General features: G+C 51.3%; 1 protein-coding gene across 2 annotated transcripts; it reads left to right on the top strand.

Annotated features, from left to right (window-relative positions):
* Window positions 1-15179: 15179 nt before the first annotated feature.
* On the top strand, window positions 15180-41801 carry MFSD12 (major facilitator superfamily domain containing 12). Of its 2 annotated transcripts, none has more exons than XM_075611291.1 (10): window positions 15180-15249; window positions 23615-23825; window positions 26702-26834; window positions 32489-32695; window positions 32787-32879; window positions 33033-33125; window positions 33261-33431; window positions 36128-36222; window positions 36723-36853; window positions 37709-41801. In XM_075611291.1, the coding sequence occupies exons 1-10, from the start codon at window positions 15195-15197 to the stop codon at window positions 37732-37734; spliced, it is 1215 nt and encodes a 404-aa protein (XP_075467406.1). In that variant the 5' UTR covers window positions 15180-15194; the 3' UTR covers window positions 37735-41801. The 2 variants fall into 2 exon arrangements, with proteins under 2 accessions (XP_075467406.1, XP_075467405.1); XM_075611290.1 differs by lacking the exon at window positions 15180-15249 and adding an exon at window positions 20223-20760.
* Window positions 41802-71221: the final 29420 nt, after the last annotated feature.

Raw genomic sequence — 71221 nt, 5'->3', positions numbered from 1 at the left:
TATACCAAAGGTGTATCCATCACCATTAAACATAGCAGTGTGCTTATCCCAGGTTGTTCCGGACTTTACGAGAGGATCTCCGGCGGTGGGCGGAGTGTAGCATCTCGTGGATAGGTCGTATTCATAGCATAAAAATGAATCTCCTCCCGCGGGTGCTATACCTTTTCCAGGCCCTCCCGATCCCCCTAGTAAAAGACGACATCCTTGCGTTACAGTCCCTAATAACAAAGTTTATCTGGGATAAGAAAAGCCCACGAATTAAAAAAGAAATCTTGAGGAGGCCGACCTTGAGAGGAGGGTTGGGGGTGCCATGCTTGTTCGCCTATCACGAAGCAGCCCAGCTGAGCCAGATTGTGCAATGGCATTCAGACCCAAGCCTCCGGAGGTGGGTAGCGTTAGAAAAGGCGTGCTGCGCACCAATAGAAATTCAAAATCTAATTTGGTTGTCCAAAAAAAACAGGTCCGCCATGCGGACACCTCTGCAGGCAGTAGCCAGTTCCTTGAAAACGTGGGAGGCGACCAAATTTAAATGTTTTCTTACATCTCCGAATTCTCTGATGACCCCGATATGGGGGAACCCAGATTTTGCTCCCGGACTGGATAGCTCTAATTTCTCAAATTGGATTCGAGCAGGGTATCTCCGTCTAAAGGATCTGGAGGGTAGGCAATATATTAAGACATTCGATCATATAAAGGAGGAAAAAGAAATTCCTAATGCTGAATTATTCAGGTATCTCCAGATCAGAGCTTTCTATAATGAAGCTCCAATTCGGCCACGGAGAACAAATTTTGAGCAGCTCTGTTCAAGAGACACGGACACAAGGGGACTAACCTCTAGAATGTACAGGGAGGTGGTCTGTCCGGAGCCGGATGACCGACCCAGACTTAGTTACATGAGACAGTGGGAATCTGTACCACGTTAAAGGAGAACGCATATAAAGTCCTGATGCGGTGGTACTATACTCCCTCTAAATTATCTAAATTTGTCAAAGGCTACTCTCCGCTCTGCCCCAAACAGTGCGGAGACAGAGCGGACTTATGCCATATGCTGTGGTCTTGCACAAGGGTGGCGCCGATTTGGGCAGAAATCAGAGACTGGCTTCAACGTTTACTGGAGGTGGAGATCCCCCTGGACCCATGGCTGTTCCTGCTGGGCAGACGGGTCGAGGGGCTATCTAACGCCTCGCATAAGCTAATTACACATTTGGCAACTGCCACCAGGTGCGAGATTGCAGCATTATGGAAGCAACCAATTCTCCCAAGCATCCCCAAGATTAGAAACAGAATTTGATTTGTTTGCCGGATTGAACAGCTAACAAGTATGGTTAACGACACCGGCCCAAATTTTCTAAAAGTCTGGTCACCGTGGCTGGAACAGACAGACATCCCGGGAATAGATAGTGCCACAATATTGCAATGATAGTTAAGAAAGGCGTTCTCCGGTAACGAAAGGGATCCACGACTGGAGAGAGACAGCAGAACGGGGGGGTGGGCGGGAAAGCGTCAGTCGACGACCGTCCTAAGAAACAGGGAAGGAACAAATAGGGCCACAGAACGCTGGGCATAGGGGCATATACATATAATCCCACGGGGATCTCGAGGAGAACAATCATCTGGATAGATGGGAGTTGGAAGTCCAGCACCTCTCTCCGTCAATGATAAAGATCCTTTCACGGAGCACCGGGGGGGAGCTGAGCGGGGAGCTGAGCGGAGCACCGGGGGGGAGGTGAGCGGAGCACCGGGGGGAGGTGAGCGGAGCACCGGGGGGAGCTCAGCGGGGAGCTGAGCGGAGCACCGGGGGGGAGCTGAGCGGGGAGCTGAGCGGAGCACCGGGGGGGAGCTGAGCGGGGAGCTGAGCGGAGCACCGGGGGGGAGCTGAGCGGGGAGCTGAGCGGAGCACCGGGGGGGAGCTGAGCGGGGACCTGAGCGGAGCACCGGGGGGGAGGTGAGTGTGATGGGGGGTGGGAGAGGACAGTGAGAGAGAGGTGTGTGTGTGTGTGTGTGTGTGTGTGTGTGTGTGTGTGACACTGTGTGTGACACTGTGTGTGACACTGTGTGTGTGTGTGTTGTGTGTGTGTTGTGTGTGTGTGTCGTCACTCCGCCTCAGGCCAATCAGAGGTGCGGAGGCGGGCGGGCCAAGGGACCAATGAGATTTCCCCTAGGGACACAGGAAGATGCAGACAGGCATTCAGTGCTTTCATTTTTATTATATAGGATAACCATGTGCGTCACACTGTGTTATATCAAACATAACCATGTGCGTCACACTGTGTTATATCAAACATAACCATGTCCATCACACTGTGTTATATCAAACATAACCATGTGCGTCACACTGTGTTATATCAAGCATGACCATGTCCATCACACTTTTTTTTTTAAACTTCCTCATTCAAACCAGGCTGATTAGCTTCAGCTGCTGCTTTTCTCTAGGGAAGATTAATTCTGTGCAAAAGTCCTATAGCTGCCCTATTCAGCCCCTATAGGAAATTGATGGTATCACAAAATCTATACACTTAAACATATTTACAGGTGGGCCAAGGTGTTTCCGTGGAACATTTGCAATTCTTAAGCAACCAACGTACCACTATTTCACAGCAACTTTCCAATTTATCTCTCTGGGAATCCCCAGTAGCCCTGTCACCCCCGGCTCCAGTGGCTATAAGTAATTCGGGACCACGTATACCACCTCCCAACCGATATGATGGGGACCCCCTCGCTTGCCGAGGATTCTTGAATCAGTGCGAAGTCCAATTCGAGATGTCCCCGTCCCTCTTCCCTACTGGTCGTACCAAGGTGGCCTACATCTATGCCGTACTCACTGGCGACGCACTCGCTTGGGCTTCTCCTCTCTGGGAACACAAACCTGAACTAACCCAAGATTACCCCAAATTCCGGCGTGAGTTCCAACAGGTGTTTGACACGCCAGCACGATGGGAGACTGCTGCTTTTTCCTTGTTCCATCTCTCTCAGGCTCGTAGGTCAGCTGCAAGATACGCGGTGGAGTCCCGCACCATCGCTGCAGAGACCCACTGGAACGATGAGGCTCTTGCCGCAGCATACTGGCATGGTTTGTCCGAAACTCTTAAGGATGACCTCGCAGCCCACGCTCGGCCTTCTTCCCTTGAGGAACTCATTGCTCTCAGTATCCGGATGGATCAGCGCACTCAAGAACGACGCCACGAGCGTCACTGTTCCCGTTCTCTCCCGTCTCTGCCTGTTTCTCCTAGGTCACCTCCTTCGGCCTTCCCTGCGTTGGATGCCCCTGAACCGATGCAAATCGGTAGCCAACAGCCTCAGGCTGCTGAGAAAGCACGACGTCGTGAGAAAGGTCTCTGCTATTATTGCGGTTCTCCAGAACACCGACTCCGTTACTGCCGCCTGAAACCGGGAAACGGGAACGCCCAGTAAAGGTAGAGGGGCTTTTACTGGGTACTATCTCTCCTTGCCCCTCTCTCCCCAAGGAACTACTGAAGAAGATACTTCTCCCTGTAACTCTGGCGGGTCCTGATCTTCAAATAGAAGTGGAAGCGTTTATCGATTCCAGGTCTGGTGGTAACTTTCATGATCACGCCTTCGCTTGCAAAAATCAAATCCCATTAGTCAAGAAAAAGTCGCCAATTGGCCTGGAGGCTATCAACGGTCGACCGCTCCAACCAGCCTTCATCATTTGGGAGTCTATTCCACTTACCTTGACCACCACGGATGGTCATACCGAGATAATGGTCTTCGATGTTGTCCACTCCCCTACTGTCCAGGTTATTCTGGGATTGCCATGGCTCCAACTTCACAACCCGCGTATTGATTGGACCAATGTGTTGCCCATCCAATGGGCTGCCACCTCTGAGAAGACAGTTACTCCTCCTGCTGCCGTGCTCGCCGGCCTCGACACCACTTCATCTAACCACTCTGCTTTGCCGACGGTGTATCACGAGTACTTAGATGTCTTCAATAAGGTACAGGCTGAGGTATTACCTCCCCATCGCCCTTACGATTGTCCCATTGATTTAATTCCTGGAACCATACTTCCTAAGTCTGAGTCGTATCCCTTATCTGTGCCTGAGACAGAGGCGATGACGTCTTATATCCAGGAGAATCTTGAGAAAGGGTTCATCCGCAACTCTACCTCCCCCGCCGGGGCAGGCTTCTTCTTCGTGAAGAAGAATGATGGCTCTTTAAGACCCTGTAATCGACTTTCGTGGGCTTAACAAAATTACGGTAAAAAAACGATACCCTCTCCCGTTAATTTCTTACCTCTTCGACCGTCTTCAAGGAGCCTCTATATTCTCCAAACTCGATTTAAGAGGAGCCTACAATCTTATTCGAATAAGAGACGGGGACGAATGGAAAACCGCGTTTAACACGCGTTCGGGACATTATGAATATTTAGTGATGCCGTTCGGCCTGTGCAATGCCCCTGCTGGTTTCCAAGAGTTCATGAATGATATCTTCCGGGACATTTTGGGAACGTTCGTCATTGTATATTTGGATGACATCCTCATTTTCTCTAAAGACTTGGAGGAGCACATTCGCCATACCAAACTGGTTCTCTCTCTTCTTCGTGCTAATCGCCTCTATGCAAAAATGGAGAAATGTCAGTTCCATCAGGCTTCCACAGCCTTCCTAGGCTATATTTTCTCTGACAAAGGCTTTACCATGGATCCCGAGAAATTGAACTCGACTGACCATTGCCGAATTCACTCAAGGCCGTGCAACGCTTCCTTGGCTTTGCCAATTACTATCGGAAATTCATCCGTAACTTCTCTACCATTGCTCTACCTATCACTGCCTTGACCAATAAAGGTGCTGATCCGACTGTTTGGTCTCCCGAAGCCATCGAAGCCTTTGAGTTCCTCAAAAAAGCCTTTGTGTCTGCACCCATCCTACGACATCCAGATACTTCCCTTCCTTTTACTTTAGAAGTAGACGCCTCTGATGTGGGAGCTGGTGCAGTACTTTCTCAGAGATCCACACAGGAAAAACTCTATCCTTGTGGATTCTTTTCTCGGAAGTTCTCTTCAGCCGAGAGAAATTACGATGTCAGGAACCGTGAGCTTCTGGCCATCAAATTGGCTCTCCAGGAATGGAGGCATCTCCTTGATGGTACCAAGGAACCTATAGCCATCCTCACCTATCACAAAAACGTATTGTACATTGAGGGGGCTCGTCGCTTGGGATCCCGTCAAGCTCGTTGGGCACTGTTCTTCTCTCGATTCAATTATACTATTTCTTATATTCCCGGCACCAAAATATCAAGGCCGACGCTCTCTCTCGCCAGTTCTCTACAGAGAACGACTCTAACGAATCCTCAGAGACAATTCTTCCCGACAAATGTATAATTTCCGCCAATAACTTTGATATCTTGGACGAAATTAATAAAGCCCAGGTTCACATCCCCAGGAGATTTAGGGTGCCAGAAGGACACTTGTACGCAGCCCCGCGTTTTCACCATAAGATACTTCTATGGGGACATTCTTCGAGATCTGCCGGTCATCCAGGCTTCAAGAGGACAGTAGACCTTATCAAACGGACCTTTTGGTGGCCTAAGATGAACAAGGACATTTTCGATTTCACCAGAGCTTGTCCGGTCTGTGCCCAGAGCAAGTCTGCCCGACAAAAACCTTCTGGTCTCCTCATGCCACTCCCCATTCCGGAACAACCTTGGAAACATATCACCATGGACTTTATTGTGGAACTCCCCAATTCTAAAGGGATGAATACTATCCTCGTTGTAGTATTGTATTGTGGAAGCGTAGAAATAAAATCGATGAGTCAAGGGTTCAAAGTATCAAGTGAGTTTATCAGTCCCATGTTGCAAGTGAGAGAGAATTCAAAAAGAACTCATGCCTCTAAAGAAATATTGCTCAGTATCACATTTGTATACATTTCAAAAATGAGTAATACGCCCTTTAAGGGGGCTGGCTTAGAGATAAAAAATATATGATGACTTACTGTATACAAAAAGACATATTGATACCTAAATATGCTGCATACGCTATATTCTTATCCTATAATTTACCATAATGTGGGCCTCTTAACCTTGTGACATATAGGAGTTACTGTGTCCAGCCCTGTGTGTACTGTAGCTGACAGATAACAGAACCTAAGGTCAGCAGAAATATCTAAGACAGGAAAAACCTCTTACGATTGCATTTTCAATTCTTGCATGCCTCGTAGGAATTACACAAGGGCGAGTTACATCTAGAAGCGATACTCTGCAGAATCAAACATTCACAGATCATACACGAATAAAACAAATAAGCATACATACAAGCAAACACTCAAAATGGCGGTTAGGCCAACATGGAGGTGATGAAAGCCACACACATTATCTCAATCTTCACAGTATTGTATTGTATGTCTTTATTTATAGCGCCATAAATGTACATAGCGCTTCACAGTAGTAATACATATCATATAAATAACAAATAATATAAATAACAGATCATGGGAATAAGTGCTTCAGACATAAAAGTAACATTAAGGAAGAGGAGTCCCTGCTCCGAGGAGCTTACAATCTAATTGGTAGGTAGGGAGAACGTACAGAGACAGTAGGAGGGGATTCTAGTAAGTGCGTCTGCAGGGGGCCAAGATTTATGTATCATGTGTCCATGATTATCCAGTGCTATTCATATGCTTCTTTAAGCAGATGTGTCTTAAGGTGGGTCTTAAAGGTGGATAGAGAGGGTGCTAGTCGGGTATTGAGGGGAAGGGCATTCCAGAGGTGTGGGGCAGAAAGTGAGAAAGGTTTAAGGCAGGAGAGAGCTTTAGATACAAAGGGGGTAGAAAGAAGACATCCTTGAGAAGAACGCAAGAGTCGGGATGGTGCATAGCGAGAAATTAGGGCTGAGATGTAAGGAGGGTCAGAAGAATGTAAAGCTTTAAAAGTGAGGAGGAGAATTGAGTGTGAGATACGGGATTCGATCGGAAGCCAGGAGAGGGATTTCAGGAGGGAAGATGCGGAGACAGATTTAGGAAAGAGTAGAGTGATTCTGGCAGCAGCGTTTAGGATAGATTGTAGGGGAGACAGGTGAGAGGTAGGAAGGCCGGACAGCATCAGGTTGCAGTAATCGAGACGTGAGAGAATGAGGGCCTGAGTCAGAGTTTTAGAAGTCGAGTAACAGAGGAAAGGGCGTATCTTTGTGATATTGTGGAGGAAAAAGCGACAAGTTTTAGAAACGTTTTGAATATGAGAGGAGAATGAGAGAGAGGAATCAAGTGTAACCCCTAGGCAGCGTGCTTGGGCTACTGGGTGAATGATCGTATTTCCAATAGCAATGTGGAAGGAGGTAGTAGGGCCAGGTTTGGGAGGAAGTATAAGGAGCTCTGTTTTTGCCATGTTAAGTTTCAGTCGGCGGATGGCCATCCAGGATGATATTCCAGAGAGGCATTCAGAAACTTTGGTCTGTATAGCAGGTGTAAGGTCAGGGGTTGAAAGGTAAATTTGTGTGTCGTCAGCATAGAGGTGATATTTAAACCCAAAAGATGTGATTAGGTCACTTAGAGAGAGTGTGTAAAGAGAAAAGAGAAGGGGTCCCAGGACAGAGCCCTGGGGTACCCCCACAGAGAGATCAATAGAGGAGGAGGTGTTGGCAAAAGAGACACTGAAAGTACGATGGGAGAGGTAAGAGGAGATCCAGGATAAAGCTTTATTCCGAATACCAAGAGTATGGAGAATGTGAAGGAGAAGAGGGTGGTCCACGGTGTCGAATGCTGCAGAGAGGTCGAGTAATATGAGCAGAGTGTAATGACCTCTGTCTTTGGCAGCATGGAGGTCGTCAGTTATTTTAGTGAGGGCTGTTTCAGTAGAGTGAGCAGTGCGGAAGCCAGATTGTAGAGGGTCTAGAAGAGAATAGGTGTTGAGAAAGTGTAGCAATCGAGAGAATACAAGACGTTCAAGGAGTTTGGAGGCAAAAGGCAGGAGGGAGACAGGTCGATAGTTAGAAGGACAGGTAGGGTCAAGCTTGCTGTTTTTGAGTAATGGTATAGCGGTTGCATACTTGAAGGAGGATGGAAAGGTACCAGAGTAGAGGGAAGAGTTAAAGATCTGTGTGAGCATAGGGATTATAGAAGGAGAAAGAGGTTTTAGGAGATGGGAGGGAATGGAATCAAGAGGGCAAGTGGTAGAGGGAGAAGAGGAGATCAGCAGTGACACATCCTCCTCCGAGATAGCGGAAAAAGAGTCAAGAAAGGCAGGAGGAGAGTTGGGAAGCAGTGTGGGATGGGAGGAAGAAGCAGATGGGATGTTCTGACGTATGGATTCCACCTTTTCCTTAAAAAAGTCAGCAAAGTCCTGAGGTGAGATGGAGGAAGAAGAGGAGGCAGCTGAGGGTGGTCTGAGTAGAGAGTCGAAGACAGAAAAGAGTCGGCATGGGTTAGACTTGTGTGTGTTGATTAGTGATGAAAAGTAGGTTTGTTTAGCCTGAGAGAGGGCAGAGTTGAAACAAGGCAGCATAAATTTGTAGTGAATGAAGTCTGCGAGGGTCTGAGATTTCCTCCAGAGGCGTTCAGAGGAACGAGTGGAGGAACGCAGCATGCGTGTGTGTGAGTTTAGCCAGGGTCTGGGCTTAGAAGGGCGAGGACGGCAGAGAGAAAGCGGGGCATGAAGATCAAGAGAGGAAGATAAGGCAGAGTTGTAGTTACTGACCAGGTTGTCAGGGTCTGAAGCAGAACTGAGAGAGGAGAGGGAGGAGCGTAAAGTGGAATCAAGAGCTGGTAGGTAAATAGAGCACAGGCTTCTGCAAAAACGAGGGCGAGATGGAGATGGAGAGAAGCGAGAGAGTGAAAATGAGATGAGGTGATGGTCAGAGAGAGGAAAAGGGGAAATGGAGAAATCGGAGAGAGAGAAGTTTTTAGTGAAAACCAGGTCTAGGTAGTGTCCATTCTTGTGGGTGCTGGCTTCAGTCCACTGTTGAAGGCCAAAAGAAGAGGTTAGAGAAAGAAAGTGGGAAGCCCAAGGGAGAGAGGGGTCATCAATGTGGCAGTTGAAGTCCCCAAGGAGAAGAACAGGGGAGTCTGAGGAGAGAAAGAAAGAGAGCCAGGATTCAAAGTGAGAGAGAAAGGCAGAAGGGGGATGAGTAGAGGAAGGTGGGCGATAGATGACCCACATGGTCCAGGAGAGGAGAGAAGATCTGGACTGTGTGAACCTCAAAGGAGGGAAAAGCAAGAGAGGGAGAAATAGGAACGGTTTGGTAGCTGCAGAGAGAGGAGAGCAGGAGCCCCACGTAGTAGACAGGTTTTCCAAGCATTCACACTTTATACCCCACAAGGGTCTTCCTAATTCAGCTACTTTGGCCGACATTTTTTCCAAGGAAATTTTTAGATTACACGGTGTACCTATTTCAATTGTTTCAGACAGAGGTACTCAATTCATTTCTAAGTTTTGGCGTGCTTTTTCTCAGAGACTTGGTATTTCCCCTCTATTTTCCTCGGGTTATCACCCTCAGACCAACGGTCAGACGGAAAGAATGAATCAGACTCTGGAACAGTATCTCAGATGCTTCGTGTCTCAATCTCAAGACAATTGGGTGGATCTATTACCCTGGGCTGAGTTTGCTATTAACTCATTAAAAAACGAGTCTACGCAAGAGTCGCCTTTTTTCATTATGTTTGGATTCCATCCCAGCAGTCTTCCCCTCTCCTCCCTCCCCTCTAGTGTTCCCGCAGTGGATTCTCATATTTCCAGTCTTCAAAACTCTTGGAGAAAGTTCCTAAAAACCTTGCAAGGTTCTGTTCAAAGACAAAAAATGAAAGCAGATCGGCGACGTCAATCGGGCCCAGTATTCAAACCCAGAGACAGAGTTTGGCTATCTTCTAAGAATATCAGGCTCAAGACTCCTTCCCAGAAACTGGCCCCGAGATTCTTGGGTCCTTTTAAGGTCCTCGAGAGGATCAACCCGGTCGCATACCGTCTTGCACTTCCTTCTACCATGAAGATTCCCTCGGTGTTCCATGTGTCTCTACTTAAACCAGTGATCCAAAATGCCCATTTTCCAGACCACCCTCAAAGAGCCAATCCTGTCCTCATTCAAGGACAACAAGAATACGAAGTCCACTCCATACTCGATTCTCGCTGGTCCAGAGGCAGACTGCAATTCCTTGTTCATTGGAAAGGATATGGGCCGGAGGAACGCTCCTGGATACCGTCTCACCACATTCATGCCCCAACGCTCCTCGGGCAGTTCCGTCGGAAGTTCCCTAATAAACCTTGGGAGGATCGTCCGGAGTCCGATCCTCAAGGGGGGGATACTGTAACGGATCGGGGGACTCACGCTTCCCAGCGTGTCCCCGTCACCCAGGTTCCCATGACAACTAACTACCGCTGTTCCCTACGTCCTCGCTCTTTCCCATCCTCCTCTCGCGGCCGTTCCTCCGCGGCGCAGTCTGCGTGCCCTGACGTGCGTTCGGGTCACGTGCGCGGCTCCCGCACCCGCATTCTTCGGCGTGCCTCTGCCTCCTCCACCTCTCCTTCCCTTCCACATCCAGTGCCGAGCGTCTCCCCTGCGGTGCGCCCCTCACGCCCTGTGACACGTGCGGTGCGCGCACATAACACACTTACAGAAGGCGCGCGCACCCGCTCCAGTTATCTTGCCGCCCCTAAACTCTAGCTCTGCCTCCCCCCCCACCCCGTGGCTTACAAGCCATCTCTCTGGATTATTTCCTTGTCTCCTCCCCTGCTCTCTCAGACCTATCCCTGCAAACACTCACTCAAGCCTCTGCTCCACCCCTCATCCCTATTGGTCCCCCTTCCTTTATAACCCCACTCTGTCCTCTTAGTCATTGCTCTGCATAGCTTTCCTGTAGCTCCTGTGTGTGCAGTGTCTATGCCTAGCTCCCTTGTCTGTTTCAGCTCTGGTTCCTGTCCCTGCCCCTGTTTGGATTCCCTTGGTTTGAACTTGAACACTGCTTTGGATTTGACTACTCTGCCTTCTCCTGCCCCTTAACCCTGGCTTACGGACATCACTACGCTGCTTTCTTCAACCCTTGAACCCTGGCTTACGGACATCACTACGCTGCTCTCTCCAACCCTTGAACTCTGGCACACGGACATTACCCTCCGACCTCAGGCACCCCGGACTCAGCAAGTATACGTTAACCCTTTCTTACCAGGCCCAGCAACGCATTACCACACTCCGGGCACACCCTCACTGCTGTGGGTGTGTGTTATACCCTTACCCACCTCAGTACTGGGGACTGGCCAGGTCTGCGGGCATATAGGCATTACATCCTTACAGGAGTAGGCAACCGGCCAATCTTCCCAGGATTCCTGGAAGCCTGGCTGCCTAGTCAGTGCCTCCTCTGACCAAAATGTATTAATGGCATTTATTTTTCTTGTATTTATTGTCAGGCTTTGTTACATTGACATAAATATGCATTGTCACGAAAGACCAGAACGTAACACCGAGATAAAGGTGTCGGAGATGCATATTTACTTATTAATACATTGTTTCCTTAAATACCGACTCATTCACTAATCCACTAGGGGTATAGAAGAGATTGTCCAATGCAGTATAAGTAAAGGCTCGGCGATATATGACCAAAGTAGATTTGCAGCATTGTAGAACGCTATTTCTGTACAGTACTTCAAGCACAGAGACGCAAGCAGGATGGAAACTGCTACATCTTCACTTTCTCAACTGTCACTGACCAATATTACATTTTATACATTGTATACAGACCAGACTGACCACTCAATACAGATTAACCACTCTTCTTAATGACTAACAAGACTAAACTTGACTTTCTGGTGAATTTTCTATTCTATACTGCTTAACTTTAGCAAGGCTTTCATGTGTTCATTTGTGTTGTATTGTATCTTTCCTTTCTATTGACCCACCAAGGCTTTCATGTGTTCATTTGTGTTTTTGGCACCCACCCTAAATGTTATCCCATTGTTTTAACATTATTAGTCAGGAGTGGTCATTACAATTAGAATGTAGTTGCAGCCCCTTGGTCAGCTGTGGTGTCATAAGTGAGTTAAAAATGCACATACAATATATATACAAACTCTCACATTTCCACACCCACCCACACCATTTATATCCACTCCCACTCCACACACACCTTGTGTAAAGCACTGTATATACTGTGGGCTCTCCATTCATTTTTATTCACACTGATACACATACACACTCTTTCTTCACTTGCTTTCAGTAACCTTTTGACACCTCCAGCCATAAAACACATCCACACCGGGGGAAGGAACAGCACAGATAACATTCCAAGAGACACTGTTTTTAAGTATACCTTTTGCTTCATTCATTGTAACATCGCCGGAAGAAGAGATCAGTGTATCTCGAAAGCTCGCACAAATAAAAGCATTTCGTTAGCCACAGAGCGGTATCGTCTATTTATTTTTTGATTATATATATATATAAACACAGAAAAATAAACCTCTAAAAAGCACTCAGACAAATTATGCAAAATAATAATAATAATTTATTAAATCAAAATATGATGAAAAACAGCTGACTAAAACCCTGCCTGACTAAGCAGAATAAATTTAAATAGGACAACCACAGGGAAAACTAAACTACCATAAAAAAACAAACCATAATATGATCAATACCTCAAGTAATGTGACCACTATGGGGACAAAGTACCCATAGTGATCTTCAACCGGCCGGCGTATTAAAGAAATACTGAGCAAAAAAAACAATAAAGGAAAATAAATATTAAACCTTTAAAGAAAATAAACAAACAAAATATGGTAGAAAATAACAGGCATGCTATACCAGTGTGCGGGGCACTATATAAAGAAGACCTATAGGCATGAGACTATACATATAGTACATGTCAACAAAAACATTATTTGGAAGGTACTTCAGTGACCCAAACACAGATGTCAAAAAAGAACATATAAAGGAGAGAGACCCATAGAATTGAAAGCAGTATAAACTGCAAATAGGTATTAATATATAAAGATACTCAACTCCTGTGAGATAGTGATGACACAAAAGTCTCAGGTAAGCGTAGCCACGATCAAGAGGTTACATCCAGGGGTATGCACAAAAGGTATAAAGTCCAAATAAAGTGCCAGCAGGCAGGGCCAGCAGCATGAAAGTCCCACCAACGCGTTTCGCCCGCTAAGGCTTTTTTGACCACCCTAGACTGCTTATAAATCATACAGGGTATGCAAAGGGCTACCAGGTATATTACAATGGGGGAACTCCGGGATCTGTGGGCCAGAGGAGCCCCAGGAAAGGACGGACTTAACCTTTATTATGCTGGTCCCTGGGTTCCTTTCCATCACATGCATATTTGACAAAACAGTGCAAGATAGCCAAATACACATATATCATGCTTATTATGTGCATTCTGTACATCAAAAGGGATGAACTGTAAATCCTTTTATAATTTGTATTATTATTCTATTTTATATCTGAGCGAGCTAAAAAGAAGAACTTTAGCTGCCTCTAAAATTAAAATATTGCGTAAAAGATTACTAATAAAAAATAAACACCATAAGCCTCATAATGATATCAGCAAAGACTGGATCACACTGTCAGGAAATTTGAAGGTACAATGTATATTTAGGTTGATGAGAATCTGAGAGATGATTTATAAGCTACCAAAAGGTTCCGTGGGTTTTTCAAGAAACCGAAATAATGAGTTACCTGATCCATCAAGATAATGGAAACTAATTTTAAGATCCTCAACACTTAAAGCTCAAGGTATTCTTGATATTGATATCATCTCAAGAGCAGTGGGCTATGTTGTGGCTTGATATCAAATTTCAAGCAATACCATTTAAAGTGAGCTTCTTCTAGTCATATATTTCAGCAAGAGGTGAGCAGCCAAGTAAAAGGTAATAAGAAACATATTAGAACCCGTAACCAATACATGTCATAAAACAACAGAACATAAAACGAACACAATGCGGTCGAGACCTGCCGTGGAGAACGGTTTTTCCCCCTAGACAGACAATACTGTTTAAGCTCTTTCAAAGTTTAACTCTTTAGCAGCACAGTATTACTTGGTTGTCTATAGCAGAGGTGCACAAACCTTTCAGTCTGCGCCCCTCTTCCCCACCCCCCCCCCCTGCTTGCTCTCCCCCTCCCCTCCTTACCGTGTCTTCGGGGTCAAATAACGCTGCAGGGTCGCCAAAGACAAGGTAAGAGAAGTTGCAGAGGCCTCGCGCGATCCCCCGGCATTTAATTTAAATGCCTTGGGGAAGAGCGTGGGGCCTCTGCAACCGCCGCGCGTCCCCATGAGAATCTTGCGCGCCCCCCAGTTTGCGCACCCGTGGTCTATAGTATGGGAAATTATTTCAGAAAGAAGGGCAGTAATAGCAAGCAGGTAAACTATCAAGAGGGGCAATTTTTTCTATGCTGGGCTCAAGCTTTCATGTCTCATTTAGACATATCAAAGCTGCCATTGGCAGCAATTGGTGGTAAAGCAACTTCTCCCTTGAACTCCGGACCTGGATAATTTGGGAAAATAAAAGTATATGGTCCAGAGAAGAGAGGGCAGTCGTCCTCTTGTATATTTTCTAAGTGATAATTTTTCCAGGTCGGCTTAGCGTGTTTGCCGTAACTAGACCAGAACGTTTCCCGTTATGTGACTGCCAAGGTGATTGTACAGAACCAGAGTTATAGTCTGTCAAGGTAAGTTTGCCAATCAAGTATGGAACGCAAGGCGATTCTTCCACCAACACTTTAAGAAACGGTTGGTTGACCATTAAATCAAGTAGGCCGTAGATATTCATGTAGTTAAGTCTTGTCTCGAAGGCTTTATCTCCAGACTGTAAATTGATGTTTAGTTTTTGCAGCATTGACATCCGGGGGTGTTCAGAAGTGAGTTGGACTTTAAGTAGTAACTGCTCTTGTCCATATTTTGACAGCATGGTCAGCTGTGAGTTGGACTTTAACTGCTCTTGTTCATACTTAAAGAGCATGGTCAGCTGATGTGTAAGGGAGCTTTTTACGTCAACAAGTTCTCTTTTCAAGGGGAGAAAGCTTTGATTAATGGATTACACATACAAAAGTGGGAGTGTGACTCCCAGGAACCACGTGGAGTAGAAAAAAAACACAAATAGTGCAATTGTGCAATTCTGTGTAATATAGTGCGTGTTCCTAGGTAGAAGGCTAATAGATGCACTGACCGGTTAGCTGGATAAAGCAGGCATGTATGGCACTTCAACTGGGTAACCAGCAGTTAGACTTTGGGAATATGACATTGAGCCTCAGGATAGAATGGATATCCTATACCAAATGCTGTTGAAAGGGTGTCCAGGATCACTTAAGACTTGTGAGTATATCAGAAATCCGCTCCAGTGCGTTTATAGAGCGAGAAGAAAAATGGACATAGTGCAAGTATTGCGTTTAAGAACAATTAAAAAGAGTAAACATATAGGGTTAAACTCGCATGCTACAGGTAAAAAATAGGCATTGAGACCACCCAGGGTCACAGCGTGGACACCACTGCAGACCTCTAAGATGCTCTGATCCAAATTCCTCTGCCACAAAGCCTCAGCAGGAAGCAGAGAAGCAAACAGATGTTCCAATGGATAAAGAGTGGGTCACAGAAGTAGAAAAGTCCAGCCCTACTAGTTTCACAGTTAAACTGCTTCCTCAGGGGCATCAGTATTAGATTAATGGATAATTTCTAAAGCCTGGCCGGCTACCAGTCGTGCAAAATAGACATAATTTGCAATAGCTCCCTGGGGCACAAGCCCAGTCTGCATATGAGTATACAACCGATTAGACACAGAACTCATAGCAGGGATCTCTGATTTCTTAGCAGGGGTGCAGCAGTTGAGAATAGGATTGCTCCCGCAGCGACACTGCTCTGGGCTCGACAAAAGCTCCATCCACTTCTAGTAGGTCCAACAGCGCTAGCACCACAGCCTATAGTAGATGTGACAATACGAGGTAAGGATCACCAGACATGGTGGCACATTCACAGTGACAGCATTAGGAATAGACAGCACAGTGCCACCCAGATATTTCCTCTGGTGTCAGGAAGTAGGCCATAAATCAGGGGTCTCAAGCTCAGTCTTCAAGGGTCACCACCAGTGATAGACTGAGCCACTGATTGAGCCACCTGTGCTGAAGCAGGGATACACCACCAGGACAGCTTTTATGGAAATCCCTGCTTCAGCACAGGTGGCTCCGTCATAGACGGAGCCACTGATTAAGCTACCTGTGCTGAAGCAGGGATATCCATAAAACCTGGCCCATGAGGACTGAGGTTGACATTTTTTTTAATATAATGTATTTATTAAGCGTGAACATTGATAAAAGTTCCAGCTAACATCAAATAAGTGGAATTGCATCAATTCAGCAAATATGTTCAATATTTCAATATATGGTTAGTTACCAGAATCAAGATCTTGATCGTCTCTTCTTGGTCAAAAGCAATGCGTTAGTAAATCAAGAGCAATATGTTTAAAATGTGGGTGTCTTAGTCTGAAATATCTAACTTTGTCTGGGGAGGGAAAAAACCGAGTCAATAAATTAAATATGAAAAGATCTGTCTTGGCGGGAGGCTTAGCGGTACCCTGCCTGTTATCATACTATAAAGCGGCTCAATTAAGTCAAATTGTCCAATGGCATTCTGACCCTAAATTGAAAAGATGGGTGGAGCTGGAGAGTGCTGCTTGTTCCCCATTGGAGCTTAGCAGCCTGATTTTGTTACCTAAAACTGCACGAAAACACGATGACATGCCGCTCACCTCAATGACTAACTCCATATCGCTCTGGGAAGTATCTATATTCTTAAAGCCAGGGGTCACGTGTAAGATGATTTAGCCCAGATAGTGTCAACTCGGCCCTCTTTTCCAAGCACAACAAGTTCTGTTTCTTTTCTTTACTTTATTTGGGGAAAGTAGCATAAAATACAGTCACTTGTGAAGAGATGTTGATGTATGAATAGTGTCTCTCTGTGGGTGCCTTGGTAGTTAAGAGCAGGTGAAAAGATAATCCTACCATACAGGAGTTTACAGCAGTGCTCACTCATCCAGAGGTAATGGTGGAAAAGGAAGTGAGGGGCAAGGGTCACACTAAAATGGAGTGAGACTGCACTACTGTCAGCAAAAAGACAGGGGAGAAAATGGGAAAGTCCATTAACTGGAGGACTGGAGATGTTGCCAGAGCAACCAGGGGTGTGACAGCTTGGAAGGAAAAAGGCTACTTAATGTATCCATTCCATCTGCACTAGGAGTAAACTGCAAGGAAAGTAACATCCAAGTACAGCTAGCAAGCAGAACTGCCAAGGGAGAGGGGGGCTGAACAGAAAAGGCAGACAGGGTTATTTCTGTTCCATGACAATCTAAAATAAAGAATTCACTAACATCAGAGTGCTCCCTGATGTCCCCTATTTGGAACAACCCAGTGTTCACACCCGGCCTAATAGGTGGCAATCGCTCAATCTGGAAACAAAAAGGATATAACAGAATCAAAGATCTGGAGGGTTATAATCTGAAGATTAAAACATTCGACCATGTCAGATTAGAAAAAGATATACCCCATGCAGAATTTTTTAAATACCTCCAGCTCAGAGCATTTTACAACAAATTCGCCCCATATCCCCCTCTGACGAAATTCGAAAAGCTCTGTCGGGCTGAAACCGACACTAAGGGACTTATATCAACAATATACGGAGAGGTAATCGATTCAGCAGCTTCGATGCAGCAAGTACCATCATTCAGAAATCAGTGGGAGACAGATCTGGGGGAGGCCCTGGAAGATGAGGAGTGGAGCGCCATATTTTTAGCCACCGCAAAAAGCTCCATCTGCACCACACTGAAGGAGAACGCATATAAGGTCCTTATGAGATGGTACCTCACCCCACTAGAATTATCTAAGTTTGTACCAGGATCCTCCCCGTTGTGCCCTAAACAATGTGGGGGATCGGCTGACTTGTTACATATGCTGTGGTCTTGTCCGCGGATATCCCAGGTATGGGAAGAAATTAGGAATTGGATTCAGAGGATTTTTGACCTCACTATTCCCCCAGACCCGTGGCTGTTCCTTCTGAGCAGACCTTTAACGGGTCTATCAAAGGCAAACAACAAATTAATTGCACATTTTGCAATAGCAACGCGGTGCGAAATCGCAGCACTATGGAAACGCCCTGATATCCCAATAATCCCAAAGATTCGGAATCGCATGTGGTTTATCTGCCAGATGGAAAAGTTGACGCGTCTAGTTAACGACACTGGCGCCAATTTCCTAAAAGTCTGGACGCCGTGGTTGGCACAGACAGATATCCCCGGGGTTGAGCGTAACACAATTTGGCTATGATAGTATTGGGTGCGTTCTCCTTTGGGAGTGAAAGTCTGCACAGACACACAATCACGCCTTGTCACACAGCCGACATGAGGTCAGATTCATACATCAAAGAAGGTCTCGGAAACAAATCAGACTGACCTCTATAAATCTGTAGCTCTCGATGGGGACAATGCCTACTCACTTCCCCTCCCTACCTCCTACACCTCCTCCCGCCCCCCTCCCCTTTTTTTTTGTTGGTCTCCCTCACCCTTTCAAATTGGTTTAAGTTACCCCAAGTCACACGGCTGTGTAGGGCTCGAAAAGCCGTGCGATTTCGTTAGACGCGAAACAATCCTATAAGCGAATGTTTGCAATCAATATGCTGTATTGTATAGTGTTGTCTCATATTGTATAACATGCATGCATTCTTCAATAAAATACAAGTTATAAAAAATAAATAAATGTGGGTGTCTTTAAACCACGTCAATTTAGTCCACACATTTTTCGTATTTTTGTAGTTCATATAATAGTATAACAATGCACCCGGTGGCAGAACTGCAACCGGTTCCACGCCAGCAGGGCCCATGACTTTCAGAAGTTTGCACAGGCAAAGCCCCTCATCCGCCCCCTACTTATCTTTATTTGCTCTCTGCAGAGCAGTGGTGCGCAAACTGGGGGGAGGGGGGGTGAGATTTTCTGGCAGGGGGGGGGGGTGCAGCAGTTACAGAGGCCCCGCACTTCCCCGAAGGCATTTAAATTAAATGCCGGGGATCGCGCGTCGCCTCTGTAACTTTACTTACCTTCACTTTCCAGCGACGCATCGCCATGGCAACCCGGAGTCATTTGGGTCACGTGACGTCACATAACCCGCAGCGTCATTTGACGCCGGAGACGAGCACGGGGGGCGCGAGCAGAGGGTTGAGCAGTCAGGGTGGCGCAGGGAGAAGAGTTTGCGGACCCCTGCTGTAGAGGGCTGGATTGGGTATGGGTTAAGAAAATACTTCTCTGACAAATACTCCCCCATTAACCCCCCCTACCCCAAATAAATTACCCTCACACTGATGAGACCTAAAAGATGCTGTCTCTGAGTAGGTTTATTGGCTATGCACTTCTTCAGCTAAAAAAGCTGTGCATTACTGCAGGCATACGCTTCTAAGGATCCATGTTAAAATGGATAAGAAGCAAAAGGTGACACGGTGTGCTCATTTGCATGTGATTTCCCAGAATCCATCGCTGCAGTGGAAGCATTGCATGCTAGATCATGGGGAAAGGCAGGGTTGCAGACCTGTCTGAGACATGTGAATGTGCTCACACAAGGGATTTTAAATAATGCCCAAAGAAGCAAAAAGGAGACAGATATTTGCTTTGGGGCACGGAAAATAACATTGTTTGCAAAAAGGTCGGGTTTTTTTGGTCTGGCTATGGAGCTGTCCCCTTTACATGGGTATACATGTGATATACCCTATGTCACAGGGAGGCAGGATTTACACAATGGGAACACGTGCTGCTGATGCCTGTGATTTACACTTTACTATCTCTCCTCACTGGAAGAGACCTTTCACCCCAGGACAGGTCTCCCCGGACACTGGGGGAACATTGCAACATTCCAGAATCAGCAGCCAGGGTCACAGTGTGATAATGAGACAGCCCTGGCCTTCTGCTGCTCGTGGCAGTCAATGGGTTAATCGCAGCCCCAGTATAGCGCAGTGTGGCACTGAAACGGGATTAAATGCCCATGTTGTGTTAATTTCCGGGGAACGAGCGGAGGATGTTTGCGAACATCCATCCCGGAATACACCCGGCGAGTCACAAGACAGGATGAGGCAGTCAGGAACACAACCGTGGCATGTTCCCCTTTAAAAACGAGGTGGGCGAGTTCTGAGGCCGCCCCCACACCTACTCCCCATTGGTTGGTTGGGTTTTAGCCGCACCATCATTGGCTAGCCTAGCTGTCAGTCTCAGGCTGGCTTGCTTCGAGGCAATGTGGATGGGTTGGACACTGGAGGTGGGAGAGGAGGGATGGGGGCGGGTGTGTGAGGCTGGAGAGGACAGCTGGGAAGCAGAGCTCAGTCCATACCTCTGCCAGGCGTAGTTTAATTGGGGTGGGTAGGTTTCTGTGACCCCCCCTCCCCTTTATTCAGGATCATGCCTGTTGATGTGATTGTCCCTGGAGACACTTTCCCAAGAGATACAAGTTAGCAGATGCTGCTTCATACTTTGTTGCCCCAGCAGAGCCCTGTCAGGTTAGGGTCAAGGTAGCTGAGTGCCAGTGCTGTGCCAGGCATGGCAGACCAAGCATCGCTGCCCCTCTGCCTGCGCCTGAGCTATTCCACAGGGCATTTCCTCAATGACCTCTGTGCGTCCATGTGGTTCACCTATTTCCTGGTGTATTTCCACTCCGTGCTGGGGTTCGACTCCTTCTACGCCGGGGTCCTGCTGCTCATCGGTCAGGTCACAGATGGCATCTGTACCCCTCTGGTTGGCTACGAATCCGACCGGCACGCCAGCTGCCTGCCCTACGGGCGAAGGAAATCCTGGCATCTGATCGGTACGTTTTTATGGGGGTGCTCGTTATTATTTTTTACCTTTTTGGACGGTGTCGACATATACACGTGGTGCTGTGCTACGGGATAACAGAAATAGTACATATGGGTTAAGAAAAACTGAGGCAGCAGGAGGTAGGTTCCTACCCAAAATAATGAGGGGGGGGGGAATTGGGCGCAAGTCGGTGAACCGAGGGCACCCTGCTTACGTCCAGGGCCAAAAAGCTCCTTGATTCTTACAACACAGAGGGGAGTGCCCCCCCCCATTTCTTGGGGAGGGGGTTTACATTGTATGTAACTGCTGGCATTGGAAGGTGTAAGGGACTAGTGATGTAGCTGCTGTTTATAGGAGGGAAGGGAAGTCCATGAATGAATTCCCCTATCACGTGACCCAGTCTTGTAGCTTCAGGGTCATACTTGGTGACAATCGCATTGCATTGTGCACAACATCCTTCTACTAAGATGGTGCATGATCTACAGCAGGGGTGCTCAACGCCAGCCCCCAATCAGTCCCTGCTTCAGCACAGGTGAGCCACCTGTGCTGAAGCTGGGATATCCTGAAAACTTGACCTGTTAGGCGGACTGGAGTTGGGCACGCCTGATCTACAGCATAAAATGTATCGGTAAAGACAAGGAACATTAACATTTACGGTTTAGGTGATAGATGTGGGGAGGGGGGATCTGTCAAATATATAAAGGGATTAAACAAAGTACAGGAGGGAAGAATATTCCAAAGAGAGGATTTGTAGAACAAGAGGTCGTTCTCTGAAGCTGGAGGGTGTCGGGCTAAGGGGAAATGTGAGGGAGCAATTCTTCACCGAAAGGGTGGTAGATTCGTGGACGAGCCTCCCAACAGACGAGGTATGGACTAATACAGTAAGGGGATTATAATGTGCTTGAGATGGACGTAATGCTAACCTAAATACGGCAGGAAGCCAAGGATCAAAAGCGCTCTTAAGGTTTTACAGTAGATGGGGAAATGGGCCGACACGGTGGGGCAAGTGGTTCCTATCTGCCGTCAAATTCTATGTTTCGAAGCACAGGCTTCCTGGTTGTGAAAGGCACATACACTGTGCTCCACGCACACCACATACATAATGAGCAAGTATCTCCAGGACAGAGCTGTTGGGGCGGGCGAGTTACAGTGGAGTTAGGGCAACAGCTGTGTGTGTGAAGGTGTCAGTACTTTTATCCCTTCGCTGTCAGTCGGGCACTGTACTTTCTAATTCTATTTATCGGAGAGATTTGCAATTGGATTTATTTCCCTCTCTTAAATCTGGCGCTGCGTTTTTTTTCCCGGGCCCGTTTTGCAGCCAACGGACTTTAGTAAATAACACCCACTATTTTGAAATGTTACAACTCCAGGTGTGTATGTCACGACTAAGATTTCAAGTATATTTCTAGTAACAAAAAACAATATTTGATGTCAGTTTGTTTGTTTTTATAAAGGATTAGTTTACATAGGTTTGAAGCCGGGGGGTGTGTGTGGCTCTGGAACTGAACCCCATTCATTTCAGCTTCGGGGACCCACTGCTTCCCGAGATTCAGACGTCACGCGTTACGTGGGCCAATAGGAAGCCGCACCGGGTGATGTCACGGCCTCCTATTGGCCTGCAGAGCGCGGGTGATTTGAAACTGCGCCATTCTGTGATCCCTGCTAGCTGAGTGGCTACCGGCACGCCCTACGGAGGTATCCCCGAAATCAGGGGTCCAGGGAGCTGAAATGGACGGGGTTCAGCTCTGGAGACCCCCTGCTTCAATCCTATGTTAAAAAAATAAAGAAAATTGCCAAAGAAAACGATCCGCTCGGACTGCCTCTTTAGCAAGGAGGGCTTGGGTATGACCGTGTCAGGTCACATGCAGCAGTGACACAATGATTTCCTTTTTTTCTTTCTTTCTGGGTATGTTTGCTTTAGAGATGCGTAACGTCTTTTCTTTCCGCGTGAATCTGATTGACTGTGTATCCAGTCCTGACACTGCTTGTTATTGAGGAAGATTAGACCCTTGCTTCACGCTACTGGCCTGGAGCAACTGTGCCTTTCGCAATATGAGGTCTTATCTAAAGCCAGCACTGGGTGACACCTTCTGATGGGGGAAGTCATTTTTTGTTGTTGTTGGGTCCATTAACCATTTTGCTGCCAGAGGGGCCTGCAGCGCATTGTAGTCCCCTCTGGCAGGGCAAGGGTTAACCGATTCAAACACTTCACCTACATAAATAACTTCGCCTTTTTATAACCAATTTTGCACAGCCGGCAGATTATTACTCGGGGTGGCTGATTTTCATATACATAAATGATGACGAGACGCGGCATTTGATATCCCATGGCCATGATATGTGCGTTATGCTGTAAAGTTGCTTCCCTCTGCTGGAGAAGATTGTAGTCCCCTTTTATTTGAATAGAGCTTATCTGTTCTTGAAAGGGCCGGTGTGAATCAGCATATTGCTCCATATAACTGCTGCCTACACAGACTCTCGATAGCATTTGGTACCAAGAAAACACTTTCTCTGTAGTTTTGATGACACTGCAACTATTGTGTTGCAACGTTGTCAGACTGGCAGTACAGATATTTCATGGTCTTTTCTTTTCTTCTGTACAAAGTAACATGGAGGCCGGGCACGCCAAGATATTATGCAAAATTACTCGCATTTATTGTGGGATGAACAGCAGGTAGATCATAATGAAGCTGACGTTGACCCTACAAGGACCTGTCCCAAAGCAGACTCTGAGCGACACTGAGACTGTGAACAGTAACTTGTAATTCTTGTGCCTCAATTATGCATTTCCTAAGTCATTCTATCCCACAGATGCTTTTAATTTGACTTGGCTCTTTGTGTCTGTACCTCCTACCCCTCCCCAGGCACAGTTAGTGTGGTGCTGTCCTTCGCCTTCATCTTTAATCCTTGCCTGGGCTGCACGGAGAACACGCCGCAGTGGGCGGAGCTCATCTACTTCATCCCGTTCATCGTCATCTTCCAGTTTGGATGGGCGGCCACTCAGATCTCCCACCTCTCCCTCATTCCCGAGCTGGCCAAGAACGAGCATGACAAAGTGGAGCTCACTGCCTACCGGTAAGGGGCATCGCCTCAAACCTGGCACCTAGGACTGGATGACTTGGGGAGGGGGCACAGGGACTGGCCAGTTGCAGCAGGTATACGGGGTGCAATAGCCTGGGACTTGTGGTAATGTCACTGCCTTTGAAGTGTGTGTGTGAATCCCAGTGTGCCAGTTCTCCTGACCTTCGGCAAGTCAGATTATCTCCCTGTGCCCCAGGCCCCAAAATTAGATTGTAAACTCGTTGCGACAGTAACCATGTACCGCATTGCAGACACTGTGGGTGCTATATAAGGAAAAACACATTTATTATTTGGACCTGCTATATAGAATCCATGCCTGTAGTTTTCATTTCCCTGTATCTTGATGTTTTCAGGGTCAGTTTAGGTTCTGTCCAGGGTTTAAACTTCTTCACATAAGCCCCCTGTTATCTGTAATCACATTTTCCTAGGGACAGAATACCAAGATGAGATATGATTTTCATAAGCAGGATCAAATCGCCCTAAGAAATTGTCATTAAATGTTGTGTATGGCGCCATAGATAAAACTGTATTGTGCGTGGAAGTGGAACAGGATGTCAGTAGTGTTTATAACCACTATAAAGCAGAAATGGGATTCAGGATGAAATGTCCAACACTTTTATAAGTCTATTGGGCTAAAGACATTAATATGCTACACTGCTGGTAGTGTAATACTGCCAGGCCTGTGAGTGGATATGCTTCTTTCCTATAGGAATGCAATGGGATTGAGGACTCGAGGTTTGGAAAGATTTAGGATATGTCTTGGTTTGGAAACCTATTTAAGATTCAGTTCATTATATCCCAGTTTTGGAATTGTATATATTTAGGATACAGCTCCTTTATATCTTTAGGTCTGGCCAGTCCTGGTTTAGCAGCTTTCATGCTCCGTGCAGGTTCCTCCCTCTAATCAATCTATTGGGATTAGACGGGAATGCTTAACCCCAGTCCTCAAGCGCCCCCCCCCCCCCCCCCCAAAAAAAACAGGTCAGGTTTTCAGGATATCCCAGCTTCAGCACAAGTGGCTCAAAGACTGACTCTGATTGAGCCACCTGTGTGGACACTGGTATATATTGAAAACCTGACCTGTTGCAGGAGGGTGGAGGGTTTGTGGGGGGGGGGGCTTTTTGACTACTGGAGTTGAGCACCCCTGCGGTAAGAGATATAATCAGGACTTGCTGAACCAGGCCGTCAGGATCTGGGGTGGGGAGGGCTGGCGTATAGTCTTCTCTTATGACTGTGTGCTGGGGTAGGAACGTGGTGATGTTCTGGGCCTCGCTGAGGTTTGTGGTTTTTACAAGCCGAGGAAAACTTTTACAGAGCGAGCCGGCTGACCTCAACCACAGTGTGAAGCTGCAGCCAGATGCAGGGTGCAATCTGTCTCCGTCTCATTGTGTTATACTCTCTTCCTCTATCTTCTCAGCAGTGTCACCATTCTGAAGTCTGAGGGCCGTGTCTCTCAGCTGTCTGTCTGTTTTCCGATTGATATTTTTTTTTTTTTTAGAAACGGAGAACAGAAAAAAAATAAACAAACAACAAAAATACGCCTTTTATCCTAGGACATTCTCAGATCTTACCTTCTGCCTGTGATCAGCAAAACAATACGGTTTTTGTTTACACGCCAAAGAAAGTGCAGCACTCTCACCGTCTTCATGCAAAGAATAATTTAATATTAGACTGCTGTTTTCAGTCCTAAAATCTGGATCTTGAGAGACCTGGATTTTAGGACCAAAAACGTTGATCTGATATGAAATCACTCTTTGTGTGATCCCCATCCCGTACCCATGGCAGTGTACACTCCTCTTGGCGTGAGTGCTCCTTCCTTTCTCTATATTTCTTCATTCCTCACCTTCCCAGGAAGCTTCATTTCCTCATGGCAGGTGGAAAACCGCACAGAGTGAGCAAAATAGGGAAGCAATGTTTTGGCAATTAAAGCTCCAGTTCAGTCAATATCCTGAATGTGTTTTTTTTTTAATAATTCAGTTCTGTAGTAAGAAAAAATACTTTCAGCATTTTCTGTTTTAAAAAAAAAAACAACTTTGAAAGACCAATTTTCTTGTATTCTATTTTAACAAGCATGCTTGTTCCTATAGCAACGATTTACATTCCCCATATTTAAAGATGTCGCCAAACTTTGCCGATCAATAGACGGAGAACGAATTAACCGGCAGCTATGCAGTTCTTTAGGTAATTAGAGATTGCCCACATGAAACTATTGAAGTAAAAAAAGAAAAAAAAAAAAAAAGACTGAACTGCAGCTTTGTTTTTTATATATATATATATATATATATATATATATATATATATATATATATATATATATATATATATATATTAATATATATATAATATAATATAATATATATTATTATTATTATGGAGAAGTATGTTATGGACTGTTTTTCCCCACACACGCTGGGATCCAGTGCTTCATAGAAGGCAGTCATTGTGCACGGTAAAAGAAATGAGAAATAATCAATGTAGATCACAAGTGATCAATATACCAGCACAGCACAGGAACCGCAAATAAGTGTCATTTTATTGGGTACACACACACCTACAGTATACTGTATGTGATTTTTAGACCTAATAAATTACCATTATTTGCTATTCTTGTGTTGTGCTGGTATTGATTACTTGTGATCTACACTGATATATCTATATCAAAACCCAATGAAGTATTTTGAGTGAATACTTATTTGTTATTATGTCATTGTTGATTGTAAATCTTCTATTTTTATTTAATTCTGTAGCTGAAATCCCCCCCAACATGGGGTTTGCATTCTGACTGCAGCCCCAGAAAGAAGGTCCCTCTCCGCCCCGATCTAATGTTTCCGCCCGTCCCCACTTACCCCACTGTCTTCCATGGTCCCCAGATATGCGTTTACTGTCATGGCCAACATCACGGTGTACGCCGTGGCCTGGGCGCTTCTGCATTTCCAGGAGGGAGAGGAGACGCAGTCTGACAAAATGGACACCCTGGGCAGGCAAGACATCCCCATCTTCAGGGTGAGTGTCGCCGCGGTCAGGAAAGGGGGTGATCACCGTTAAAAATAATTTTTAAGAAATGCTTGCCCTCAAGGGGTTAAACTGGCTTTCTTTTAACCCGTTCATACAGCTTCGTGTCTTAAAATTACAATCTGTCATTTATATATAAATGTGTTTTTAGATAAAAATTATTATTTTTTTACTGGGCTGCTCACCAATGACCTGGGCAGATTGGTTTTCGAGAGAGAGGCTTTCATTTGTCTCGGCAGATTTGGAAGTCAGTTTTTCTCAATAGATGCAATGTGAGGCGTATCAATGATTTTTGTTTTTGTCAATAATAACTCTAAGGCTTCTCACCTTCTCTTTCCTTGGGATGGCGGAGTTATTGATTTTTAGATCATTGAAGATGTTGCTCATCACATCTGTTTGTGCGTTAGGGCCAATCGGGAGCAGCTCGGATGTAGAGGCATTACAGTAGGTTGTAGCCCACCCAATTAGAGATGTCACTAAGGCAATTATTCAGGCAGTTCACCGTGCTGATTGGCTCGTTGGAGATGTCTGACATCAACTGGGGACGCCACAAACCGGTGGGAGTGTGTTTGTAGACTTCTCTTTGGGGTGATTTTCTGGCTTCAGGCAGGGCTGGAACCAGTCCAGCATTTTACCTCTCAACACAACAGCCGTTTTAAGTCTGGTCAGCAAAAGTGTGATCGCTTGTTTTGAAAGCTGTGCTCAGGTCGGGAAGGGTCAGAGCCGCGGTGCCCCCTTTTGTCAGCAGCGTTGAGCAGGAAGTCGGTGACGCCTATTGGTGTCGTCTCGGTGCTGTCTTTTTTTTAAAATTTATTTTTTATCCAGATTGGTGGGAGTCCAACAGATGAAATCAGGTTAGGTGGTTCACTAACTGTTTTTAGGGCTAGTTTTTCCAATAATTTTCGGTAAAAATTGAATATTAAACTGGTCGGTAGTTATCCGTGTTGAGTGGATTGAGGGAGGGTTTCTTTCTTTTAAAAGAGGTGAAAAAAATGCTTCCTTTAGGGAGGTTGGTAAAAAGCCTGAAGACCATGAGAGGTTTGCATTTTTATTTATTTTTTAAATTCTCCAATTGAATTGAAATGTTCCAAAATAAAACTAGCTATATAAATTGGTGATTATATTATAATAGGATGGGGGAGGGTTATAGAAAAACCTACGGAGGGGGAGGAAAGGGGATATCAGAATTATTTTCACAAAGCATGACCGTCACAGATTAGTCATCTCTATTTAGTTTTGATTTCGATCTACTGTAGGTACCTCTTAATAGGGGCTACAACGTCCCTAGGAATTTGGACCACATGTCATTAATGTAGATGGTTATCTTTTTCCATTTCTATGATAATTTAGTACCTGCTTTTATTTTTAACTGCCGAGAAGGTAAGGGAATCCTGTCGTTTCCAAGATCTGGTGATCACACAGCGAGTCACCAGGAGGATTTGGGAAATGAGTTTATTTATTGCTCTATCTGGGTTCGAGGGGAACTTACCTAAAATTAATATTAATGGTTCTCTAACAAAGGGTAATCCCGGTCAAGGTACGTATGTCGTGGAGAACCTGCGTCCATGGTTGTTGAAGCTTGGGACATCTTAACCAAATATGTGTGTTCCTCGTTGGCGACAATTCCTCCAGCACAAAAGTGAGGAGCTTGGATATATTGCCCGAAGCCTACTTAGTGTCCGATACCAGCGATACATTAATTTGTAGGCATTCTCCTTTGTTGTTGAACATAAAGAGCTGGTGGCCACTATTTCTCATATGTCCTGCCAGTCGTCCCATTCTAGGGCATCGCCCAGTTAGTTCCTGTTCCCACGATATCATATTTTTCTCTTATCTTTACCTATCACCTGGATAAAGATTACTTTATACAGTGGAGGTAAGCTTGGTTTGATCCACAGGGTTTTGGCGCTGGTTCTACAAAAAGGTTTTATAAGGGAGCTCGGCTACTTTGAACCCTCTATTAATAACATTTCTGATTTTGAAGATTTTTATAAAAGTTAGATCTCTGAATTTTCGTATTGTTACAGATTTGATCAAAAGACTTCCTATAGAATCCCATGATCATATTCCCTACTTTGGAAATGCCATTTTCTGCCCAATTAGAGAAGAAACAAAAGGTGAAACTGGGGCGCTCCCTACTATATATGCTATTATAAAACCAGGGTAAAGAAGAATATACTAGCCCTTGTTGAATTTCTGCAGCTGGACCGAAGAGAAGATGCAGCCCAAGCTCTTCTCTAATTGCAATAGAAGTGATGTAGTGGTCAGCGCAAGATGATGAACTCAAAAAAAATAAAAGATAATAAAATACACGGTATTAGTGCATGTTTCAGACATAAATGGTCTTCAGGTGCATAGGGGAAAGGGGAGGGGGAAGAAGGGGAGGGTTATGGAAGCAATAGGTGGATAGCAGATGATGATGATATTAAATTCAAAATAATAGAAACCGTAAAATATATGTTTCAATGACTCACACGGCCTAATGTGAGACTCCACCCTCAGAGAAGAATGTGAAATATTGCATATATCCTCTATAATAAAGGAATACTAAAGAAGAAAAAAACTCACACGGCCTTGTGTGAGCCCCTTCCCTCAGTGAATGATGTCATCAATCTGATTGGAATCTGTACGAAGGTTTACTAGCGAAACGCGTAGTTCCCTGCCGGAGCTCATTGTGTGAGGGACCCAGGCAGCCACCGGACTTCCGGAACGATCCTCCCTCTCGGTCCTGCTGTCGGACGCGCTAGCGGGAGCACAACTGGAAGGAAAGGGTCTACCGGCCAGACCTACGGCTGATATTTGGGCTGTTTGTTCATTTTTGTGTGAGTGTCATTTAGCTTTTACTTTATTGATGTAATAAACCTTTATTGCTACTAATCCAGGCTTTGCCCATTTCTTGATATATGGGCACCTGGGAGAGGAGCTTCTCACACACTGCCTCCATTGGGAGAATTTGAAAAGAAGTTGATACTGATTCCTATCAGATTGATGACATCATTCACTGAGGGAAGGGGCTCACACAAGGCCGTGTGAGGTTTTTTCTTCTTTAGTATTCCTTTATTATAGAGGATATATGCAATATTTCACATTCTTCTCTGAGGGTGGAGTCTCACATTAGGCCGTGTGAGTCATTGAGACATATGTTTTACTGTTTCTATTATTTTGAATTTAATATCATCATCTGCTATCCACCTATTGCTTCCATAACCCTCCCCGCCCCCCCCCCCCTTTTCCCCTCTCCTCCCCTCTACACCTGAAGACCATTTATGTCTAAAACATGCACTAATACCGTGTATTTTATTATCTTTTATTTTTTTGAGTTCATCATCTTGCGCTGCACTTCTATTGCAATTAGAGAAGAGCTTGCCCTCACATCCCGGGAGGAAAGACTGGGTTATTTTGTAATTGGGTCATCACTGAGGAGGATGAGAGCCGTTTAGTACCTGCCTGTACTCTGCCCCACAACTCGCAGGAGTGGCTCAGGATTGGGAAAACCCTGGTTGAGTTAGGCCTGTGTATCTTCTTATGCCATAAAAGACTCCTCTGTCTAGCCATCTTTTTAGGCCCGCAGTGGCATGCCACGTTACAAATTGTCCTAACTGTGCCCCTTGAAGTTATTGGGACATGGAAGGTAGCCCCCATCCTTCTGGAAGTCTTGGGAGAAAAAGGATTTTCCTACTGACTCTAGGATGGCATTTATTCCATGTAAAGGTAGAGATCTCCCTCTGCAATCCTTGTAGATGTTGTGCCCTAGCTGGGATCGGGAGTAAATGGAAATAATATAGGCTACGTGGCAGGATATTAAATTTGACCGCTTATATATGGCCTATCAAGGAAACCGGATAGCTCTCCCACTGCTTCAAGTGCTGATAATTGCTTCAGTAAGGGGGTGGGGGATAGTTAACCCCATTATAGACTATTATAGTCGCTAGTAATACTGATCTCCAAATATTTAATATGTTTCACTCCACTTGAAATCGAAATTTACCTTCAAAGTTTCAGGGTGAGAGGTTAATATCTACAGCTTTGGACTTATTATTATTCATTTAAGACCAGACCCCTAACTGTTACAGAGTGGACATTAAATTTGGCAGGGATATTGGTGGTTTAGTAATTGTAAATAGAATGTCATCCGCCTGGAGAGACGGCTTGTATTCCTTCTCCTATATGACATCTCACAATATTTGGGTGAGAGCTAATAAGGTTACCAAGTGGTTCCATTGAAAGTGCAAAGAGAAAGGGGGATAAAGGACACCCCTGTCTAGTCCGGTTGGCTATATAAAAATAACAGTATGTCATACCATTAACTTTGATATTTGCCGAAGGGTGGGTGCATAGGACTTTTATTCCCTGTAAAAATGTAGGACCCATACCAAATTGAAGCAATGTTGTGAACATATAGTCCCAGTTAAGCCTTTTGTGCATCTTTTTATATCATAATTGTAAGGGTTAATGATAAGAGGGGTGGGGTATAAAAAGTCCCCATGTTCTATATGTAGATTTGCAGACCACCTGAAGACCTATTTTGACACACAAGGCTTAGGCCGCAGTATTTACTGCTGCACGCGCGCCTGGCGACCTGGCTTGGCGTGCACAGATAAAAGCCGCGGTCTGTAGGGGAGTGATAGGATGCGCGGAGTGGGGCCATGACTGGGGTGCTGCCCTTCCGTTGGCTGCGTTCCGACCATGTAATCGCATCGCTGCACGGGAGGACAACGTTCTTGTTTTCCCTGCCAGCGTATGCGTCATCGCGCTTTGCACGCCCACACACACACGGCCACTGGGGCCTGCTCCATAGAGGGAGGTGCTGTGGTGTGTGGTGTGTGCGCCGCAGCGGCCACTGGGGACCTGGCCTTGGATGTCAGCATCCCTCATTGTGATGTCACTGCGGAAGTGCCCACCAGATCGCTGTGACCACAACATTCTGGTTCAGCTTTTGTGGAAATCACTGCTGGATTGTTTAAAAAAACAGACCTTTTTGTCACCTGGAACTGGGGCAGCGATCTACTGTGTCACCAGTTTAATGCAAGGCGGATTTCATGTTTCAGCACGATGTACTGTTTTTTTGTTTTTATATGTCATTTATTTGGAAACTCCCCTGTGTTTTTATTATTCGCTCTCTATTTTATTCTGCATCTTAAAGTTGACCCCAGCGATCGAGGGATGAGTTGCATGGAGTCCTAAAAGAGAAATAACTACGAACGGTGTTGGAGTTAGGACACTGGATCTTTTGATAGTCATATGTCCCAGTGCCTACTGCCCTGTAGAACTTGGCTCGGCGACTGCGATTCTGTAGTGGTCTCTACTATCGGAGAGGGGATTTTTATTTTTATACGTGCTGATATCTGTGGGGAATTCTCATTCTTGATGGACTAGATGAGCCAATTAGCTCTAATTTTCACTTAGTTCCACAAAAGGAGTAACAATCTGGAAAGGCGAATGATGCCTAAAAAGTGTCACTTGGTTCCTGTCTCAATGTAAAGCATACGCCAGGTACAGAAGATAAAATAATCCTACAGAGAAGCCCTTTCAGTTTAGCTGCTGGATCTCTCTGTTTCTACTTTCCCTTCTGGAAACATTCCCAGAACCTGCATTTCATCCCCAAGCTCCCACAAATGTATTGTGTGTGCGTCTTCTCGCTGCAGACTTTGGCCTTGATCGTGGTGGGCGTGGGGGCGCTGTTCTCATTGTTCTTCCACATTGGAACAAAGGAGAAGCGACCGAGTTACAGTCATCTCGTTGACACAGAGGATCCTGATGCCGGACCTCTCCCTGACGAGCACAAACCCCCTGGCCCTCCACAGCCTCTGCTGCTTTGGAAACACTGGCTGGTGGAGCCCTCCTTCTATCAGGTGTGATGAGCTATTGGTGTGGAGGCATCTGTGAGTCTACAGCATGAGGGGGACAGAGTGGCTCTTTATAACCTGTATCCATTATCCTCAGGTGGCTTTGTTGTACATGTGCACAAGACTCATAGTAAACCTGTCCCAGACATACATAGCTGTCTACCTGACCAGATCCCTGCATCTACCCAAGGTGAGAGCCTCCTACCAACACCTTTTGTCCGTCTTCTTCCCTCGCTTACTCTTTCCTTCCCACACACTTCTTGCTCTCTCTCATTCTTACCTTCTTTCTCAACCTTTATCGACTCTGTGCTGTAATAAGCTTTGTCCTGTTGGGTCTCTGCAGAATTTTATCGCCACCATCCCTCTGGTGATGTACGTCAGTGGCTTCGTGTCCTCCTTCCTCATGAAACCCATCAACAAGTTGATTGGACGCAACGTGAGTGGCATGGGAAACATTGTGCGCACCCTCTCCGTATTCTGTCGCGGAGGGTGCCTGCGCTCTGGCTTGGCTAATGTTCTCCCTTCCCATACCCGCTGATCGTCATGTACCTTGTTGCACTTTGTTTTACAGCTCACCTACTTCCTGGGGCTCTTGGCCATTGCCGCTTTCGCTGCATGGGTGGCCCTGGATCCCGAACTCGGTGTGGCGGTGTATGGAGCTGCGGTGATCTTGGGGTCTGGATCCGCCACTATCCTGGTCACCTCCCTCTCCATGACGGCTGATCTAATCGGGATACACTCGGTATGTGACGGGCAGGTGCCTCTCTGCGTATGTGTTTGTGACATACTGTCTTACTGCCCCTAGTTAGCAAGTACTATACCTACATTTGTGGTCCCGCACCAGCTGCATCTATTGCACCGATTTCTGCCAACGTCTCTGCCCCGCTCGCCTTGGTTGAAGCGTTGAAGTTTTAGATACGTAGATTAGCCCGGCGCTAAAGGAGTTTAGATAGAATTGACTATATACATGGTAGTGCACAGTCTCTTATACATGTTCAGGGTGCTGGGTCGGTGCAGGCTGGTCGTGGATATGCAAAATGTGGGTAACCGGTGCATCAAAACATGAGTCCCAATAATATTGTAATAATTCTTCCGTAGGGAACACTCCAATATAATGGTGAGCAATGAAAACATACCCCAATAGGGCAAGGGACTAGTACCTAGTGCTAACCAGCACAATGAACAGTACAAAGATTGTCCCAACCATAATAACTAGGCATAGTATGTAAGAGAAAACTCACTTTCAGTCCCAGAGGAGCAGTCCCATCAGGTATCCTGAGCAGCGTGCAATCCACCAAGCAGGGGAAGTAGAACAGGTGAAAAAAGGCAGTGCACTGCCTGTAATAAATGGAGGAGGCTAATGGTAGCAAAAACAACCTTTTAATGAATAAAAGGATCAAACATCACCCCTGGGTCATCCAGAAAACGCTCACCTACGCGTTTCGGGCCGTGCGCCCTTTATTAAGGTATCATACACCTTGATAAAGGGCGCACGGCCCGAAACGCGTAGGTGAGCGTATTCTGGATGACCCAGGGGTGATGTTTGATCTTTTATTCATTGAAAGGTTGTTTTTGCTACCATTAGCCTCCATTTATTACAGGCAGTGCACTGCCTTTTTTCACCTGGTCGTGGATATGCAGATGGGATAAGGATGGGCGCCAGGAACGTTTTATAGTACAAAAAGAGCTGTATTCACATCTGTTTATAAGGCTTGCCACACAAGGACATATTTCACGTTAGACTTTAACTGGTGGCAAATCCATAAAGTTACTCCATGCCTCTTCCCCCTGGTAGCTCTCACTCTACACTGGGGAGGTACTTATGCTTGTGTTGGTTAGATTGGCAATCTCCTGCATAGTGTCAATAGTGCCCCATCTCTAGTGTGCCCCTGTTGGGAATACTCTGCTTTCTGGGATCCGTATCCCATTATTGTGTACTGCATACCTCGTCCATGCATATTGCACCGAGAGTTTATGAAAGACCTTCTGGTGTGGCCGATCCAATTATGCTCCGGAGCTGCTACTCTGAGAACTCCTAAGCACATGCTCACACCTCTTCTTCCCGCATGAGAACAATCTTGGGCAATTACTATAGGCGCTATCTATATAGGGCACATTCCCTATCTGAAAACAGCAAATGGAGAAAGGACACTCTTTAATATACATATCTAGATACCAGCACATATAAAAAGTTGAGGAGCAATCCCATTACAGAATTGGAGAGCGAGATGAAACATATCTTGGATGAACGATTAGCTGCAGATATTCTCAATAAAAGAGTACGACTATATACAGTTGTGTGAAAAAGAAAGTACACCCTCTTTGAATTCTATGGTTTTACATATCAGGACATAATAACAATCATCTGTTCCATATCTCTCACTCTGTAGAAGTTCCTTCAATGGATATGTGTTACCATTTTAAGATAATTGTGTATATTTAATGCGGGGTGATTAAGCTTAATCAAGACATAGGGTTTATTGTGTGATAGACTCCTGTTGTGGAGCTATTACATTGTACTTATTATAGTATAATTTTTTTTTTTTTTTTAAATAAATGTTATTTGTTTTATACTGCTTACTTGATCCTTTAGCAAACTTGGCACACCTATAGAGCTTCTTATATTCCTCAGGTTAATATTCATGCGTCAGGGTGATTTCCCTTTTTCACTTAAACATATTTACAGGACTCGCGGTGAGACTCTTTGCCAGAACTCTGAGGAACCTGCTTCTCAAACATTGGGTTGAGCTACTATATGTACCTGTCTATCTCCCTCTGGTGACATCACTGGTCACAAAACATACAAGGGAGTGGCAATCCCTTCTGCACAGACATGCTACATCACATGATGGGTTAGGGGCAATACCAAAGTGATGCCACCCGGTCAACACATTAAGGCCGTTGGCCCCTTACATTAATTAGTAGTCCCCAGAGGTGGGATACATATAAAAGTGACTATTTGTGTTCAGTAAACGGCGTATGTAAAGGGGCCTCCAGAACACTCGCTTGCTAAGAAGCACCTTCACCCTAAACAGACGGGATCTATAGGGTACCCGTTTTTGCATCTCTTTCTTCCTCTGCGTCTATGCTAGTATTTTTCGTTGGCTGATACAGCTGTGCTTCAAACATGCGACACAATGCAGGACCGGTGCAAGTTTGTGTTTTCTACACTGCTGCCGCTGTGACTTTGTGTGTTTAGAGCTACATATGCGCCTGTGCATATTCCAGTGAGTTTTTTTCGTTACTGTAATTGCCAAAAGACAGCAGCATTAGGTTTGTCCACTAGAGGGTGCTGTGTGCTGATTTTATGATCCTGGAAATGACTGAGAAGCCGGAGCATGTTTGTATCATGCAGCGGGCGCTGGGGTGTTACATGCAGAACGTTGCAAACAGTCAACACATGTAGAAGCTAATCTCACGTTTCTTCTGATGTTACAGCACAGTGGAGCCTTTGTATACGGGGCTATGAGCTTCACGGACAAGGTAGCCAACGGGCTAGCGGTGGTAGCCATTCAGTCCCTGTATCCCTGTCAGTAAGTAACTCTAAGGACAGAGACGGACACACCCCAGTGTGGAGGGGTAAAAATAAATGGTGATTTAACGCCTTAGTTCCAGACAAGGATAAAGTGCATCTATATAACCATAATAAAAAGATGTGCATAAAGCAGATGCCATACAGAATAGAGGCAATATATTGCATTATCCCTTCTCGCCTGGTCACCCACGCATTCCGCACGTCCTTACATGACTAAACTGTTGATGCATCCAATTAACCTTTTTACACTACAGTGTATGTCTTGTCTGCTTTTTCCCTGTACGGCCCTGGGCGTCTTTTCTGATCGGGCTGCCGTGACCATCTGTTGCAGGCGGGTCTGGCAGTGTAGGGGTTAAGTGACTCCCATGCATTTTGGTCCTGTAACATCACGTGGGCTATTTTGATTATTAAACGGTGATTGGATATAGAGGTGCTCGCTGTCTGGATCGGCGCCTGATGTGTGTGTGTTCTCTCCTTCCTCTCCCCCCCCCGCTCTAGCACGCAGATCTGCTGCCCAGCTTGCACTCCTTTCTTCCACTGGGTGATGGTGACCGTGACCGGTGCGGTCGCTGTCGTGGCTGCTTTGTCTTTGAGCTCCATCATGATCTGGCCGGTCCGAGTGCGGTTCCGTAAGTAGCGCTCTGTAACGTCGCTTGCGTTGCGCTGTTGATTTGTTCAGCGCTTTGCATTTGCTGGAATGTGTGGGGTAATGCAGGGGCGTGCAGCAACAATACTGCGGCGGGATACAAGGATGTGCCGCTTCTATAGTACTGTGCCCTTATTTATGTGACGGTCGCGTGCTCTCTTGGTGCATAAGTGTGTGTGCTCGTTGCGTGCAGAAAGTGTGTACATGCACGCATCCAAAATATGTGCACGCTTGATGTGCAAAAGTGTATGCACTCAATGTTGTGTATATGCGCCGCTTTCTATTCTTGATGTGCAGAGAACTGTGCGTTCTTAATGTGCATTCCTCGTGCTAAGTAGGTGTTTGCTATTTACACGTGCAAAGCAGTTGATGGGTTCGCTTTTTACATGTGATACATGTGTATGGTTGGTCTTTGGAGCAGCGGATACACGCTTGCGTGTGCGTAATGTGCAGCCCGATGTCTGTGCATGTGTATCTCGCCGCTGTACATGTTCCCTGGAACTCTGTGCAGAGACCTGCCCTGTAGTGTTCTGAGCAGTGAGGAGGTATTTTTAGTGGCGGGAGGTGTCCACCCACTGCCCAAGGCTGGGGATCTGGTGTTGTGGTTAAGGCGTTGGTCTTTAATACACTAGCTGATGGGTTTGATTAAAGCCTCAGAGTCTCTGCTACCAAGCGATTTAGCTTCTGACCTGTAATTATATAAGCTCTTTAGAACCAAGGAGCAATATAAAAATATTCTATTTCTTCTGTGGTTGCCAGCAGAACAGCCCTAGTGTTTATGGTTTTTTCCCACAGGTAGATGGCACCCTGATGAGAGTTCCTTTGTTTTTGTTTTTAGGACATGTGATGAGACCTTTACCTTGAGTGACGTTCTCTCTCTCCCCATCCCCACCCCCCCCAGGGGAGCGGGGCCCTGGGCTCGTAAGGACGTCACCCAGCGCTCGGGTCACAGCTCTGACGTCATTATTCTGAAAGTGGTTAAGCTCCCAGGCAAGAGGCCACAGAAGGGCAGGGCCTGGTACTGGTCCAGTGGGAAACAATGACATTTTTAGCAGTGAAGAAAGTCAACTGTCTGCCTGGTTAAACCCCTGTTAAACCCTAGATCTCATACATTCATTGTGCTACGCTAACCTCCACCTCCGGTTGTTCCATGAATCTACTGCCAGTGAAGGACTTCCTCTCGTTTGCCCGGAGCATCCCACCCTCTAGAGCAGGGATGGTTAATTAAAGTCCTCAAGCCCTCCCCACCCCCCCAAACAGGTCAGGTTTTCAGGGTATCTTTGCTTCAGCACAAGTGGCTCAGAGGCTGTCGAAGGGTGAGCCTCTGATTGAGCCACCTGTGCTGAAGCGGGGACATCTTAACCTGTTTATGGGGTTGAGGACTGGAGTTGAGCACCCTTGCTCTAGAACAGTGGTGAGCAAACTGGGGGGCGCAAGATTTTTCAGGGGGGGTGCGGCGGTTGCAGCGGCCCCGTGCTCTTCCCGCCCCCCGCCCCCCAAGGCATTTAAATTAATGCTGGGGGATCGCGTGAGGCCTCTGCAACTTCACTTACCTGCTCTTTAGCAATGCAGCGTCAAATGATGCCGCTGGGTCACGTTTCCATGGCAATGTGGCGTCACGTAACCCGTGGCATCATTTGACATTGAGATCCGGAGATAAGGTAAGGGAGGGGGGGGTGCGGGCAGGCAGGGGGCCGCAGCAGGGAAAGATTGCGCACCCCTGCTCTAGAGCGTAAGCTCCTGCTGTAACATTTCTATTTCCCTGGACCATGCTTCCTTGCACCTTATTAATGTAACTGCATCCTACCCCTTCTTCCCCCCCCTCCTGTGCTTCAGTCTCTGCTCCTAAGTTTTGTGATACAAAGTTGATCTTCCACCGATCTATAACAGGAGTGCACAAACTTTTTGCTCTGCGCCCCCCTGCCGGCTCTCCCCCAGCGTTGCGCCCCCCCCCCCCCCTTACCTTGAATCCGGCATCATTTGGTGTCGCGTTGCCATGGCGAAGGGCATCAAATGATGCCGCGTGGTCATTTGACGTCACATGACGCTGCGTCGCCCCGAAGCTGGCTGAATTTAGGTAAGTGAGTTACAGAGGCCTCGCGCTGAAGAGCACTGGGGCTCCTTAACCGCCGCGACCACCCCAAAACAATCTTGCGCACCCCTGATCTATAACATCTTACTACCTTCCCTCTTTTTGCTTTTCCTTGACTGAAGCACCTGATTTTAAATGAGCCATATGGGTCAGTGGTAAATGACCAGGCCGGACTTACACGTGTGTGTGTGTGTGTGTGTTTTGTTTTTTACCTTGCCTGACTCTGGGGATCCCTTAGAGCTGATCAGTGGTCTCCTGACGCTCCCTGATTCCCCAGATATTTATAGTTTTTGTTTTGAGACACCAGAAACGACCAATATGGCCGCATGGTCACGAACAGAAAGTCGCAACCTCCTCTCCTGGTGACGTTGCAACCATCTATTGACTTCCAGTGTGGGCCTGTCCCCTCTGCCATTTTGTGCCCACCGGGCAAGTGTTTTTTTCCCCAGTGGACAAATCTGCTCGGGAACCGGGAAAGTCCCCAGATGATGGGGGACCCCAGAACAGCCCAGGTTCAAGCAAGTAAAGATAATGGCGGACAGGCGGGGCACTCTATATTGGTGAAGGGGTCATCTCTGCACCAGCACAGAAGGAGTTAATAAGCTCTGGGATAGATCCTCGGCCTTGGATTATATTCACATTCCGTTTCCCCCCCCCCCCCCCCTTTGGCATTTTACAGCCGTGTTGGGGAAGAGACGTTTTGGTCTTAATGGTTTTATGTCTTTAGAGAACGTCAGCCAGAGCTTCAATAAGGAAGCATAAAAATGGTGTGTGTGTGCGCTCCATGTCTACATTAAAGTGTGTGTGTGTGTGTGTGTGTGTGTGTGTGTGTGTGTGTGTGTGTGTGTGTGTGTTACATATATGTTCAGTGTGTGTGCGTGTTTTATTTTGACATGCATACATATAGTGTTTGTCACCCAATTGCTACATGCAGAACTCTGTCCACCAAGTGATTTGTACTGGAATCTACCCAAGTTCGTACAAGCCCTCAATTCGCTTATTGATTGGGGAAATTCACCTACTCTTAGATTGCAAGCTACTCGGGCAGAGCTAATTGGAACCTGTCACTTCTCCCTTGTGATGCGTTTCTCCATTTTTGGACTGGAAACATGGAAAATTAATTAAAAAATTTTTTTTTTTTATGAAGGTGTGTTTTTTTTCTGCCGAGTATTTTGGAAGCTTCTCCAGCAGTGAACTGGTTAAAGGTAAATTCTAATGAAGCTGGAAATAACTCCCTTGCTCGAATCTCCATTCCTCTTCATCCTCCCACTTTTGGATGCAAGTTCTAACATCCAGAAGTCTCCCCCCGCGGGCTCCGCGTCAGCGGCTGTCACTGTTTTTTTTCTTCTTATTTAGCATTTCAGGGATTTCTGCAGGTTTTTTTCTTTTTTTTTTCCCCGTTGTCAAACTAATTCCTCTCCCTCCCACGCACTAACATAACGCTTCCTTCAGCACTGCGAGGATGCCAGCACCTCCGGGCTTTCGGCTGCTAAATGGGGCAAAAAGGAACGTCGGGGATAAGGTCCACTTGGATGTGCAGGCAAGCAGCAGTGAGTCCTGGTTATTAATACAATACAGCAGGGGCGGCCAACTCCAGTTCTCAAGGGCCACCAACAGGTCCGGTTTTAAGGATATCCCTGCTTCGGCACAGGTGGCTCTGCAGTTGACTGAGCCAACTGTGCTGAAGCAGGGATTTCCTTTAAAATCTGACCTGTTGGTAGCCCTCGAGGACTGAAGCTGACCAGTCCTGCAATACAGGTGTATACAGCTCAGAAATAGGAGTGGCAGGGGAGGAATGAGCACCGCCAAAGTGGGATCGCTGAATGGAAAAGCTTGCAGTCTAAGGCTGGGACCATGGTGCCTTCTCCCGTGCGGAGGCTGTGGGAAGGCGGGTGTCTTCCCTGGCCATGGTGGACGGGCCGTGGGGGGCGTTCCTAGTGACGTCATGGAGCTGAGGGCGAACTGCTCACGTGACCGGCCTGTTGCGCCAAGAAATCAGTTTAACTGATTTCTCACTCAGCGTGCGCCCCGCTCCCGCACGCCACATGGAAGCGAACACTGCCTTAAGGCAGTCTGCTCGCTCAGCGTGCGGACGCCTCCGCACGGTCTGCTGTACCATGGCCCCAGCCTAAGGCAGGATACACAGAATCAGTGGGCGTATATGAAAGGGCCTCGATAATTGTGTGAACAAGGCTGCAGTGGTTATCGTTAAGGGAGAAATGTTCTATTTCCATGAACATTCCACTAACAAACCTTGTTCCAGACTGCAGTCACCATGTTATTTTAGCCGAGATAAAAAATGCAGTTGCCCCTAATATGCCCTATTTGGAAAAATTCGTTTTTAGTGTGGTGTCCTGTTAAAGCGTTATTTTTTTAAATTTTTTTTAACTAGCTGTTTGATTTAAAAATAATTATGGCCCAAAGCCTGCAGTACAGTTGTTTTTCACACAGACTACAAAGGATCTTATCAGAAACAATGTCTTTTCTTAATATACTCGGATCTGGATCTGGATCTTAGAGGTGTAATGGCAGTAAGAGAGGGGATTAGCAGAAAAAATATAATATATGAAAAAAAATATACAGTATATAAATTATATATATTTTTTTAAGGAATGAAGTGCACCATTTAAAAAATAAAAAAATTCCGTGTGTGGCGAAAAACTTAGAGGTGAAACAGATCCCGTATTGTACTATATGAGGAAAAAATATTTAGCATGAAAAATGCATATTCCGGGAGAACTGCCTTTTGTCCCAGTACCAGCTAACTGCAACATTTTGTCATTTTATGAAATATTTTTATACAAAGTTTAACTGAAATAAAGTCTATATTTTCCCCCTATTCCTTCTGCTCTTTTCTTCAATTCCAGCAGCCACGAGGTGAGCAGGGAGAATCTGCGTCACTGTTCCCTAATTACAATTGTATAGTGTAAAAGTTTATATGGCAGCATGGTATTTTTCTGGGTGCGTTAGGGGGACACAAATAGAGCCAGTGGCGTAACTGATGCCGCTAATCCACGATGCGGGGGGGGGGGGGGTCCGGCCACAGCTGGAAGGGCCCGGCCACGGTGTAGGACATTTGGTCATGACTGTTTCACCGCGACCAAATGACCGCTGGTTCTTCGCCGCGACTCACCCCACCGCTGGAACAAGCCGCCGGCCACTTCGCCGCTAATGTATGTGCCTAAACACCCTACCCTAAGTACTTACCCTAAAATACTCTAACCGCTAAAACCCCTTAAACTAACCCCCTACCCCAAACAGTAATAAAACTTACCTTAGATGCGCCGGGGATTTCAGCGGCGGTTCGGCTGTGGTGGAAGGTTCGTCTGCAGCCGAACGCCAGCGGCGATGTGCCATCCGCCAGGCCAGAGATCGGGCCCAACTTCCGGGTCTGGCTGCCGAGCAATCGGGCCTCTGTTTGCTGTGGGAGTGCAGGGCCCGGCCTCCAGCCAATGATTTCCTCCTCCCATCCGGCGGTGTACCTGTCAGTGCCGGAAGTTGAGCTCAACTTCCGCATTTGCGCCATGTGGCCTAAGCTTCCCCCGACGTGTGACAGAGGAGGAGACCTCTCGGCCCGGTCTCGCAACAGGTAAAAGTCTTAGATGGGAGATTGGGGGGGGGAAGGATAGGAGAGGGGCCCGGGTGGAAAGCCTTGATTTAATTCGGGAGGTGGGGCAGGGCAATGGTAGTTACAGCCACTGTGTGAAGAGAACAGTATTCAAACAGGCGGGGTTTATTTTTTGTTTTTTAAGTGACAGTCACTTGTAGGACCAAAGTGAGCGTGTGTGTGTGTGTGTGTGTGTGTGTGTGTGTGTGTGTGTGTTTATATATATATATGTAATCAAAAAATAAATAGATGATACCGTTCTGTGGCTAACGAAATGCTTTTATTTGTGCGAGCTTTCGAGATACACTGATCTCTTCTTCCGGCGATGTTACAATGAATGAAGCAAGCAAAGGGTATACTTAAAAACAGTGTCTCTTGGAATGTTATCTGTGCTAGTCCTTCCCCCGGTGTGGATGTGTTTTATGGCTAGAGGTGTCAAAAGGTTACTGAAAGCAAGTGAAGAAAGAGTGTGTATGTGTATCAGTGTGAATAAAAATGAATGGAGAGCCCACAGTATATACAGTGCTTTACACAAGGTGTGTGTGGAGTGGGAGTGGATATAAATGGTGTGGGTGGGTGTGGAAATGTGAGAGTTTGTAGCACAACTAGCCATAAAACACATCCACACCGGGGGAAGGAACAGCACAGATAACATTCCAAGAGACACTGTTTTTAAGTATACATTTTGCTTCATTCATTGTAACATCGCCGGAAGAAGAGATCAGTGTATCTCGAAAGCTCGCACAAATAAAAGCATTTCGTTAGCCACAGAACGGTATCATCTATTTATTTTTTGATTATTGAAGCTCGGCTAACACGGTACTGATACCTCTACGTGTGTGTGTGTGTGTGTGTATATATATATATATATATATATATATATATATATATATCTATATCTATATCTATATATCTATCTATATCTATATTTTTTTTTTCTAAATGTTTTTGTTACAAGTGAACACAATATAAAACAGTTGTTGACACACAATCGGTGATATCACATCCATGTTGTGAATGAACACCTAAAAGAAAGGAGAACCAATATCTGGCCAATACAGATTCCAAATATGGAATGACGGTCACAGTAACATTCCTTCTTTAATAGGAAATCGGCAAACTATGCAGCATATTCCTCAAGCACCGCTCCAGGTTAGCGCATCTAATCTGGTGTTCACTTCTATTGATTTGGATGGAAGTGCACGCCGATCGGGTGCACTAATCGTACCGGCGCTTGATGCATCTGCCCCTATATATCTTGGCCACGCGTCCTGGTTCACTCATTTGTTATATTTTTAACCTTACTTGGTTTTCTAACTAGAATGTATATAACCGTTCAATAGAACGTTTTCTCCTCTACCTTCTCTCCATTTGGGGAGGGGGGAGACAAAAAATAAACAAGTCAAATAAAGGGGGGGGAGAAACGTCAGACTCCAACCAATTTGTCCATCCAGATCCTCCCAGGTACCAGTAAGCCTCCATCTCGTTCCCTATAACAGATGCCGTTTTTGTAAGGTTCCCCTCAGTAAGGCAACTGATGCCCATTCCGAGCGTCCAAACTAAGCTACGACTTCTTTAAATACCGCTAGAGATAAGCTGTTCAAATATGGTTTCCATTTGGGTATATATTTCCCTACTCTATTAGAGATATTGGAAAGTGCATCAAACGTACAAGTCATTGTGATCCGAAAAAGAAAGGATTCCAATTGGTTGATACTTGGTGGGCAGTGACCTGTTTAAGGGGTCACGTCGGGGTGATGGCAGCTTGTATACATGGTGAGCGGAGACTTGGGAGGGGTTGGCTTTCCTCTGGCTGCTCCCATTTTGTCACAATTTGAAATTCTTGAGCAAAAGGCTGTTTCTGGCCCGCTGCATGGAATTACATTGTCACGGGCAACAATTCCCTGAGCATAAGGAAGGATAGAAACACGTTAAAAGGACAATCCTGTGAAGATCAAGTTAACATTTAATCAGTTAAAAAAAAAAAAAAAAAAAAAGTGTGTATATGTTACTGGCAGTTTTGTGTTAACCCCTTGAGGGCCAGTGGGACCAGCCATGCATTGCAAAACCCCTTGGGCCCTCAAAGGGTTACGGGACGTAGCAGAGAACATCATGATGTGAGTGAGCATTAATATCTCCCCACACAGACTTTCTGTAGTGAGGGCGTCTAACACCCTGTTATAATAGCCGTCGCGATGAGCCAGGGCTGTGGTCCTCACCGGCAGGTCTTTCATTTATACGCGGATGGGATGGAGAGCTGCGTGCTGCACCTTCTGAGAAGGGATTTTGTGTGTAGGAAGTGAAGGAAAGACTTTTAAAAAATGTTTGCAAAGAATGGGGGGCGGGGAGCTGTCACTCTGCGGGACACTGGATTACTCCATACCCGTGTCTGGAATGTCGCCAAAGTGCCGCCTTTAAATGCCAGCGTGAGAAGGAATGGCACAGGCTTCCTGTGTAAGCGGTTCTGTGACTGTTACAGTATGAGAGCGGGGTGCTCGGTAAGAAGTGGGACGCTCGCGCTCCCTGTACGTGCTGCTCCGAGGCGCCTAGTTATAGTATGAAGCGGGACGCTCGCGCTCCCTGTACGTGCTGCTCCGAGACGCCTAGTTATAGTATGAAGCGGGACGCTCGCGCTCCCTGTACGTGCTGCTCCGAGACTCCTAGTTTTAGTATGAAGCGGGACGCTCGCGCTCCCTGTACGTGCTGCTCCGAGGCGCCTAGTTATAGTATGAAGCGGGACGCTCGCACTCCCTGTACGTGCTGCTCCGAGACTCCTAGTTATAGTATGAAGCGGGACGCTCGCGCTCCCTGTACGCGCTGCTCCGACGCGCCTAGTTATAGTATGAAGCGGGACGCTCGCGCTCCCTGTACGTGCTGCTCCGAGACGCCTAGTTATAGTATGAAGCGGGACGCTCACGCTCCCTGTACGTGCTGCTCCGAGGCGCCTAGTTATAGTATGAAGCGGGATGCTCGCGCTCCCTGTACGTGCTGCTCCGAGACGCCTAGTTATAGTATGAAGCGGGACGCTCGCGCTCCCTGTACGTGCTGCTCCGAGACGCCTAGTTATAGTATGAAGCGGGACGCTCGCGCTCCCTGTACGTGCTGCTCCGAGACGCCTAGTTATAGTATGAAGCGGGACGCTCGCGCTCCCTGTACGCGCTGCTCCGACGCGCCTAGTTATAGTATGAAGCGGGACGCTCGCGCTCCCTGTACGTGCTGCTCCGAGGCGCCTAGTTATAGTATGAGGCGGGACGCTCGCGCTCCCTGTACGTGCTGCTCCGAGGCGCCTAGTTATAGTATGAAGCGGGACGCTCGCGCTCCCTGTACGTGCTGCTCCGAGGCGCCTAGTTATAGTATGAAGCGGGATGCTCGCGCTCCCTGTACGTGCTGCTCCGAGACGCCTAGTTATAGTATGAAGCGGGACGCTCGCGCTCCCTGTACGTGCTGCTCCGAGGCGCCTAGTTATAGTATGAAGCGGGACGCTCGCGCTCCCTGTACGTGCTGCTCCGAGACGCCTAGTTATAGTATGAAGCGGGACGCTCGCGCTCCCTGTACGTGCTGCTCCGAGACTCCTAGTTATAGTATGAAGCGGGACGCTCGCGCTCCCTGTACGTGCTGCTCCGAGACGCCTAGTTATAGTATGAAGCGGGACGCTCGCGCTCCCTGTACGTGCTGCTCCGAGACGCCTAGTTATAGTATGAAGCGGGACGCTCGCGCTCCCTGTACGTGCTGCTCCGAGACGCCTAGTTATAGTATGAAGCGGGACGCTCGCGCTCCCTGTACGTGCTGCTCCGAGACGCCTAGTTATAGTATGAAGCGGGACGCTCGCGCTCCCTGTACGTGCTGCTCCGAGACGCCTAGTTATAGTATGAAGCGGGACGCTCGCGCTCCCTGTACGTGCTGCTCCGAGGCGCCTAGTTATAGTATGAAGCGGGACGCTCGCGCTCCCTGTACGTGCTGCTCCGAGACGCCTAGTTATAGTATGAAGCGGGACGCTCGCGCTCCCTGTACGTGCTGCTCCGAGGCGCCTAGTTATAGTATGAAGCGGGACGCTCGCGCTCCCTGTACGTGCTGCTCCGAGACGCCTAGTTATAGCATGAAGTGGGACGCTCGCGCTCCCTGTACGTGCTGCTCCGAGACGCCTAGTTATAGTATGAAGCGGGACGCTCGCGCTCCCTGTACGTGCTGCTCCGAGACGCCTAGTTATAGTATGAAGCGGGACGCTCGCGCTCCCTGTACGTGCTGCTCCGAGACGTCTAGTTATAGCATGAAGCGGGACGCTCGCGCTCCCTGTACGTGCTGCTCCGAGACGCCTAGTTATAGTATGAAGCGGGACGCTCGCGCTCCCTGTACGTGCTGCTCCGAGACGCCTAGTTATAGTATGAAGCGGGACGCTCGCGCTCCCTGTACGTGCTGCTCCGAGGCGCCTAGTTATAGTATGAAGCGGGACGCTCGCGCTCCCTGTACGTGCTGCTCCGAGACGCCTAGTTATAGTATGAAGCGGGACGCTCGCGCTCCCTGTACGTGCTGCTCCGAGGCGCCTAGTTATAGTATGAAGCGGGACGCTCGCACTCCCTGTACGTGCTGCTCCGAGACTCCTAGTTATAGTAGGAAGCGGGACGCTCGCGCTCCCTGTACGTGCTGCTCCGAGGCGCCTAGTTATAGTATGAAGCGGGACGCTCGCGCTCCCTGTACGTGCTGCTCCGAGGCGCCTAGTTATAGTATGAAGCGGGACGCTCGCGCTCCCTGTACGTGCTGCTCCGAGGCGCCTAGTTATAGTATGAAGCGGGACGCTCGCGCTCCCTGTACGTGCTGCTCCGAGACGCCTAGTTATAGTATGAAGCGGGACGCTCGCGCTCCCTGTACGCGCTGCTCCGACGCGCCTAGTTATAGTATGAAGCGGGACGCTCGCGCTCCCTGTACGTGCTGCTCCGAGACGCCTAGTTATAGTATGAAGCGGGACGCTCACGCTCCCTGTACGTGCTGCTCCGAGGCGCCTAGTTATAGTATGAAGCGGGATGCTCGCGCTCCCTGTACGTGCTGCTCCGAGACGCCTAGTTATAGTATGAAGCGGGACGCTCGCGCTCCCTGTACGTGCTGCTCCGAGACGCCTAGTTATAGTATGAAGCGGGACGCTCGCGCTCCTGTACGTGCTGCTCCGAGACGCCTAGTTATAGTATGAAGCGGGACGCTCGCGCTCCCTGTACGTGCTGCTCCGAGACGCCTAGTTATAGTATGAAGCGGGACGCTCGCGCTCCCTGTACGTGCTGCTCCGAGACGCCTAGTTATAGTATGAAGCGGGACGCTCGCGCTCCCTGTACGTGCTGCTCCGAGACGCCTAGTTATAGTATGAAGCGGGACGCTCGCGCTCCCTGTACGTGCTGCTCCGAGACGCCTAGTTATAGTATGAAGCGGGACGCTCGCGCTCCCTGTACGTGCTGCTCCGAGACGCCTAGTTATAGTATGAAGCGGGACGCTCGCGCTCCCTGTACGTGCTGCTCCGAGACGCCTAGTTATAGTATGAAGCGGGACGCTCGCGCTCCCTGTACGTGCTGCTCCGAGGCGCCTAGTTATAGTATGAAGCGGGACGCTCGCGCTCCCTGTACGTGCTGCTCCGAGACGCCTAGTTATAGTATGAAGCGGGACGCTCGCGCTCCCTGTACGTGCTGCTCCGAGGCGCCTAGTTATAGTATGAAGCTGGACGCTCGCGCTCCCTGTACGTGCTGCTCCGAGACGCCTAGTTATAGTATGAAGCGGGACGCTCGCGCTCCCTGTACGTGCTGCTCCGAGGCGCCTAGTTATAGTATGAAGCGGGACGCTCGCGCTCCCTGTACGTGCTGCTCCGAGGCGCCTAGTTATAGTATGAAGCGGGACGCTCGCGCTCCCTGTACGTGCTGCTCCGAGACGCCTAGTTATAGTATGAAGCGGGACGCTCGCGCTCCCTGTACGTGCTGCTCCGAGACGTCTAGTTATAGCATGAAGCGGGACGCTCGCGCTCCCTGTACGTGCTGCTCCGAGACGCCTAGTTATAGTATGAAGCGGGACGCTCGCGCTCCCTGTACGTGCTGCTCCGAGACGCCTAGTTATAGTATCGAAGCGGGATGCTCGCGCTCCCTGTACGTGCTGCTCCGAGGCGCCTAGTTATAGTATGAAGCGGGACTGCTCGCGCTCCCTGTACGTGCTGCTCCGAGACGCCTAGTTATAGTATGAAGCGGGACGCTCGCGCTCCCTGTACGTGCTGCTCCGAGACGCCTAGTTATAGTATGAAGCGGGACGCTCGCGCTCCCTGTACGTGCTGCTCCGAGCGCCTAGTTATAGTATGAAGCGGGACGCTCGCGCTCCCTGTACGTGCTGCTCCGAGACGCCTAGTTATAGTATGAAGCGGGACGCTCGCGCTCCCTGTACGTGCTGCTCCGACGCGCCTAGTTATAGTATGAAGCGGGACGCTCGCGCTCCCTGTACGTGCTGCTCCGACGCGCCTAGTTATAGTATGAAGCGGGACGCTCGCGCTCCCTGTACGTGCTGCTCCGAGACGCCTAGTTATAGTATGAAGCGGGACGCTCGCGCTCCCTGTACGTGCTGCTCCGACGCGCCTAGTTATAGTATGAAGCGGGACGCTCGCGCTCCCTGTACGTGCTGCTCCGAGACGCCTAGTTATAGTATGAAGCGGGACGCTCGCGCTCCCTGTACGTGCTGCTCCGAGGCGCCTAGTTATAGTATGAAGCGGGACGCTCGCGCTCCCTGTACGTGCTGCTCCGAGACGCCTAGTTATAGTATGAAGCGGGACGCTCGCGCTCCCTGTACGTGCTGCTCCGAGACTCCTAGTTTTAGTATGAAGCGGGACGCTCGCGCTCCCTGTACGTGCTGCTCCGAGGCGCCTAGTTATAGTATGAAGCGGGACGCTCGCACTCCCTGTACGTGCTGCTCCGAGACTCCTAGTTATAGTATGAAGCGGGACGCTCGCGCTCCCTGTACGCGCTGCTCCGACGCGCCTAGTTATAGTATGAAGCGGGACGCTCGCGCTCCCTGTACGTGCTGCTCCGAGACGCCTAGTTATAGTATGAAGCGGGACGCTCACGCTCCCTGTACGTGCTGCTCCGAGGCGCCTAGTTATAGTATGAAGCGGGATGCTCGCGCTCCCTGTACGTGCTGCTCCGAGACGCCTAGTTATAGTATGAAGCGGGACGCTCGCGCTCCCTGTACGTGCTGCTCCGAGACGCCTAGTTATAGTATGAAGCGGGACGCTCGCGCTCCCTGTACGTGCTGCTCCGAGACGCCTAGTTATAGTATGAAGCGGGACGCTCGCGCTCCCTGTACGTGCTGCTCCGAGACGCCTAGTTATAGTATGAAGCGGGACGCTCGCGCTCCCTGTACGTGCTGCTCCGAGGCGCCTAGTTATAGTATGAAGCGGGACGCTCGCGCTCCCTGTACGTGCTGCTCCGAGACGCCTAGTTATAGTATGAAGCGGGACGCTCGCGCTCCCTGTACGTGCTGCTCCGAGGCGCCTAGTTATAGTATGAAGCGGGACGCTCGCGCTCCCTGTACGTGCTGCTCCGAGACGCCTAGTTATAGTATGAAGCGGGACGCTCGCGCTCCCTGTACGTGCTGCTCCGAGACGCCTAGTTATAGCATGAAGCGGGACGCTCGCGCTCCCTGTACGTGCTGCTCCGAGGCGCCTAGTTATAGCATGAAGCGGGACGCTCGCGCTCCCTGTACGTGCTGCTCCGAGGCGCCTAGTTATAGTATGAAGCGGGACGCTCGCGCTCCCTGTACGTGCTGCTCCGAGGCGCCTAGTTATAGTATGAAGCGGGATGCTCGCGCTCCCTGTACGTGCTGCTCCGAGACGCCTAGTTATAGTATGAAGCGGGACGCTCGCGCTCCCTGTACGTGCTGCTCCGAGGCGCCTAGTTATAGTATGAAGCGGGACGCTCGCGCTCCCTGTACGTGCTGCTCCGAGACGCCTAGTTATAGTATGAAGCGGGACGCTCGCGCTCCCTGTACGTGCTGCTCCGAGACGTCTAGTTATAGCATGAAGCGGGACGCTCGCGCTCCCTGTACGTGCTGCTCCGAGGCGCCTAGTTATAGTATGAAGCGGGACGCTCGCGCTCCCTGTACGTGCTGCTCCGAGACGCCTAGTTATAGTATGAAGCGGGACGCTCGCGCTCCCTGTACGTGCTGCTCCGAGACGCCTAGTTATAGTATGAAGCGGGACGCTCGCGCTCCCTGTACGTGCTGCTCCGAGACGCCTAGTTATAGTATGAAGCGGGACGCTCGCGCTCCCTGTACGTGCTGCTCCGAGACGCCTAGTTATAGTATGAGGCGGACGCTCGCGCTCCCTGTACGTGCTGCTCCGAGGCGCCTAGTTATAGTATGAAGCGGGACGCTCGCGCTCCCTGTACGTGCTGCTCCGAGACGCCTAGTTATAGTATGAAGCGGGACGCTCGCGCTCCCTGTACGTGCTGCTCCGAGGCGCCTAGTTATAGTATGAAGCGGGACGCTCGCGCTCCCTGTACGCGCTGCTCCGACGCGCCTAGTTATAGTATGAAGCGGGACGCTAGCGCTCCCTGTACGTGCTCCCCGAGACGCCTAGTTATAGTATGAAGCGGGACGCTCGCGCTCCCTGTACGTGCTGCTCCGAGACGCCTAGTTACAGTATGAAGCGGGACGCTCGCGCTCCCTGTACGTGCTGCTCCGAGACGCCTAGTTATAGTATGAAGCGGGACGCTCGCGCTCCCTGTACGTGCTGCTCCGAGGCGCCTAGTTATAGTAGGAAGCGGGATGCTCGCGCTCCCTGTACGCGCTGCTCCGAGGCGCCTAGTTATAGTGTGAAGCGGGACGCTCGCGCTCCCTGTACGTGCTGCTCCGAGGCGCCTAGTTATAGTAGGAAGCGGGACGCTCGCGCTCCCTGTACGTGCTGCTCCGAGGCGCCTAGTTAATGAGCGGGACGCTCGCCGCTCCCTGTACGTGGGCTGCTCCGAGACGCCTAGTTATAGCATGAAGCGGGACGCTCGCGCTCCCTGTACGTGCTGCTCGCCGAGACGCCTAGTTATAGTATGAAGCGGGACGCTCGCGCTCCCTGTACGTGCTGCTCCGAGACGCCTAGTTATAGTATGAAGCGGGACGCTCGCGCTCCCTGTACGTGCTGCTCCGAGACGCCTAGTTATAGTATGAAGCGGGACGCTCGCGCTCCCTGTACGTGCTGCTCCGAGACGCCTAGTTATAGTATGAAGCGGGACGCTCGCGCTCCCTGTACGTGCTGCTCCGAGACGCCTAGTTATAGTATGAAGCGGGACGCTCGCGCTCCCTGTTCGTGCTGCTCCGAGGCGCCTAGTTATAGTATGAAGCGGGACGCTCGCGCTCCCTGTACGTGCTGCTCCGAGACGCCTAGTTATAGTATGAAGCGGGACGCTCGCGCTCCCTGTTCGTGCTGCTCCGAGGCGCCTAGTTATAGTATGAAGCGGGACGCTCGCGCTCCCTGTTCGTGCTGCTCCGAGGCGCCTAGTTATAGTATGAAGCGGGACGCTCGCGCTCCCTGTACGTGCTGCTCCGAGGCGCCTAGTTATAGTAGGAAGCGGGACGCTCTCGCTCCCTGTACGTGCTGCTCCGAGACGCCTAGTTATAGTATGAAGCGGGACGCTCGCGCTCCCTGTACGTGCTGCTCCGAGACGCCTAGTTATAGTATGAAGCGGGACGCTCGCGCTCCCTGTACGTGCTGCTCCGAGACGCCTAGTTATAGTATGAAGCGGGACGCTCGCGCTCCCCTGTACGTGCTGCTCCGAGACGCCTAGTTATAGTATGAAGCGGGACGCTCGCGCTCCCTGTACGTGCTGCTCCGAGACGCCTAGTTATAGTATGAAGCGGGACGCTCGCGCTCCCTGTACGTGCTGCTCCGAGGCGCCTAGTTATAGTATGAAGCGGGACGCTCGCGCTCCCTGTACGTGCTGCTCCGAGGCGCCTAGTTATAGTATGAAGCGGGACGCTCGCGCTCCCTGTACGTGCTGCTCCGAGACGCCTAGTTATAGTATGAAGCGGGACGCTCGCGCTCCCCTGTACGTGCTGCTCCGAGACGCCTAGTTATAGTATGAAGCGGGACGCTCGCGCTCCCTGTACGCGCTGCTCCGACGCGCCTAGTTATAGTATGAAGCGGGACGCTCGCGCTCCCTGTACGTGCTGCTCCGAGGCGCCTAGTTATAGTATGAAGCGGGACGCTCGCGCTCCTGTACGTGCTGCTCCGAGGCGCCTAGTTATAGTATGAAGCGGGACGCTCGCGCTCCCTGTACGTGCTGCTCCGAGACGCCTAGTTATAGTATGAAGCGGGACGCTCGCGCTCCCTGTACGTGCTGCTCCGAGACGCCTAGTTATAGTATGAAGCGGGACGCTCGCGCTCCCTGTACGCGCTGCTCCGACGCGCCTAGTTATAGTATGAAGCGGGACGCTCGCGCTCCCTGTACGTGCTGCTCCGAGACGCCTAGTTATAGTATGAAGCGGGACGCTCGCGCTCCCTGTACGCGCTGCTCCGACGCGCCTAGTTATAGTATGAAGCGGGACGCTCGCGCTCCCTGTACGTGCTGCTCCGAGGCGCCTAGTTATAGTATGAAGCGGACGCTCGCGCTCCCTGTACGTGCTGCTCCGAGGCGCCTAGTTATAGTATGAAGCGGGACGCTCGCGCTCCCTGTACGTGCTGCTCCGAGACGCCTAGTTATAGTATGAAGCGGGACGCTCGCGCTCCCTGTACGTGCTGCTCCGAGGCGCCTAGTTATAGTATGAAGCGGGACGCTCGCGCTCCCTGTACGTGCTGCTCCGAGACGCCTAGTTATAGTATGAAGCGGGACGCTCGCGCTCCCTGTACGTGCTGCTCCGAGACGCCTAGTTATAGTATGAAGCGGGACGCTCGCGCTCCCTGTACGTGCTGCTCCGAGACGCCTAGTTATAGTATGAAGCGGACGCTCGCGCTCCCTGTACGTGCTGCTCCGAGACGCCTAGTTATAGTATGAAGCGGGACGCTCGCGCTCCCTGTACGTGCTGCTCCGAGGCGCCTAGTTATAGTATGAAGCGGGACGCTCGCGCTCCCTGTACGTGCTGCTCCGAGGCGCCTAGTTATAGCATGAAGCGGGACGCTCGCGCTCCCTGTATGTGCTGCTCCGAGACGCCTAGTTATAGCATGAAGCGGGACGCTCGCGCTCCCTGTACGTGCTGCTCCGAGGCGCCTAGTTATAGTATGAAGCGGGACGCTCGCGCTCCCTGTACGTGCTGCTCCGAGACGCCTAGTTATAGTATGAAGCGGGACGCTCGCGCTCCCTGTACGTGCTGCTCCGAGGCGCCTAGTTATAGTATGAAGCGGGACGCTCGCGCTCCCTGTACGTGCTGCTCCGAGGCGCCTAGTTATAGTATGAAGCGGGACGCTCGCGCTCCCTGTACGCGCTGCTCCGACGCGCCTAGTTATAGTATGAAGCGGGACGCTAGCGCTCCCTGTACGCGCTGCTCCGAGGCGCCTAGTTATAGTATGAAGCGGGACGCTCGCGCTCCCTGTACGCGCTGCTCCGAGACGCCTAGTTATAGTATGAAGCGGGACGCTCGCGCTCCCTGTACGTGCTGCTCCGAGACGCCTAGTTATAGTATGAAGCGGGACGCTCGCGCTCCCTGTACGTGCTGCTCCGAGACGCCTAGTTATAGTATGAAGCGGGACGCTCGCGCTCCCTGTACGTGCTGCTCCGAGACGTCTAGTTATAGTATGAAGCGGGACGCTCGCGCTCCCTGTACGTGCTGCTCCGAGACGCCTAGTTATAGTATGAAGCGGGACGCTCGCGCTCCCTGTACGTGCTGCTCCGAGACGCCTAGTTATAGTATGAAGCGGGACGCTCGCGCTCCCTGTACGTGCTGCTCCGAGACGCCTAGTTATAGTATGAAGCGGGACGCTCGCGCTCCCTGTACGTGCTGCTCCGAGACGTCTAGTTATAGTATGAAGCGGGACGCTCGCGCTCCCTGTACGTGCTGCTCCGAGACGCCTAGTTATAGTATGAAGCGGGACGCTCGCGCTCCCTGTACGTGCTGCTCCGAGACGCCTAGTTATAGTATGAAGCGGGACGCTCGCGCTCCCTGTACGTGCTGCTCCGAGACGCCTAGTTATAGTATGAAGCGGGACGCTCGCGCTCCCTGTACGTGCTGCTCCGAGACGCCTAGTTATAGTATGAAGCGGGACGCTCGCGCTCCCTGTACGTGCTGCTCCGAGACGCCTAGTTATAGTATGAAGCGGGACGCTCGCGCTCCCTGTACGTGCTGCTCCGAGACGTCTAGTTATAGTATGAAGCGGGACGCTCGCGCTCCCTGTACGTGCTGCTCCGAGACGCCTAGTTATAGTATGAAGCGGGACGCTCGCGCTCCCTGTTCGTGCTGCTCCGAGGCGCCTAGTTATAGTATGATGCGGGACGCTCGCGCTCCCTGTACGTGCTGCTCCGAGACGCCTAGTTATAGTATGAAGCGGGACGCTCGCGCTCCCTGTACGTGCTGCTCCGAGACGTCTAGTTATAGTATGAAGCGGGACGCTCGCGCTCCCTGTACGTGCTGCCCCGAGACGCCTAGTTATAGTATGAAGCGGGACGCTCGCGCTCCCTGTTCGTGCTGCTCCGAGGCGCCTAGTTATAGTATGAAGCGGGACGCTCGCGCTCCCTGTACGTGCTGCGCCGAGGCGCCTAGTTATAGTATAAAGCGGGACGCTCGCGCTCCCTGTTCGTGCTGCTCCGAGGCGCCTAGTTATAGTATGAAGCGGGACGCTCGCGCTCCCTGTACGTGCTGCGCCGAGACGCCTAGTTATAGTATGAAGCGGGACGCTCGCGCTCCCTGTACGTGCTGCTCCGAGACGCCTAGTTATAGTATGAAGCGGGACGCTCGCGCTCCCTGTACGTGCTGCTCCGAGACGTCTAGTTATAGTATGAAGCGGGACGCTCGCGCTCCCTGTACGTGCTGCTCCGAGGAGCCTAGTTATAGTATGAAGCGGGACGCTCGCGCTCCCTGTACGTGCTGCTCCGAGACGTCTAGTTATAGCATGAAGCGGGACGCTCGCGCTCCCTGTACGTGCTGCTCCGAGGAGCCTAGTTATAGTATGAAGCGGGACGCTCGCGCTCCCTGTACGTGCTGCTCCGAGACGTCTAGTTATAGCATGAAGCGGGACGCTCGCGCTCCCTGTACGTGCTGCTCCGAGACGCCTAGTTATAGTATGAAGCGGGACGCTCGCGCTCCCTGTACGTGCTGCTCCGAGGCGCCTAGTTATAGTATGAAGCGGGACGCTCGCGCTCCCTGTACGTGCTGCTCCGAGACGCCTAGTTCTAGTATGAAGCGGGACGCTTGCGCTCCCTGTACGTGCTGCTCCGAGACGCCTAGTTATAGTATGAAGCGGGACGCTCGCGCTCCCTGTACGTGCTGCTCCGAGGCGCCTAGTTATAGTATGAAGCGGGACACTCGCGCTCCCTGTACGTGCTGCTCCGAGGCGCCTAGTTATAGTATGAAGCGGGACGCTCGCGCTCCCTGTACGTGCTGCTCCGAGACGCCTAGTTATAGTATGAAGCGGGACGCTCGCGCTCCCTGTACGTGCTGCTCCGAGACGCCTAGTTATAGTATGAAGCGGGACGCTCGCGCTCCCTGTACGTGCTGCTCCGAGACGCCTAGTTATAGTATGAAGCGGGACGCTCGCGCTCCCTGTACGTGCTGCTCCGAGACGCCTAGTTATAGCATGAAGCGGGACGCTCGCGCTCCCTGTACGTGCTGCTCCGAGGCGCCTAGTTATAGTATGAAGCGGGACGCTCGCGCTCCCTGTACGTGCTGCTCCGAGACGCCTAGTTATAGTATGAAGCGGGACGCTCGCGCTCCCTGTACGTGCTGCTCCGAGGCGCCTAGTTATAGTATGAAGCGGGACGCTCGCGCTCCCTGTACGTGCTGCTCCGAGACGCCTAGTTATAGTATGAAGCGGGACGCTCGCGCTCCCTGTACGTGCTGCTCCGAGACGCCTAGTTATAGTATGAAGCGGGACGCTCGCGCTCCCTGTACGTGCTGCTCCGAGACGCCTAGTTATAGTATGAAGCGGGACGCTCGCGCTCCCTGTACGTGCTGCTCCGAGACGCCTAGTTATAGTATGAAGCGGGACGCTCGCGCTCCCTGTACGTGCTGCTCCGAGGCGCCTAGTTATAGTATGAAGCGGGACGCTCGCGCTCCCTGTACGTGCTGCTCCGAGGCGCCTAGTTATAGTATGAAGCGGGACGCTTGCGCTCCCTGTACGTGCTGCTCCGAGGCGCCTAGTTATAGTATGAAGCGGGACGCTCGCGCTCCCTGTACGTGCTGCTCCGAGACGCCTAGTTATAGTATGAAGCGGGACGCTCGCGCTCCCTGTACGTGCTGCTCCGAGACGCCTAGTTATAGTATGAAGCGGGACGCTCGCGCTCCCTGTACGTGCTGCTCCGAGACGCCTAGTTATAGTATGAAGCGGGACGCTCGCGCTCCCTGTACGTGCTGCTCCGAGACGTCTAGTTATAGCATGAAGCGGGACGCTCGCGCTCCCTGTACGTGCTGCTCCGAGGCGCCTAGTTATAGTATGAAGCGGGACGCTCGCGCTCCCTGTACGTGCTGCTCCGAGACGCCTAGTTCTAGTATGAAGCGGGACGCTCGCGCTCCCTGTACGTGCTGCTCCGACGCGCCTAGTTATAGTATGAAGCGGGACGCTCGCGCTTCCTGTACGTGCTGCTCCGAGACGCCTAGTTATAGTATGAAGCGGGACGCTCGCGCTCCCTGTACGTGCTGCTCCGAGACGCCTAGTTATAGTATGAAGCGGGACGCTTGCGCTCCCTGTACGTGCTGCTCCGAGACGCCTAGTTATAGTATGAATCGGGACGCTCGCGCTCCCTGTACGTGCTGCTCCGAGGCGCCTAGTTATAGTATGAAGCGGGACGCTCGCGCTCCCTGTACGTGCTGCTCCGAGACGCCTAGTTATAGTATGAAGCGGGACGCTCGCGCTCCCTGTACGTGCTGCTCCGAGACGCCTAGTTATAGTATGAAGCGGGACGCTCGCGCTCCCTGTACGTGCTGCTCCGAGACGCCTAGTTATAGTATGAAGCGGGACGCTCGCGCTCCCTGTACGTGCTGCTCCGAGACGCCTAGTTATAGCATGAAGCGGGACGCTCGCGCTCCCTGTACGTGCTGCTCCGAGGCGCCTAGTTATAGTATGAAGCGGGACGCTCGCGCTCCCTGTACGTGCTGCTCGAGACGCCTAGTTATAGTATGAAGCGGGACGCTCGCGCTCCCTGTACGTGCTGCTCCGAGACGCCTAGTTATAGTATGAAGCGGGACGCTCCGCGCTCCCTGTACGTGCTGCTCCGAGACGCCTAGTTATAGTATGAAGCGGACGCTCGCGCTCGCGCTCCTGTACGTGCTGCTCCGAGACGCCTAGTTATAGTATGAAGCGGGACGCTCGCGCTCCCTGTACGTGCTGCTCAGACGCGCCTAGTTATAGTATGAAGCGGGACGCTCGCGCTCCCTGTACGTGCTGCTCCGAGGCGCCTAGTTATAGTATGAAGCGGGACGCTCGCGCTCCCTGTACGTGCTGCTCCGAGACGCCTAGTTATAGTATGAAGCGGGACGCTCGCGCTCCCTGTACGTGCTGCTCCGAGGCGCCTAGTTAAAGCATGAAGCGGGACGCTCGCGCTCCTGTACGTGCTGCTCCGAGACGCCTAGTTATAGTATGAAGCGGACGCTCGCGCTCCCTGTACGTGCTGCTCCGAGGCGCCTAGTTACAGTATGAAGCGGGACGCTCGCGCTCCCTGTACGTGCTGCTCCGAGGGGCCTAGTTATAGTATGAAGCGGGACGCTCGCGCTCCCTGTACGTGCTGCTCCGAGACGCCTAGTTATAGTATGAAGCGGGACGCTCGCGCTCCCTGTACGTGCTGCTCCGAGGCGCCTAGTTTATAGTATGAAGCGGGACGCTCGCGCTCCCTGTACGTGCTGCTCCGAGGCGCCTAGTTATAGTATGAAGCGGGACGCTCGCGCTCCCTGTACGTGCTGCTCCGAGACGCCTAGTTATAGTATGAAGCGGGACGCTCGCGCTCCCTGTACGTGCTGCGCCGAGACGCCTAGTTATAGTATGAAGCGGGACGCTCGCGCTCCCTGTACGTGCTGCTCCGAGACGTCTAGTTATAGCATGAAGCGGGACGCTCGCGCTCCCTGTACGTGCTGCTCCGAGGCGCCTAGTTATAGCATGAAGCGGGACGCTCGCGCTCCCTGTACGTGCTGCTCCGAGACGCCTAGTTATAGTATGAAGCGGGACGCTCGCGATCCCTGTACGTGCTGCTCCGAGGCGCCTAGTTATAGTATGAAGCGGGACGCTCGCGCTCCCTGTACGTGCTGCTCCGAGACGCCTAGTTATAGCATGAAGCGGGACGCTCGCGCTCCCTGTACGTGCTGCTCCGAGACGCCTAGTTATAGTATGAAGCGGGACGCTCGCGCTCCCTGTACGTGCTGCTCCGAGACGCCTAGTTATAGTATGAAGCGGGACGCTCGCGCTCCTGTACGTGCTGCTCCGAGACGCCTAGTTATAGTATGAAGCGGGACGCTCGCGCTCCCTGTACGTGCTGCTCCGAGACGCCTAGTTATAGTATGAAGCGGGACGCTCGCGCTCCCTGTACGTGCTGCTCCGAGACGCCTAGTTATAGCATGAAGCGGGACGCTCGCGATCCCTGTACGTGCTGCTCCGAGACGCCTAGTTATAGTATGAAGCGGACGCTCGCGCTCCCTGTACGTGCTGCTCCGAGACGCCTAGTTATAGTATGAAGCGGGACGCTCGCGCTCCCTGTACGTGCTGCTCCGAGGCGCCTAGTTATAGTATGAAGCGGGACGCTCGCGCTCCCTGTACGTGCTGCTCCGAGACGCCTAGTTATAGCATGAAGCGGACGCTCGCGCTCCCTGTACGTGCTGCTCCGAGGCGCCTAGTTATAGTATGAAGCGGGACGCTCGCGCTCCCTGTACGTGCTGCTCCGAGGCGCCTAGTTATAGTAGGAAGCGGGACGCTCGCGCTCCCTGTACGTGCTGCTCCGAGACGCCTAGTTATAGTATGAAGCGGGACGCTCGCGCTCCCTGTACGTGCTGCTCCGAGACTCCTAGTTATAGTATGAAGCGGGACGCTCGCGCTCCCTGTACGTGCTGCTCCGACGCGCCTAGTTATAGTATGAAGCGGGACGCTCGCGCTCCTGTACGTGCTCCCCCGAGACGCCTAGTTATAGTATGAAGCGGGACGCTCGCGCTCCTGTACGTGCTGCTCCGAGACGTCTAGTTATAGTATGAAGCGGGACGCTCGCGCTCCCTGTACGTGCTGCTCCGAGACGCCTAGTTATAGTATGAAGCGGGACGCTCGCGCTCCCTGTACGTGCTGCTCCGAGACGCCTAGTTATAGTATGAAGCGGGACGCTCGCGCTCCCTGTACGTGCTGCTCCGAGACGCCTAGTTATAGTATGAAGCGGGACGCTCGCGCTCCCTGTACGTGCTGCTCCGAGGCGCCTAGTTATAGTATGAAGCGGGACGCTCGCGCTCCCTGTACGTGCTGCTCCGAGACGCCTAGTTATAGTATGAAGCGGGACGCTCGCGCTCCCTGTACGTGCTGCTCCGAGACGCCTAGTTATAGTATGAAGCGGGACGCTCGCGCTCCCTGTTCGTGCTGCTCCGAGGCGCCTAGTTATAGTATGAAGCGGGACGCTCGCGCTCCCTGTACGTGCTGCTCCGAGACGCCTAGTTATAGTATGAAGAGGGACACTCGCGCTCCCTGTACGTGCTGCTCCGAGACGCCTAGTTATAGTATGAAGAGGGACACTCGCGCTCCCTGTACGTGCTGCTACCGAGACGCCTAGTTATAGTATGAGCGGGACGCTCGCGCTCCCTGTACGTGCTGCTCCGAGGCGCCTAGTTATAGTATGAAGCGGGACGCTCGCGCTCCCTGTACGTGCTGCTCCGAGACGCCTAGTTATAGTATGAAGCGGGACGCTCGCGCTCCCTATACGTGCTGCTCCGAGACGCCTAGTTATAGTATGAAGCGGGACGCTCGCGCTCCCTGTACGTGCTGCTCCGAGGCGCCTAGTTATAGTATGAAGCGGGACGCTCGCGCTCCCTGTACGTGCTGCTCCGAGACGCCTAGTTATAGTATGAAGCGGGACGCTCGCGATCCCTGTACGTGCTGCTCCGAGACGCTAGTTATAGTATGAAGCGGGACGCTCGCGCTCCCTGTACGTGCTGCTCCGAGACGCCTAGTTATAGTATGAAGCGGGACGCTCGCGCTCCCTGTACGTGCTGCTCCGAGGCGCCTAGTTATAGTATGAAGCGGGACGCTCGCGCTCCCTGTACGTGCTGCTCCGAGACGCCTAGTTATAGTATGAAGCGGGACGCTCGCGCTCCCTGTACGTGCTGCTCCGAGGCGCCTAGTTATAGCATGAAGCGGGACGCTCGCGCTCCCTGTACGTGCTGCTCCGAGACGCCTAGTTATAGTATGAAGCGGTACGCTCGCGCTCCCTGTACGTGCTGCGCCGAGACGCCTAGTTATAGTATGAAGCGGGACGCTCGCGCTCCCTGTACGTGCTGCTCCGAGACGTCTAGTTATAGCATGAAGCGGGACGCTCGCGCTCCCTGTACGTGCTGCTCCGAGGCGCCTAGTTATAGTATGAAGCGGGACGCTCGCGCTCCCTGTACGTGCTGCTCCGAGGCGCCTAGTTATAGTAATGAAGCGGGACGCTCGCGCTCCCTGTACGTGCTGCTCCGAGACGCCTAGTTAGAGTATGAAGCGGGACGCTCGCGATCCCTGTACGTGCTGCTCCGAGGCGCCTAGTTATAGTATGAAGCGGACGCTCGCGCTCCCTGTACGTGCTGCTCCGAGGCGCCTAGTTATAGTATGAAGCGGGACGCTCGCGCTCCCTGTACGTGCTGCTCCGAGACGCCTAGTTATAGCATGAAGCGGGACGCTCGCGCTCCCTGTACGTGCTGCTCCGAGACGCCTAGTTATAGTATGAAGCGGGACGCTCGCGCTCCCTGTACGTGCTGCTCCGAGACGCCTAGTTATAGTATGAAGCGGGACGCTTGCGCTCCCTGTACGTGCTGCTCCGAGACGCCTAGTTATAGTATGAAGCGGGACGCTCGCGCTCCCTGTACGTGCTGCTCCGAGACGCCTAGTTATAGTATGAAGCGGGACGCTCGCGCTCCTGTACGTGCTGCTCCGAGACGCCTAGTTATAGTATGAAGCGGGACGCTCGCGCTCCCTGTACGTGCTGCTCCGAGGCGCCTAGTTATAGTATGAAGCGGGACGCTCGCGCTCCCTGTACGTGCTGCTCCGAGGCGCCTAGTTATAGTATGAAGCGGGACGCTCGCGCTCCCTGTACGTGCTGCTCCGAGGCGCCTAGTTATAGTATGAAGCGGGACGCTCGCGCTCCCTGTACGTGCTGCTCCGAGGCGCCTAGTTATAGTATGAAGCGGGACGCTCGCTCTCCTGTACGTGCTGCTCCGAGACGCTTAGTTATAGTATGAAGCGGGACGCTCGCGCTCCCTGTACGTGCTGCTCCGAGACGCCTAGTTATAGTATGAAGCGGGACGCTCGCGCTCCCTGTATGTGCTGCTCCTAGACGCCTAGTTATAGTATGAAGCGGGACGCTCGCGCTCCCTGTACGTGCTGCTCCGAGACGCCTAGTTATAGTATGAAGCGGGACGCTCGCGCTCCCTGTACGTGCTGCTCCGAGGCGCCTAGTTATAGTATGAAGCGGGACGCTCGCGATCCCTGTACGTGCTGCTCCGAGGCGCCTAGTTATAGTATGAAGCGGGACGCTCGCGCTCCCTGTACGTGCTGCTCCGAGGCGCCTAGTTATAGTATGAAGCGGGACGCCCGCGCTCCCTGTACGTGCTGCTCCGAGACGCCTAGTTATAGTATGAAGCGGGACGCTCGCGCTCCCTGTACGTGCTGCTCCGAGACTCCTAGTTATAGTATGAAGCGGGACGCTCGCGCTCCCTGTACGTGCTGCTCCGAGACGCCTAGTTATAGTATGAAGCGGGGACGCTCGCGCTCCCTGTACGTGCTGCTCCGAGGCGCCTAGTTATAGTATGAAGCGGGACGCCCGCGCTCCCTGTACGTGCTGCTCCGAGACGCCTAGTTATAGTATGAAGCGGGACGCTCGCGCTCCCTGTACGTGCTGCTCCGAGACGCCTAGTTATAGTATGAAGCGGGACGCTCGCGCTCCCTGTACGTGCTGCTCCGAGGCCCTAGTTATAGTATGAAGCGGGACGCTCGCGCTCCCTGTACGTGCTGCTCCGAGGCGCCTAGTTATAGTATGAAGCGGGACGCTCGCGCTCCCTGTACGTGCTGCTCCGAGACGCCTAGTTATAGTATGAAGCGGGACGCTCGCGCTCCCTGTACGTGCTGCTCCGAGGCGCCTAGTTATAGTATGAAGCGGGACGCTCGCGCTCCCTGTACGTGCTGCTCCGAGACGCCTAGTTATAGTATGAAGCGGGACGCTCGCGCTCCCTGTACGTGCTGCTCCGAGACGCCTAGTTATAGTATGAAGCGGGACGCTCGCGCTCCCTGTACGCGCTGCTCCGACGCGCCTAGTTATAGTATGAAGCGGGACGCTCGCGCTCCCTGTACGTGCTGCTCCGAGACTCCTAGTTATAGTATGAAGCGGGACGCTCGCGCTCCCTGTACGTGCTGCTCCGAGGCGCCTAGTTATAGTAGGAAGCGGGACGCTCGCGCTCCCTGTACGTGCTGCTCCGAGGCGCCTAGTTATAGTATGAAGCGGGACGCTCGCGCTCCCTGTACGTGCTGCTCCGAGACGCCTAGTTATAGTATGAAGCGGGACGCTCGCGCTCCCTGTACGTGCTGCTCCGAGACGCCTAGTTATAGTATGAAGCGGGACGCTCGCGCTCCCTGTACGTGCTGCTCCGAGACGCCTAGTTATAGTATGATGCGGGACGCTCGCGCTCCCTGTACGTGCTGCTCCGACGCGCCTAGTTATAGTATGAAGCGGGACGCTCGTGCTCCCTGTACGTGCTGCTCCGAGACGCCTAGTTATAGTATGAAGCGGGACGCTCGCGCTCCCTGTACGTGCTGCTCCGAGACGCCTAGTTATAGTATGAAGCGGGACGCTCGCTCTCCCTGTACGTGCTGCTCCGAGGCGCCTAGTTATAGTATGAAGCGGGACGCTCGCGCTCCCTGTACGTGCTGCTCCGAGGCGCCTAGTTATAGTATGAAGCGGGACGCTCGCGCTCCCTGTACGTGCTGCTCCGAGGCGCCTAGTTATAGCATGAAGCGGGACGCTCGCGCTCCCTGTACGTGCTGCTCCGAGACGCCTAGTTATAGCATGAAGCGGGACGCTCGCGCTCCCTGTACGTGCTGCTCCGAGATGCCTAGTTATAGTATGAAGCGGGACGCTCGCGCTCCCTGTACGTGCTGCTCCGAGACTCCTAGTTATAGTATGAAGCGGGACGCTCGCGCTCCCTGTACGTGCTGCTCCGAGACGCCTAGTTATAGTATGAAGCGGGACGCTCGCGCTCCCTGTACGTGCTGCTCCGAGACGCCTAGTTATAGTATGAAGCGGGACGCTCGCGCTCCCTGTACGTGCTGCTCCGAGACGCCTAGTTATAGTATGAAGCGGGACGCTCGCGCTCCCTGTACGTGCTGCTCCGAGACGCCTAGTTATAGTATGAAGCGGGACGCTCGCGCTCCCTGTACGTGCTGCTCCGAGGCGCCTAGTTATAGTATGAAGCGGGACGCTCGCGCTCCCTGTACGTGCTGCTCCGAGGCGCCTAGTTATAGCATGAAGCGGGACGCTCGCGCTCCCTGTACGTGCTGCTCCGAGACGCCTAGTTATAGCATGAAGCGGGACGCTCGCGCTCCCTGTACGTGCTGCTCCGAGATGCCTAGTTATAGTATGAAGCGGGACGCTCGCGCTCCCTGTACGTGCTGCTCCGAGACGCCTAGTTATAGTATGAAGCGGGACGCTCGCGCTCCCTGTACGTGCTGCTCCGAGGCGCCTAGTTATAGTATGAAGCGGGACGCTCGCGCTCCCTGTACGTGCTCCCCCGAGACGCCTAGTTATAGTATGAAGCGGGACGCTCGCGCTCCCTGTACGTGCTGCTCCGAGGCGCCTAGTTATAGTATGAAGCGGGACGCTCGCGCTCCCTGTACGTGCTGCTCCGAGGCGCCTAGTTATAGTATGAAGCGGGACGCTCGCGCTCCCTGTACGTGCTGCTCCGAGACGCCTAGTTATAGTATGAAGCGGGACGCTCGCGCTCCCTGTACGTGCTGCTCCGAGGCGCCTAGTTATAGTATGAAGCGGGACGCTCGCGCTCCCTGTACGTGCTGCTCCGAGGCGCCTAGTTATAGTATGAAGCGGGACGCTCGCGCTCCCTGTACTCGCTGCTCCGACGCGCCTAGTTATAGTATGAAGCGGGACGCTAGCGCTCCCTGTACGTGCTGCTCCGAGGCGCCTAGTTATAGTATGAAGCGGGACGCTCGCGCTCCCTGTACGTGCTGCTCCGAGACGCCTAGTTATAGTATGAAGCGGGACGCTCGCGCTCCCTGTACGTGCTGCTCCGAGACGCCTAGTTATAGTATGAAGCGGGACGCTCGCGCTCCCTGTACGTGCTGCTCCGAGACGCCTAGTTATAGTATGAAGCGGGACGCTCGCGCTCCCTGTACGTGCTGCTCCGAGACGTCTAGTTATAGTATGAAGCGGGACGCTCGCGCTCCCTGTACGTGCTGCTCCGAGACGCCTAGTTATAGTATGAAGCGGGACGCTCGCGCTCCCTGTTCGTGCTGCTCCGAGGCGCCTAGTTATAGTATGAAGCGGGACGCTCGCGCTCCCTGTACGTGCTGCTCCGAGACGCCTAGTTATAGTATGAAGCGGGACGCTCGCGCTCCCTGTACGTGCTGCTCCGAGACGCCTAGTTATAGTATGAAGCGGGACGCTCGCGCTCCCTGTACGTGCTGCTCCGAGACGTCTAGTTATAGTATGAAGCGGGACGCTCGCGCTCCCTGTACGTGCTGCCCCGAGACGCCTAGTTATAGTATGAAGCGGGACGCTCGCGCTCCCTGTACGTGCTGCGCCGAGGCGCCTAGTTATAGTATAAAGCGGGACGCTCGCGCTCCCTGTTCGTGCTGCTCCGAGGCGCCTAGTTATAGTATGAAGCGGGACGCTCGCGCTCCCTGTACGTGCTGCGCCGAGGCGCCTAGTTATAGTATAAAGCGGGACGCTCGCGCTCCCTGTTCGTGCTGCTCCGAGGCGCCTAGTTATAGTATGAAGCGGACGCTCGCGCTCCCTGTACGTGCTGCGCCGAGACGCCTAGTTATAGTATGAAGCGGGACGCTCGCGCTCCCTGTACGTGCTGCTCCGAGACGCCTAGTTATAGTATGAAGCGGGACGCTCGCGCTCCCTGTACGTGCTGCTCCGAGACGTCTAGTTATAGCATGAAGCGGGACGCTCGCGCTCCCTGTACGTGCTGCTCCGAGACGCCTAGTTATAGTATGAAGCGGGACGCTCGCGCTCCCTGTACGTGCTGCTCCGAGACGTCTAGTTATAGCATGAAGCGGGACGCTCGCGCTCCCTGTACGTGCTGCTCCGAGACGCCTAGTTATAGTATGAAGCGGGACGCTCGCGCTCCCTGTACGTGCTGCTCCGAGACGCCTAGTTATAGTATGAAGCGGGACGCTCGCGCTCCCTGTACGTGCTGCTCCGAGACGCCTAGTTATAGTATGAAGCGGGACGCTCGCGCTCCCTGTACGTGCTGCTCCGAGGCGCCTAGTTATAGTATGAAGCGGGACGCTCGCGCTCCCTGTACGTGCTGCTCCGAGGCGCCTAGTTATAGTATGAAGCGGGACGCTCGCGCTCCCTGTACGTGCTGCTCCGAGACCTAGTTATAGTATGAAGCGGGACGCTCGCGCTCCCTGTACGTGCTGCTCCGAGACGCCTAGTTATAGTATGAAGCGGGACGCTCGCGCTCCCTGTACGTGCTGCTCCGAGACGCCTAGTTATAGTATGAAGCGGGACGCTCGCGCTCCCTGTACGTGCTGCTCCGAGGCGCCTAGTTATAGTATGAAGCGGGACGCTCGCGATCCCTGTACGTGCTGCTCCGAGACGCCTAGTTATAGTATGAAGCGGGACGCTCGCGCTCCCTGTACGTGCTGCTCCGAGGCGCCTAGTTATAGTATGAAGCGGGACGCTCGCGCTCCCTGTACGTGCTGCTCCGAGACGCCTAGTTATAGTATGAAGCGGGACGCTCGCGCTCCCTGTACGTGCTGCTCCGAGGAGCCTAGTTATAGTATGAAGCGGGACGCTCGCGCTCCCTGTACGTGCTGCTCCGAGGCGCCTAGTTATAGTATGAAGCGGGACGCTCGCGCTCCCTGTACGTGCTGCTCCGAGACGCCTAGTTATAGTATGAAGCGGGACGCTCGCGCTCCCTGTATGTGCTGCTCCGAGACGCCTAGTTATAGTATGAAGCGGGACGCTCGCGCTCCCTGTACGTGCTGCTCCGAGACGCCTAGTTATAGTATGAAGCGGGACGCTCGCGCTCCCTGTACGTGCTGCTCCGAGGCGCCTAGTTATAGTATGAAGCGGGACGCTCGCGCTCCCTGTACGTGCTGCTCCGAGGCGCCTAGATATAGTATGAAGCGGGACGCTCGCGCTCCCTGTACGTGCTCCTCCGACGCGCCTAGTTATAGTATGAAGCGGGACGCTCGCGCTCCCTGTACGTGCTGCTCCGAGACGCCTAGTTATAGTATGAAGCGGGACGCTCGCGCTCCCTGTACGTGCTGCTCCGAGACGCCTAGTTATAGTATGAAGCGGGACGCTCGCGCTCCCTGTACGTGCTGCTCCGAGACGCCTAGTTATAGTATGAAGCGGGACGCTCGCGCTCCCTGTACGTGCTGCTCCGAGACGCCTAGTTATAGTATGAAGCGGGACGCTCGCGCTCCCTGTACGTGCTGCTCCGAGGCGCCTAGTTATAGTATGAAGCGGGACGCTCGCGCTCCCTGTACGTGCTGCTCCGAGACGCCTAGTTATAGTATGAAGCGGGACGCTCGCGCTCCCTGTACGTGCTGCTCCGAGGCGCCTAGTTATAGTATGAAGCGGGACGCTCGCGCTCCCTGTACGTGCTGCTCCGAGGCGCCTAGTTATAGTATGAAGCGGGACGCTCGCGCTCCCTGTACGTGCTGCTCCGAGGCGCCTAGTTATAGTATGAAGCGGGACGCTCGCGCTCCCTGTACGTGCTGCTCCGAGACGCCTAGTTATAGTATGAAGCGGGACGCTCGCGCTCCCTGTACGTGCTGCTCCGAGACGCCTAGTTATAGTATGAAGCGGGACGCTCGCGCTCCCTGTACGTGCTGCTCCGAGGCGCCTAGTTATAGTATGAAGCGGGACGCTCGCGCTCCCTGTACGTGCTGCTCCGAGACGCTAGTTATAGTATGAAGCGGGACGCTCGCGCTCCCTGTACGTGCTGCTCCGAGACGCCTAGTTATAGTATGAAGCGGGACGCTCGCGCTCCCTGTACGTGCTGCTCCGAGACGCCTAGTTATAGTATGAAGCGGGACGCTCGCGCTCCCTGTACGTGCTGCTCCGAGACGCCTAGTTATAGTATGAAGCGGGACGCTCGCGCTCCCTGTACGTGCTGCTCCGAGACGCCTAGTTATAGTATGAAGCGGGACGCTCGCGCTCCCTGTACGTGCTGCTCCGAGACGCCTAGTTATAGTATGAAGCGGGACGCTCGCGCTCCTGTACGTGCTGCTCCGAGGCGCCTAGTTATAGTATGAAGCGGGACGCTCGCGCTCCCTGTACGTGCTGCTCCGAGGCGCCTAGTTATAGTATGAAGCGGGACGCTCGCGCTCCCTGTACGTGCTGCTCCGAGACGCCTAGTTATAGTATGAAGCGGGACGCTCGCGCTCCCTGTACGTGCTGCTCCGAGGCGCCTAGTTATAGTATGAAGCGGGACGCTCGCGCTCCCTGTACGTGCTGCTCCGAGGCGCCTAGTTATAGTATGAAGCGGGACGCTCGCGCTCCCTGTACGTGCTGCTCCGAGGCGCCTAGTTATAGTATGAAGCGGGACGCTCGCGCTCCCTGTACGTGCTGCTCCGAGACGCCTAGTTATAGTATGAAGCGGGACGCTCGCGCTCCCTGTACGTGCTGCTCCGAGGCGCCTAGTTATAGTATGAAGCGGGACGCTCGCGCTCCCTGTACGTGCTGCTCCGAGGCGCCTAGTTATAGTATGAAGCGGGACGCTCGCGCTCCCTGTACGTGCTGCTCCGAGCGCCTAGTTATAGTATGAAGCGGGACGCTCGCGCTCCCTGTACGTGCTGCTCCGAGGCGCCTAGTTATAGTATGAAGCGGGACGCTCGCGCTCCCTGTACGTGCTGCTCCGAGGCGCCTAGTTATAGTATGAAGCGGGACGCTCGCGCTCCCTGTACGTGCTGCTCCGAGACGCCTAGTTATAGTATGAAGCGGGACGCTCGCGCTCCCTGTACGTGCTGCTCCGAGACGCCTAGTTATAGTATGAAGCGGGACGCTCGCGCTCCCTGTACGTGCTGCTCCGAGACGCCTAGTTATAGTATGAAGCGGGACGCTCGCGCTCCCTGTACGTGCTGCTCCGAGACGCCTAGTTATAGTATGAAGCGGGACGCTCGCGCTCCCTGTACGTGCTGCTCCGAGGCGCCTAGTTATAGTATGAAGCGGGACGCTCGCGCTCCCTGTACGTGCTGCTCCGAGGCGCCTAGTTATAGTATGAAGCTGGACGCTCGCGCTCCCTGTACGTGCTGCTCCGAGACGCCTAGTTATAGTATGAAGCGGGACGCTCGCGCTCCCTGTACGTGCTGCTCCGAGACGCCTAGTTATAGTATGAAGCGGGACGCTCGCGCTCCCTGTACGTACTGCTCCGAGGCGCCTAGTTATAGTATGAAGCGGGACGCTCGCGCTCCCTGTACGTGCTGCTCCGAGACGCCTAGTTATAGTATGAAGCGGGACGCTCGCGCTCCCTGTACGTGCTGCTCCGAGACGCCTAGTTATAGTATGAAGCGGGACGCTCGCGCTCCCTGTACGTGCTGCTCCGAGGCGCCTAGTTATAGTATGAAGCGGGACGCTCGCGCTCCCTGTACGTGCTGCTCCGAGACGCCTAGTTATAGTATGAAGCGGGACGCTCGCGCTCCCTGTACGTGCTGCTCCGAGACGCCTAGTTATAGTATGAAGCGGGACGCTCGCGCTCCCTGTACGTGCTGCTCCGAGACGCCTAGTTATAGTATGAAGCGGGACGCTCGCGCTCCCTGTACGTGCTGCTCCGAGACGTCTAGTTATAGTATGAAGCGGGACGCTCGCGCTCCCTGTACGTGCTGCTCCGAGACGCCTAGTTATAGTATGAAGCGGGACGCTCGCGCTCCCTGTACGTGCTGCTCCGAGGCGCCTAGTTATAGTATGAAGCGGGACGCTCGCGCTCCCTGTACGTGCTGCTCCGAGACGCCTAGTTATAGTATGAAGCGGGACGCTCGCGCTCCCTGTACGTGCTGCTCCGAGACGCCTAGTTATAGTATGAAGCGGGACGCTCGCGCTCCCTGTACGTGCTGCTCCGAGACGCCTAGTTATAGTATGAAGCGGGACGCTCGCGCTCCTGTACGTGCTGCTCCGAGACGCCTAGTTATAGTATGAAGCGGGACGCTCGCGCTCCCTGTACGTGCTGCTCCGAGACGCCTAGTTATAGTATGAAGCGGGACGCTCGCGCTCCCTGTACGTGCTGCTCCGAGGCGCCTAGTTATAGTATGAAGCGGGACGCTCGCGCTCCCTGTACGTGCTGCTCCGAGACGTCTAGTTATAGTATGAAGCGGGACGCTCGCGCTCCCTGTACGTGCTGCTCCGAGACGCCTAGTTATAGTATGAAGCGGGACGCTCGCGCTCCCTGTTCGTGCTGCTCCGAGGCGCCTAGTTATAGTATGAAGCGGGACGCTCGCGCTCCCTGTACGTGCTGCTCCGAGGCGCCTAGTTATAGTATGAAGCGGGACGCTCGCGCTCCCTGTACGTGCTGCTCCGAGGCGCCTAGTTATAGTATGAAGCGGGACGCTCGCGCTCCCTGTACGTGCTGCTCCGAGACGCCTAGTTATAGTATGAAGCGGGACGCTCGCGCTCCCTGTACGTGCTGCTCCGAGACGCCTAGTTATAGTATGAAGCGGGACGCTCGCGCTCCCTGTACGTGCTGCTCCGAGGCGCCTAGTTATAGTATGAAGCGGGACGCTCGCGCTCCCTGTACGTGCTGCTCCGAGGCGCCTAGTTATAGTATGAAGCGGGACGCTCGCGCTCCCTGTACGTGCTGCTCCGAGGCGCCTAGTTATAGTATGAAGCGGGACGCTCGCGCTCCCTGTACGTGCTGCTCCGAGACGCCTAGTTATAGTATGAAGCGGGACGCTCGCGCTCCCTGTACGTGCTGCTCCGAGGCGCCTAGTTATAGTATGAAGCGGGACGCTCGCGCTCCCTGTACGTGCTGCTCCGAGACGCCTAGTTATAGTATGAAGCGGGACGCTCGCGCTCCCTGTACGTGCTGCTCCGAGACGCCTAGTTATAGTATGAAGCGGGACGCTCGCGCTCCCTGTACGTGCTGCTCCGAGACGCCTAGTTATAGTATGA

Source organism: Ascaphus truei, chromosome 8 (assembly GCF_040206685.1).
Source record: "Ascaphus truei isolate aAscTru1 chromosome 8, aAscTru1.hap1, whole genome shotgun sequence".
NCBI classification, from domain to species: Eukaryota; Metazoa; Chordata; class Amphibia; order Anura; family Ascaphidae; genus Ascaphus; species Ascaphus truei.
This window is presented reverse-complemented; position numbering and strand designations above follow the sequence as displayed.

What these genes read in the sequence shown, in the direction of transcription:
- MFSD12 (XM_075611290.1), top strand. Translation starts at nt 20,496, where the DNA reads ATGGCAGACCAAGCATCGCTGCCCCTCTGCCTGCGCCTGAGCTATTCC. An exon ending in AAGACATCCCCATCTTCAGG is followed by an intron (nt 26,835 to 32,488) that starts GTGAGTGTCGCC and finishes TTCTCGCTGCAG; the next exon opens with ACTTTGGCCTTGATCGTGGT. An exon ending in ACAAGTTGATTGGACGCAAC is followed by an intron (nt 33,126 to 33,260) that starts GTGAGTGGCATG and finishes TTTGTTTTACAG; the next exon opens with CTCACCTACTTCCTGGGGCT.